This window comes from Erigeron canadensis, chromosome 8, assembly GCF_010389155.1.
Source record: "Erigeron canadensis isolate Cc75 chromosome 8, C_canadensis_v1, whole genome shotgun sequence".
NCBI lineage: Eukaryota > Viridiplantae > Streptophyta > Magnoliopsida > Asterales > Asteraceae > Erigeron > Erigeron canadensis.
The window spans coordinates 7,754,073-7,826,161 of NC_057768.1; the positions used below are offsets into that span (position 1 = coordinate 7,754,073).

Sequence of the window (72,089 nt, forward strand, 5' to 3'; positions counted from 1 at the left end):
GTCAAAGAGGAAATCGGTATGCTTACCAAACTTGTTTAGCAAACAAGTGGTTTGGAGACAACTCAAATCTTCATACATCGGCACACTGTCTAAGTTCGTACCAGTCTCTTTTCAATGCGCTCACGCATGACCAGGTAATAATTAATATACTCTTTAATACTATTTAATACGTTTAATATTTTATGTACTTATTAATTTGTAAGTTATAAAAATTAATACGTTTTAATATCTTTTAATACTTTTTATTTAATGCAATTCGAATGGACTCCGTATAGCCAGTTCATCAACCTACTCCCCGCGAGTCGTAAGACTAGTCGAAGCATATGGAGATATATGGGTCCCTTGGTCTTTTGGGATGAGGTGGAGGTTCATCTACCACATAGAGTTCCTAGACAGTTTGGGTTGATACAAATTGTTCCATCTAATTTTGGTTTGTTGGAACCAACTGTTCATAAGTCCCTTATCAAAATCTGAAAGGGGAGACCTAATGTGGTCGATTGAGGTGTAAAACACGCCGACTATATCGACCAGTGGGACAACCGACAGCAGCGGATCCACCAAGGAGACCGAGGGACCACCTTTGCGGATGGCTATATGCTGTGGTATTTAGAGCGTACCGTCTTAACAGTCGGTAAGCCCGACCTGGAACAACCTTCAGGCCAATACCCTCTCTAGGGGGCTACCCAACAATTTTATGTAAGTATATTTTTTGTTAAATAAAATTGCTACTAATTAATATTAAATTGTTACTAATATTTAAATGTACGCAGCAAGAGGGTTTGATACAGGTAGACGAACGAGCTCGTTTACATCAAGAAGCAAATCCGCAGATAAGTCATTTGTTTGCGGATTTTAGAACAATACCGAGGGAGGCATTTTCTTTCACTCAACAGGAAGAACGTATGAATTATACGTCTCAAAATTAGTCATTTCCTAAGCCACAACCATTTCAAATGCCTCCCTCCCAAAATTATCAAAGTGGTGGTCCTTCCAGTTCTGGTGGTGGTCCTTCTAATTGGGGTGGTGGTCCTTCCGGTTTGACTACCCAAACTGTGTTTAGGCCGTCACCAAATTCGGGGTTTCAAAGTTACCAACCGGGTAACTCACAAGCTGGAGCCTCAACTTCAGCAACCCAACAAATGTTCCCGGGTAACTTCTTCGTGGGTACCTCCCAAAACCCGAATTATTATACCCCGAATGCACCACCACTTAATCAGTTCGATATCCCTTCAAATTTTTTTGCATTTGATCTTTATGGAACTGGTCAACCGGCACGAAGCATCTCTCCTTATCCGATGCAAGACTTCTCTCCTTATCAAAGTTCTTCCCAACAACCAGTTACAAATCTGGGAAATGACGAAGGAGAAGACGAAGAAGAAGAAGGAGAAGAGCAAGAACCACGACAACAATAACAACAATATGTGGAGCCGCGAAGAAGTCGCCGAGTTCGTACCGATCGACCAGGATGTGGAACGGGGGGTCAAAAATAGATTATATTATGTATTTTTTTGTTTTGTTTATATTAATAAATATCTGTAAAAAAATTTTATGTTTTTATTAACGAATATCTGTTTTTCATAATGTTTTTTAATCGATATTTTATAAAAAAGATCAAGGTCGATATAAAACTTACATTAAAATAATACATACTCAAAATAAAGATATAAAACTTAGATAAAATAATACATAAACTTAGATAAGAATAATACATATTCAAAATACTACATAAACTTTTTAACTGAAACCGTGTCACACCCCGACTAAGGCGGAAAACTCGGGATGCGACGCATAGTACACGTGTCATGAATTTTACATAGGAAGACTAAATGAATCCACAAATATAGAAAGTCTTAGCATAAATAAACCCAAGCATTCAACATAAATCCATACACAAATAAAGCATAATCCCACTCCCACGCAGGGGATCAAAGGTTAGGCATAATGTCATACAAACATAAAAGAAAACATAAGATAGCATAACAACAACAATGAATCCTAGAGTCCAAAGTTTGCTATAAAGGCTCCATGCTACTCTCCTCAGCCACCTCTAACCTGTGCACCTGAAAGGATACTTAAAATGTCAACACAATGGTTGGTGAGTTCGTAGGGTTTCAGTCTAGATTGTCAGGTTAACGTGATGCATTTCATGTATAGTTAAAGTGACCATGTCACCAAGTTGCCAGAATCACAAGGTTACCAATACACAATGTTGCCATGGACTTATCAAGTTTGTCTTAGAGTAGTCAGGACTAAAGTTGACCAAAGTTGACTAAACCGACCAAGGTTGACCAAATCGAGGTAGTAATCGAAGTCTGGGGTCTCAATTGAATATTGAGGTCTTAAATTGATTTTGGGGTCTTATTTCACTAAAAGACAAAACTGAAATTAAGAGGCTAAATTTGAGAGGCTAGTAAAATCTGGGGTAGTATTTCCAAATACGAGGTCACATTTGAAATATGAGGTCAAAAACTAAAATACGAGGTCACATTTGAAATACGAGGTCGCAAATGGAAATACGAGGTCGCAAATGGAAATACGAGGTCACATTTGAAATACGAGGTCACATTTGAAATACGAGGTCATATTCGAAATACGAGCTCGCAAATGGAAATACGAGGTCACATCTGAAATATGAGGTCACATTTGGACGGGGTCGCAAACTGGGCTGTTCTTCCCCAAAATTCATTCTAAAAAACCCTAATCGTTTCTTTCGATCTGAAAGGTGTTTTTAACATCAGATTGTACTTTTAGAGACCCAAATATGATAGAAAAACAATACTAACGTTGGAAACTCAGAAACGGACTAAAACTCAAAAACCCATTTGAACAAAGTTTATAAAAAGTGTACAAAAATTTTTATATCTCAAGATTTTGTTAACGAAATCACACGAAACTTTGACAAAAGTTGTAGTATCTGATTCTAAACGTTTTGGACGTAAAAAGTTTGATACTTGGCGGGTGTAGTGTGTGCATTAAAAGAAAAATCGAAAATATTCAAAAGAAGAGCATAAAAAGGGTTTTGATTCTTACATTAAATCTGACCAAAATAGATGTTTGTAATGATGTTACGATGGTAGAAACTCAGTTTTTGGCACTAAATCTAAACAAAAGTAAGGTTGGATTTCATTAAAACTTGATGTAAAGTGAGGTAGTATGGTGAGGTAGCAATATGGGGGTAGCAAAGAGTATGTGTGTGTTTTGTTTGGAGGCTAAGTTAGGGGAATGAGGGTTTTGTGAAAGAATAAGATTATTTATATGTAGGATAAAATAGAAGGTTTTCATACAAAGTCATCTTACTTGACCGTACCAAAAACGATGCGGCCACCAAAATACGAGGCTGACTCAAATACGAGGTTACACCAAATAGGTGGCTAACTCAAAAAAATACGATGCCAAACTAAAATTACAAGGTCGACTTAAATACAAGGTTGAGTCCAAATTATGAGGTCGTATTTACTGACAAATTTATTTTGACTCGAAAGCTTAAATGGTCAACTCACGGGTCTTACAAACCGTCTTCAGCTTGCAATTTATAATATGTCGCGAAGTCGATTTTTTTGTCAATCAACTTTAGCAATTTCTCAAGTTCGGAAGTTATTTCGTCGATACTTGGTAATGTCGTATCAAGATATTCGCTATGCATTTCTTCACTTATAATGATTCCGCTGCCCCTTTTTCCTTATTTCTTTGATTTTCTTCTTATGCTCAAGCTTTCTTTGTTCCATAAGAAGCTTACAATCATTAATTTTGTGGTAAAGTTCATACCCGTCGTCTATATCCTCTTTACATTGCGCTTTCAATGCATGAAATGTTACCGTAGGAGGTGATGATGGGCCAGATGACGATGAAGAAGCCATAAGTTTTGTTTAAATAAACAAATGCTTCAAAGATGTCTTTGTTACAAATGCTATAAACACCCGAAATATATATATATATATATTAGATTCGAAACCGGTAATCAAAATACTGGTTTCGAAATTAGTGCTTTGGTCAACTGTAGCGGTCATCATTCGTACTGTGGAAGTCACATCACTCTGCAAATGTCTGAAACTGGTATTTGAATTACCGGCTTCAAATGTACTTTTCCTGAATCCGGTAATTCAAATACCAGTTTCGAGCCAAATATTCGAACCCGGTAATTGCATTACCGGTTTACCCGGTTGTATAATTTTTTTTTTTTCGAAAACTTGTTTGATAAAACATCCTTGAAATTCGACTGTTTCAAAAAATTTTCATAGAATGAGGCCTCGTGTTGAATATTTGAGGTTGATACTACTCTATGGTCTTGTGTCACTCAGTCAGCTCGATTTATTTCTCACGTATTGCATGGGGAAATCTGGCGTCCCAGTTAGGGTGTCAGGAAATAAAAATTTTATATCTAGTTTCGTGAGACTATGAAGTGATCTTGACCCTTGTGAATGGATGTCTAGATATGCTCATGTTCAGACAAATAAGCTAAAATGAAGGAAGGTTATTGAGGTGACAATAGGTCTCCTTGCATTTTGGATCTTGACAAACTTTTAGAATGTTTTCTTCAACTTCTATCTCAACAGATCGAATTATACTTCTTCAGTTTCTTTTTCTTTCTTTCTTTGTCTTTCACTCTTTCGTATTCAACCTATATGGCTATTGGAAAATCTCGTGCTAGCAAGAGACCTGCCAGTGGTTCTTGCTCATCAGCAGCAACACTAATGGTGTTCATTTTTGTAAGCGTTTTTGGTATATGGATGTTGACCTCTAGCTCTTTTATCTCACCCCGGAAAAAGAAGGCAAGTTTATCAACTGATCATTCTATCTTTGATAAGGAAGATTTACCAAGAAAGATCCCTATTACCACTACTGTTTTTGACGATAATCCAGGTGAATTACCAGGCGACGCCATAAAAACAGATGATGATTTGGAAATGGATCAAAGATCCATACATGACCAGGACGAAAAAACAAGTGTATGGATGGAACCTAAACACGGAAATGAAATCAGTAAAGAGAAGAAAGATGTTGTGGAAGAAAAAATGACTGGTAAAAATGAGCAAAAACAGAAAGCTAATAGTACACGAATGTTAGAGCCAGACACGATTCCTCTGAAACGACATAATGAGAAAATGATAACAGCCAACATAAGTACCGAAAATGAAGATGGTCATCATAGGATAAAACACGAACATAAACAACCTGATACCACTAAAAGTGATGACGATAAAGGGAATGAAGATAACGACCACACAGTAGATGATCATGAAGTAACATCTTCCAAGATGTTAAATGATTCTATGGATCAAAAGAATGGATGGAAAACTCAAGCTGATCAATCAAAAAACCAAAATGAAGGCAAACAATCAAAAGACGATGCTATAATGTACAAATGGGAGTTATGCAATGTAACCGCTGGCACGGACTATATTCCTTGTTTAGATAACGAGAAAGCTATTAATAGCTTGCACAGTAGGAACCATTTTGAGCATCGAGAGAGACATTGTCCCAAAGAAGGTCCAACGTGTCTTGTTCCTCTCCCAGAGGGTTACAAGATGCCTATTCCATGGCCCGGAAGCAGAAATAAGGTACAACGGATTTTTTTTTCCTTTGTTGTCGTTTACTTGGTATCTCTCTTACGCAAATTATATGAATTAAACACATAAATAGTCACAAATGCTTCATGAATTTTAAGGTGTACATCCAACGCAGATATGGTTCCATAATGTGCCACACAAAGCCTTGGTGAAAGTAAAAGGGCACCAAAATTGGGTGAAAGCGACAGGGGAGTTCCTAACTTTCCCTGGAGGTGGAACTCAGTTCATCCATGGTGCTCTGCATTATATCAACTTTATACAGCAGGTAAAAAATTCTTACTGCATTCATTGAAAAATTGATGAGAAATAAACTGCAGTTGTTATAAACTTATAATGGTGTAGATGGTCCCCCAAATAGCATGGGGAAAGCATACTAGAGTGATATTGGATGTGGGTTGCGGAGTAGCAAGTTTTGGAGGTTACTTGTTTGATAAAAATGTACTTACACTGTCATTTGCACCAAAAGATGAACACGAAGCTCAAATCCAGTTTGCTCTTGAAAGAGGAATACCCGCGATTTCTGCTGTTATGGGGACTCAACGCCTTCCATTTCCAAGCGGTGTTTTTGATCTTGTCCATTGTGCTCGTTGTAGAGTACCATGGCACAAAGAAGGTTTTTCTATTACTTACTCAAGTGAATTAGTAGAACCTAAATTGAAAATTATTAGAATCAATTTGCTAGTATTTTCTGTGAAGGGGGTAGGCTTCTTATGGAACTCAATCGAGTGCTTCGTCCAGGAGGTTATTTTGTTTGGTCTGCAACTCCTGTTTATCGAAAAGGCAAAGAGGATGTCCAAATATGGAAAGGTAGTACGAGTAATTGATTAAATGATTTGTTATACATACTCCAGCCTCATTAGTTCATAAAAGAGCTAACATAACAAAAATTCTATTCAGAGATGTCTGCCCTAACTGTAGCAATGTGCTGGAAACTTATCACAATCAAGAGGGATAACTTGAATATAATAGGTGTTGCTATATACCAGAAACCAGATTCAAATGAATGCTATAATGATAGAAAAAACCAAGAACCTCCAATGTGTAAACCAGAAGATGACCCGGATGCTGCATGGTAAGTGAAATTGGGTCAATCAAGAAAACTTATGAAAATATAAAATCTTACAAATTACGACTAATAGTTGGGGATATGAGTAAGTTTTTTTTAAAGAAAAATGATTAGGGAATTTTTTTTTGTCAGGTATGTACCTTTGAAGACATGTATGCATAAGGTGCCGATTATGGAGACAGAGAGAGGTTCACAATGGCCTAAGGAATGGCCTGCTCGGGTTCAAATGCCACCATACTGGTTAAAGAAAAACCCAAAAGGGATTTATGGAAAACCAACACCCAAAGATATTGAAACCGATTATGAACATTGGAAACGGGTTGTTGGTAAGACATATATGAGTGGCTTAGAAATTGACTGGTCTAACGTACGAAATGTTATGGACATGAGAGCAGTCTATGGGGGGTAGGTGTTAAGCCATATATTCTTCATTTATTTAGTGATCTCCAAACTAACCGATTAACTTTCACTTGATGTAGGTTTGCTGCAGCCTTAAAGGATCCGAAACTATGGGTGATGAATGTTATAAACATAGATTCTCCTGATACACTTCCAATAATTTACGAAAGGGGTCTGTTTGGAATTTATCATGACTGGTGTGAATCTTTTAGTACTTATCCTCGAACATACGATCTTCTACATGCTGATCATTTGTTTTCCAAGTTAAAAAAGAGGTGATTTCATTATACAAGTTCTTCATAAACATAAATGTATATGTACACATAGTTGATGTGAAAAAAGTAAAAATGATTATGCTAGATGACGTATATATGCAGATGCAAGATCACACCTGTGATCGCAGAGGTTGATAGAATAGTAAGGCCAGGTGGCAAACTGATTATTCGAGATAAATCCAGCACGATAGAGGAGATCGAGAACTTGTTGAAATCGCTGCACTGGGACATTCGTTTAAGTTATTCTAAGAAAGAAGAAAGAATATTTAGCGCGCAGAAATCAACTTGGCGACCAAAGTCTTACACAATCCCCTCTTGATCTTGATCAAACTTAGAGTAGATATAAAGATTAATTAGAATCTTAATTATATCTCTCATAGTTGATCACACTAGCCTGTAATGTACTAACATCATTTTCTAGAAAAGGTAATAGTTATGCAGATTGGTACTTTGTAGTTTTTGTGTATCCAGAATCTGTTTTATGTAATGATGAGTTAATTTCATATCTTCATCCACTGTGGCATTGGATATATTATAATGAGAAAAAAAAATATAAAACAAGACGAACTAGTGGTTAAGTGGTATAATTGTTCCCTGCCACGGAACAGACCCGGGTTCGATTCCCGGCTGGTGCTTTTATTTATTTTTATTTGTTTCTGCTTAGCTTGGCCGGTTTGATATTTTCTTTTACCTTAACTCTAGCCCAATTAAAAAGATTGTTTGTGAATCTGAATTCGTGTGAGGTATGGGCCTTTTTCTTCCAAGGCTTCTTCGGGTACTAGAATAATGCCATTGCTTTTCGTGATTGCCACGTCTGAACTACAAGTGATTAACTCGCTCAAAACTTCTAGTATGAAAATAAATTAAGAAAAAGGAGGAACGGCCATATTTTTTCCACCCCGAAATTTGTCATCCAACCCCTTTGCGGATATAGTGGCGGCGGTGTTACTGGAGATCACCTCTCTGTCTCCTTTAGAGTTGAAAAGTTTTAGGGTTTCATCATGTTTCGCAATTTCGATACAAAAGGGTGAGATTTTTTCCTTTTTTTTTTAATAATATAATATAATACGAGTAATAGTTTTGTTTTATCCAAATTGATGAATTGGTACTACATTATGATGAAAAGTTTGTTTGAATTTTAATTTTATTTGTTATATGGTTTTGTTGTGATGACTTATGATTGAATTATTAACAACAGCAGTAAGAACTATTTTCATCCCTACAATACCCGAAGTCGTCGTGGAACCGTTGTCAAGGAAGAACACGCATCAGCAGGTATTTTACCTTTTTTCTTCCGTTTATTTATGTTATTAATTTAGTTTAATTGAGGGATATGGTTATAATACTTGGAAATGGGTTTGGAGGTACGAAGTGTACACCCATTAAGTGAATAACATCCTGGACCCAAAGGATTTGTAACAATTAGTTAATTACATAAGAGCTTACGTTTGATAGCATAAAATACGCACATCTAAAATATGAAATGAGATTTTGCAATATGTATGCAGACACATTTGTAAACAAATTGCATGAAACATGGAAAAGTATATTTACATGCTAGTAACTTTGAAAATGAAAAGTACAGTGTTATTGACTTATTTTGGCATGTACAATTTTACTTCTTATTCACATAAAAGTCATTTTATGCTGCCAACTTGATTACCTCAATTCACATGGAAAGTCAATTATGAACATGCCATCTAGTTATCTTGAAAGCTTGCCACATCCTTATAAATATGTATGCATCCATGCATGCAGGGATAGAAGTAATAACATATACGTGAACATTTAAGCTCTCTATGTTATTACAATTTTGGGTGTCTCTTAAAGAGAAGGATACATGAGAAAATATATACAAACACAAAATACTCTTTAGCGAACGGGTTCTTGATTTCTGCCAAAATCTTGAACATTACTCTTTGTATTATCCCAAAACAAAATTCGTGTAACCCAGGCGGATAGGGTCGAATTGTTGTTCTCGGAAAGTCATATCACGATACAAAGAGATATCCGGTTATTGATTTCTTACCCTTGTAACTTGAATTCCCCAACAATTTATTTATATATGTACATGTATTCATCTATATGTACACACACACACACAAGATATGGTGTATATATATATATATGAGCATAGTGCCCACGCAATGGGTGGTGAGATGGTGGGGGTGATAGGTCATAGGAGGTGATAAGTCATAGAGTGTGATAGCCAAAGCCCAAATGCCTTAGCCGTACGGGCTCCTCCCGCGAATTTAAAAATTCGTCGAAAGTATATCGAATGACATCTCTAATGAAAGAGCATATAATTTTAAGAACACCCATATAAATTTTATAATTAGATAAAATGAATTAGAGGAATAAAATGATTTATGGAGGAGAGGGAAAAAATGAGTGGTTGAGATTTGAGGAGAGAGAAAAAAATGAGTGGTTGAGATTTAAGGGTATTATAGGTATATTATGTAGAGATTTTTAAATTAGTAAATAAAGAATATGAGTAATTTAGGTAGTTCAAAGTTGTAATTTGAGATTTAAAAAAAGGCTTCCTCTATTATATAGGAGTAATAATAAAGGAGGAAGTGAGAATTAAAAGTTGGTTTGATTATGTAGAAGTCGGGCCTGTGAATGTTATCCCTTCGACTTTACATAATGCGATTCAGGCAGCACTTGGTGCCTGGAAGGATTGGGAGGCGAAGAAGGACAAGCAGTCTGAAGAAGCGTTGAAATCTAAAGAGCACGTGGTTGAGGGTATGACGACTTACTACAAGCAGGAAAAGCTTTGCCAGCTAGCTGGACATGGTATGAAACAAGAGATTATTCGACCTCTTTCATTAGTTATTTCTAGTGCATGTAGCATATATATGTATGGCATAAAAACTAATCAAGCAAGTTTTTTTCATTCATCATCAACCATATATTAGCTTAATCTGTACTACCAGCCCTTTTTCTTGCAGTGAACCAGCTACTGCAAGCACTCTCGTTCCCATTAACAACAAGGAAGATATCCCTTTAGGCGGCGTTTGTCTGGGTTCCCCAAAAGGTGCAATTCTCTCTCCCTCTTATAAATCTTTTTACCCTTATAGGCAGGCTTATTGATTCCTAATTAATAACAGTAAACTTGTCTTTATAAGTGGTTTGATATTGGTATATACAAATTCATGTGTTTATATTTGATGTGGATGAATTTACAACAAAATCACAAGTTGCGTGCTAAAATCATCTTTTGTATGTGATGCAATGATCATCACAGATCGGATTACTTTTGATATCAGACATCAAGTGTTGGGCTTGTTGGGTTTCAAGACCACATTTTAGGGTGGTCAAAGCTGTTTGTATATCCAATTAACACGTAAATCCTAACCTTAAGTTTTCTTTCTTAGTGTGTGTACATGATTCAGATTCTGATGTTCATTCCGATATCTATTCCGATTCCGATGATTTCCACAATCATCGAACCAGGGACCTCCCTCCTATTAACTCTGTTCCCTTGGAAAAAAATGAGACTGAAAGTTGGATGCAATTCAAAAAGTTAGATGAATCCAATGTATGTAAAAGATACATCTTTCTCTTCTTGTTTTAACATGAATTTCTGTTTCCCTTGTACACATGTTTATGGAATGTACCTATTTCATTACATATTTGATGTGTGTGGCAGCGTGCACGTGTCAAAGTAAGTCCGGACCTTATTTACGCATTGATCCCAGTTGACATTCGGCATCCCTTTGTTAAGCTCATTGGCAACTTTGCTGTCACTGGATTCAACAAGTCATATGAGAAGGTGTTAGCTTGCTTTGTTTCCCCATCTTCTTTTTTTTTAATCATTTACTACTGTTCAGCTTACACGAAAATTTATGTTAAAAGTATATCGACGAGGGCAAGTGTAGCCAACTCCATGATTCTGTATTGAGGAAGTTTGCAGACCATAAACTGCACGATATTACCTGTTACAATGTGTAGGGTGAATTGTGTAAGCTGGGCGGCCTTACTTGTTCTACATGCTCATAGAGGCCGTTGAAAATAGGATTCGAGGAATTTACAGAGCCAAAGTTCGGTGCACTTGTGATGGAGTGAATTCATTCCTCACTTTTTCCCATGTCGATAGAACAAAGGGTATGTGATTCTTTCGAGTATCTTTTGTCGTGATTTGGGCATCACTTACTGATGAGATTTCACAAATCGATTTTTACACTCGTTATTATTTTGCTACAAACACTTTACTTTTCTTGCATCAATTCTTAATATGGTGGTATGTTGTAGACTTCTCTTATTATAATGTTGAAACAGAGTTGACAAATTCAATTAATATACATAAGAGTAGGGTGTTATTGGTTATCTGTAATCGGCGAATGGGGTAAGTTTAAGAATTAGTTAATAGGTAAAAAGTGAGACATGTCAAATGGATTAAAAGTCGAGCCTCGCGACGTACTAATTGATTTCATTGTAGGCAAATCATATATAATTGTTATCATGACAGTGTTGTGGGCTATTGTATCCTGTATATGACACTTGATTTCAAAATAGATTAGAAGCTGATCAAAGTGTTTGTTGGCAAATGTAGTCTTTATTAAGAAGGAAAAGTTGCACCTGTTTTGAACTGCTTTCCACTATGCCTATGTGATAAGTTTACCACCTGTATTATTAATTTTCTTATAAACTGATAACTTGTGGTCTTTTCTGTTTTGGTGCTTCATGACTTTATGCATTATCTTTTATGCAGTTGAGAAGAAACTTCGAAAGAACAAGGAATTTAAAGTGTTGGGAGGTTCGTCTTTCTGTATAACTAGCTACTTTTATCTTGTTCCATACCAACTTTCTTGTAGACCTGTTTCATTTCAAGAGGCAGAAAATCTCTATATGTATAAAATCAAAGATTATGCATTCGTTTCATGCCTTAAATGAGATGGTGGTCTTTACCACCTTATTAATTTTTATAAACTGGTAGCTGGTGGTATTTTCTTTTTTGGTGCTCTATGACTTTATGCATTATTTTTCATGCAGCTGTGGAACAAGTTCAAAATAACAGGGGATTCAATCTGTTGCAAGGTTCGTCTTTCTTGTATAACTATTTACATTTTCTTGTTCCATACCAATTTTGTTGTGGACCTGTTTCATTTCAAGATGCAGAGAATCACTATAGTTATAAAATCAAAGATTATGCATTCATCTCATGCCCTCAATGATACTTGGTGTTTGTTGGACATTTGGAGAAATAGAAAGGTTAAGATTAAATAGAAGACCGTCCATTGTAGCTTACCTAAATGGCACGGAGTAGTAATTCGCAGTGGTTAGTTGCACATTTTGTCAATATAATTAGCTATGATCATCCAGTGTTTGGTTTCATTGGCAATGATCACCTTAATAAGCAATATAATTTACACTAATTGGTCAGTGGCACATTTTGTCAATATAGTTAATCTCTAATGACAGGTTAGCAAAATAACTTATCTGGTTGTCCATGAATCAATAGATTAGCTAATAATATATATCCCAGACTAAGAAAATTAAATGTTTCGACATACCTTTGATCATACCACATGGTTTGTTCATACTTCTATATACAATGTGTTTTGATTGGGTATACCAACTAAATGGGTGTAGATGAAGAATACACTCGTAATAGGGAGATGTAGATGAGATCTACATCTACCAATGAAGTATACATACCTTTTGGAAAGCGGGATGGAGCGTAGAATGGGATCTACTTCTGGCTGCGACTTCTATAATGCATGTAACCTAATTTGCATGATGTGATCACTTTATTTAGTACGACTTGGTATAAACTGAATGTTATGTCCTTGTTTATGCAATGCAACTAGTTATCTATACTCCCTATCAAAATTTGATGTTCTAATGTAGTCATATTTAGAAAGTACTTCAGGGGATTCTGTTTTAACTTCTTGACGAGTACTGAGGTTCTTCAGGTTTTAGAGATTGAGTTTGGTTTATAAGTCTCTAATGTTCAGCTTACATATTTGAGGTGTTGTAAGTAAATGGATGATGCAAAAACAAGACTTTTCATTGTTAATGTTAATTTTAATTTCGATGTGATCATCTTTTCTGATCCAAGGCTTTTCAGTGTCGCTTCTGAGTATTGAAAGTGTAGCTCAAGCACCAAGGATGGCTTTTGTTTCCTTTCCATTGTCACAGAATCGAGTAAGATGCTTTGACCTTATTTGTGTCCAAGTGTTGCTCTTCAAAAAGCTTGCTGCATTTTTGAAGACAATGCCTTGGATCAATTCTAGCCAATAGTAAGATGAATAGGTTATGTAAATAATCAACACGTATGATTCTTCAGATGACTTTATTTAAAAAATAAAAAAATAATAATTTTACTAATATGATTACAAACACTGCACATCAAGATGTGTATATATTCTTTCCATGAAGGGTTTTGGGAGGTCTTATCTGTTCTGTTTGAGCATGTTTGACCCATCCGAGTTTTTTTCCCCTTTTAAACCTTTTTTGTTTTCCCACCTGACCCGTCAAAAACGCAACACAAACTAAATTAACCAGTCACAAGTGAATGAGTCAAAACTCTTAGTTGTTAGACAGTATCCTTAACATTTCTATGATTTGCAGATAATAACATAACCTGTTTAAAAAACAACTACTAATATGGCAATTGGCATATACCTTATTATCATTCAGCAATACATGTCAAAAGTAAAAAAGTCACTATGTTATGCTGGAACAAGTATCTTGTGGGTTTCTTTGCCCTGTTTTCTTGAAAATTCTTGACCATGGTGGAGTACACACGATTCTGTTTCTTCTTTGGTAGCCAATGGATATTTGCCTTTCATCTTGCCTAGTGGGTTATAATGTTCCTGCGCTTCTCGCCTAAGGCTCTTAAATGTCATAACTTCCCACTTTATTGTAATTCGAATTCCTCCTTGTGTCACTCATATCTTTAGACCCCGCCGCTACCATAGGGACTTGCGTTGCCCCATAATTTACAGTGGCCAAATTGTCCTACTTTAGCATAAGCACCTTCTTGGCTTCTCTTTAGGCGTATGGTGGCTGCATGAGCGCTGCCTATCTTCTCACGATTTTGGTACATCAGACCAGGCTTATGCCCTTTTTTTTTTCTAATAGGATAGTGTATTCTAATGACCAGGCTTGGTACAAAAGGTAATATTTATAAAGATTACTGGTAGTTTGTGGTTCTTGTGTATCTCAAGTCTGTTTTAGTCATGAGTTAATTTCATATCTTTATCCATTGTGGCATTTGCTTGTCGCAATTACCATCTGAACAACGATTGATTGACTTGATCAACAGTTCTATAGATTAACCTTCCAGCATGATCGAAAATGTCTTCATACAACTCAGAGGCTTGCTCTTCTGCCCAACGAGTGGCCTTTGTTTCCTACTGTTTCTGCATATTTGCAACTTACTCCAGAAATTCTACATAAATCAGTTACCAATATAGGTGCAGTTTTCTTCCATTTAATTTTAGCATATTCAAATATGTATGATTTTAGTACTATAAGTGGTTATCATTTGAATCTTATATGTTGCTCTAACGCATTCTTATCTTTGTTAAAATCAAAAGAGGAAGAGCTTGTGAAGAGTAGTTGAGATCGGCCTTATAATTCATTTGTGTTTACTTTAGTCCTACTTCACATATATGATTTTTTTAATGCCTATTGTACTATATATGTTAAAAACACAAGAAAAACAAGATTAATTTGTGAATTCCCTTGAAATAGAAGGAACGTCAACAATGTGAGACAAATGATTGGTTCACTATCTTCATCAAGCATATTATAAAAGACACCTCATGTTACTTGAAGAGATATATGCATTTCACAATGTATCTATAGTAATGAGTATATATCAAGTGAAATATGAAAAAAGCTAGGAATTGAATCGAATAATAGACACTTCATGTTACTTGGATATTATAGAGAACCCCATTTATGAAAACGCACTTTCACCCAAATAGCAAAAGCAATTTTACTTACTCAACCTTCTTCCCACTTTCCATACCTTTCTATATTTAGTAACCTTCTTTGTGTACTCATCCTCTCTATATGTACTACTCATCCCTTTAATTCAGTTTCAATCATATGCATACGTCTAACATCCAATTATATTATAAAAAGGAGAGGAAATTTACTAACTATTCATGCCTTCTATATATATACATCTAAATATCTTTCTTTTCATTCCTTCATGATCATTAGTTGGGTTCAATAAACTAAAAAAATAGTTTAAAGAAAGAAAGTTAGAGATATGGCAAGGGGGAAGATAGAGATAAAGAAGATAGAAAACAATACAAATAGACAGGTGACATACTCAAAGAGAAGAAATGGGATATTCAAGAAAGCTCATCAGCTCTCTGTTCTTTGTGATGCCAAGGTTTCTCTTATTATGTTCTCCAACACTGGAAAATATCATGAGTACATCAGCCCTTCCACCACGTACGTGTAACATACATATGCCGATGCAATTTTTTTTTTTTTTTTTTTTTTATCGATATATAGTATCTCTTCTACGTACTTTTCGCATTGTTTTATTTAAGAGAATTACTCAATTGCATCTCACGAAATAATTTATCTACTCAGGACTAAGAAAATGTATGATATGTATCAAAATACTCTTGGGTTTGATCTATGGAGCTCCCACTATGAGGTCCTTCCTATTCTCATCTATATATCTCTCCCTCTAATAGCACTACAAAAAAAAGGCTTTTTTCGGCGACAAAAGTCTCCCTAAAGGCGTTATCTGAAAAAAAATAATTAATAGCATGCCGATAGGACTGATCAACAAGAATGGATATTCGTATCCGGAATAACAACAGGCTTTTAATAGCTTGCTTTCGACCTCTATAGGCTTGTGGGTTGAGCCACAAGCCAATAAGTAAGTTTTTGTAGGTCGATTCTTATATTATTGCGTGGTGTATATGATTATGTAGAGGATGAAAGAGACAATGTCGAAGCTTAAAGACACCAACAATAAACTAAGGAAAGAGATCCGGTTAGTTTAATAATCTCTTCGTCCTTAAATAAGTTTCGGCATTACTATTTCGTTTGTCCCAAAATAATAACTCATTCTATAGTTTTAACCAATCAAAATACTTTTAAAAAGTAGAGATGAAATCCTATTGGGCTGACAAAACTGTCACTCAGTTATACATGACACTTATTTTGGGACGGATGTAGTACTTTACAGATTATATATTTATGCTGAGTTCATTTCGTTGATTAACAGGCAAAGAGTCGTTGGAGACGATTTAGATGGGTTGGACATCAATGATCTAACTATTCTAGAGCAACAAATGCAAGATTCACTTAATGTTGTGCGAGAACGAAAGGTTTTGTCATATCTTGTCATATAATGGTGCAATATTTAATTTGTCATGTTAACAATGGTAGAAACACACTCGAAACACACAAAGCCGAAAGCTTTTTTATTATTTCATGATCAAAAGATTACAGTTTATTTGAATTACACTTTTGATATACAACTCCCAAGTGAAGAAGAATATATGGCTTTATATACATTATGGCCTTGTTTATTTTTTACTCAATAAACTTAATAATTAAGAACTTAATATTCAGGCAAATTTTATGTTTCTTTTTTGACTTAATAAACAAAAATAACCGCCAATTACCTTAATTTTACTTAATACATACAGACATTCTTTATGCACTCAGCCACTTAATACACTCATCACTTAATGACTAAAAAAAGAAACGGGCTCATAGTCAGTTATTTAAAAAGTTATGCTTCATCCCCTAAACCTTTTCCTCTTTTCCTTTTTCTGCTCAACCGTTTTGGTTTTCAAAATAAACTTTGGGCACCCGATACTGTCATATATGTCACATAAGAAAGTTGATTAAAATGAATAATTATTGATCAAGTCTATAAAGATAATTAATGGACTTCTTTTGGAATCTTCATGGGTGAGTCAAATATGCGTCATGGTACCAAGTGGGTAGCCATGTTATAACCCCACCTTCACTCCCCTTTATATAAAACACATTACACAATTAAATAAAGCGACATAGTTAATAAATATTACACAAAGCTGGATCGCCGGGCGGGGCTGGTGTTTTAGACGAATCAAGTGGCGAACCGGGGGTGGGTTCGTCTCACTCCCCTATAATGCAAGGCGATATGAAGTGACTAAGAAATATTAAGGCCAAGCTTGTACACGCTCAACGTCTCTTAATATTTTAATTTAATACAAGTGACTAGCTATTTATTGATTCTTTGTTTTTTCTACAGTATCATGTGATCAAAACTCAAACCGACACTTGCAGAAAGAGGGTTAGTAACCTCCAATCCCTTTTTAAGTGACATTATCTTTCATTTTTTAGAGTTATATTTTCCATTATTCTTAGCCAAAAGCTAGACAACATCGTTACAAAATAAAAATGAAAGTCAATTATTCAGAAAACTTACTCGACTTTCACGAACAACGTACAGATCAAGAACTTGGAGCAAAGAAATGGTCATCTTCGCCTAGACTATGTAAGCATCTATCGAGCTACAAATAGATTGTAATCGGTTTTTAGTGATTGTGCGTCACTTGGTTGAGAATCCTAAGCCTCGAACCATTTACGTGTTACTTATCACATATAGATCCGTACCAAATTATTTATAACCTCAAGTCACACACTTTAGTTGAGAATCTAATACACGTATAACTCATAACTAGAACTCGAATAATAATAACTAAATATTTGGCTCGAACTGAAACACATTTTTTTAAAGATTCAAGCTCGAGCTGGAGCGCATTTTTCAAAAGTTACTAAAGCTCGAGTCAAGATGAGCAACTATTAAATGTTAACATCCCTAATGTCACTAAAAAATTTTTTTTTTTTTTTTGTTTTTGTTTTTAAACAGTGTCACTAAAAGTTTTAAATTTAAAAACATACACTGGGCCAGTACGACATTGGGTTATGTACATTAGGCTAATATGTGTTCTAAATCAAATATAGATTGGGCTAATAAAAACGTTCATTTTTTATATGTTAGTATAAACAACATACATTTGGCTAATTAATTTCTGTTGCTAACTAAGTTTTGTTGCTATATATGTTATGTACTATACAAACTTCTATCTTTTCTTTTTTGGATTTTCAAACTGCAGGACACAATTAGCCAGTTAGACAAGAAAAGTGGCATGGTGGAGAACGAGGAACGCTATGAGTCGACTATTGCATATTCAAATGGTGTATCAAATCTCTATGGCTTTTGTGCCCAGCCTAATAACAATGCCAGTGAGTTAGGATACGAGCCCCATGGTCCCAACTGCCATCTCACTTAGGACTTTATTTGTGGGGATGTTATACATATGCTACCTAAATTAGTTCTTTAAATTGATCTTTAGTCTAGTAATCAAGAATCAATATATATGTTAACTAACTAGCTAGTTGATCTCTTCAGATCATACATAATGTGACTATCTAACACTATATATAGATCTTTTACTAAACATACTATTCAGCTACAACTTTATTTTAGTCATTTAGGGAATTTTCTCCTTTTTTTTTGCGGTTTTCCTATGTGCACTTTAAAGACAAAAACTCAACAATCAATCACGACAACATCTAGAAAAATGTTGTTTCATAGTCAAGGAAGCCATATGAACAGTTTATTTAGCTTATTTTTTGGTTATCTATATTGGATCTTAAGATGAAAAGGGATACACAATTGTTTGTTTTTCACTTTTTTGTGTGTTTGGGAGGGGGTTTGCGAAATCTCAACATGTTGACTATTTAACTTGAGTTTAAGACAAATTAAAACTTTTAATGCCATGTATCTTGTTGGTAGTTAGTTTTTTCATCAAAGTCGGAATTTGAGTTGATACCTCTATAGAGGGAAACTTTTTTGCTTCTCTCTTGAACCACTAGACCGAGAGCCTATTCGCTGTGAATAAAAAAATTTAACCCTCAACTTGATCTTTGATCAGTTGAGATGTGTTAAAGACCTATCTCTACCCGACTTTAACACTCGATATTCGAAAGGGGCTGGGATAGCCACTAACAATTAACAAAGTACAAACCAGGAGGGGCAAAGGCCCATCTAAAGATAAAACTAGCAACACTTTTGATTTGGTTCACAAAATGTGTTTTGGCCCAATCAAATACTAATAAGATTCCCGGATGACAAAGGCCCACTCACAAAATAAATTTAGTTAAAAGTATAATGTTAATTTGAAAATTAAAATTTATGTGAAAACAGAAAATTGACCAAGACACACTGTGATCTGAATATAACACAATGTGTTTTTATTGTGTTTTCTAAAACACAATGTATTTTTATCGTGTTTTCTAAAAACACATTGTGTTAAGTTTTTTATCACAGTGTATTTTTGATAGCGCATGAAAACCAGAAAATTTTTAAACACACTGTGATATGAACTTAACATAATGTGTTTTCTAAAAACACATTTGAAACACATTGTGTTAAATTCATATCACAGTGTGTTTTGACCATTTTTCTAGTTTTCACGGAAATTTTAGTTTTCAAATGATTACAATCCTTAGTTAAAAACATGAATGAAGAATATAGTTTTTATTAAAATACCTAATAAACTATGTAAAAATAGCAATGGAGGAGCTATGTGGTGGTCACGGCTGACCATTGCAACCCCGCAATTTCTATAAAATTCTATATTTTTAGTACTATTTCTAAGTATTTAATCAGTTTTGAGGTAATTGACAACCCCATGGTAGAGTAATTGAATTTTGTAGTTTAGTTTATACTTATTTATATTATGATAACTGTTCGGCGATCCCAAGATAAAACTCCTGGCTTCGCCACTGAAAAATAGTACATTAAAAGAATAGGTAAATTCATTTGTCGAACAAGGATATTACCGGGATTTTAAAAAACTATGAAAGGGATTTTTTCAAAAAATGATGTGTTTTTGTAACTTGCTGAAATGGGAAGCAAAATCATGGCAAGTCCTTATGTCATCATAACATTTTGCTATTTTTTTTTGAGGATTTGTTAACTAGTGCCCCTGGGGCATTAGTTACGGTGCATTTAATAAAGTCAAATTTTTCTTAAATATTTAATTAGTTATTTATTATTCATAAAAAAAATGGTAATTATCAAGTTGAATTAATGAACATTTAATGTAATTTTTGATAATTTAAGAAAATTTTAACTTCATTAAATGCACCATAACTAGTGCCCCTAGGGCACTAGTTAGCAAATCTCTTCTTTTTATATCCCACTTGCGAGAGTAAATTATCTTCCTATTGTTAGGATGCATTAAAAATCAGCAAATATCCCAATCAATTGATACTTAATCGATACCGGTACTGATTAAATTCTGCATCATTTTTGGTTTTAGAATTTTTTTTGTTTTAGAATGTGGCGGTTTTGGTCATTTTGGTATCGGTTTAACATGTAAAAAAAATTTAAAAATTTAAAATAGACCGCTACTCCCTCTTGCCTACTGTTCGATCGAAGAAAACCCAAAATATCAAAATCCAAAACACAATAAACATCACAAATACATACAAAAGAGCTATATATATATCTATATATATATATAGAAACTACAATAAGCACTTATCCACGCTCCTTCTTAAGTTCTTTCCCCGACCCACTTCCACCTAAGCTCCCGACACCTACGGCATTGTAAGTAAACAGTAAGCATAAAGCTTAGTGAATATATAGAAACTAAACAATGATGACAAACTGCATACATATTAAACTTTATAATAAGACCTAACTGCAAATATATCAAATGCATAAATATATAGAGTTGCCTATAATGGATCCAATCTCTGCCAATACAATCTGCTAGCCTGCCATTAATCAGCCACTGCTTGATTACATGGAACTGACTACACGTGTATAATCAACTTCCACATAATCATGACTGCCGGCTTATCTAATGATGATTTATATAAAGCAAATTCTATATACTCACCTGTAATGTCTATGATCGAATATATATATATATATACACGAGCACTTCCAAATAAAGATCACAACATCGTCTCATTAACATACTAAGACTCGATTTTCAGCCTAACTAAATTCTGGATAGTTGACTTTTAAAGTCAAAATGATCAGTTTCAGTACCAGCTATAGTCATAATACAAACTAGGCGATTTTTTACCAAAATCAACCTTCAAGTTAGGATAAATACTTCCATTTAAACTTGTTTAACCCAACATAGTCATGGGTTGACATCTATATAACCATTTTTATCGATTATATACACAAGCTCACTAGTTTAATTCAACCTTAAAAAAAACTCTTCAAGAATCAAAATTAATGATTTTTAGATGTTTAATAACATCATAGGAACAAAACCCATGCTTGAGTTTGGTTAATTTTCTCATCTCATCCCCAAAACTCTAAAATCCTTTACTTTCAACTATAAAAGTCAAGAATAAGAATTACCTTTGGATTATTGATGATATAACTATATGGAAATAGCTTAAAACTGATGAAAAGAGGTTGAAATCAACTAGATTCTAGCTTGAAGTGTTCCTGCGTGAGCTTTCCTTCATTGGAGGGAAACTAGAGTAGAGCTTATGTACGTGTTAAACATACATAAATCAGCTTAACTTATATTTATCTCACAAACATACGGGTATTTACTCCTCTAGTCTCGGCTATTTTAAGTATCCTTATTTACAACCCGAGTCTCGACTGTTGTTCTCGACTTTTTACTTTATTTAACATATACCACATATAGAGTTGACATATATACAACATTTAAATAAGTTGCATTTATATAAAAATGATTATAATACTAATATTTTATTATTACTGAATTACCTCAAAACTCGGGTGTTACACAATTGATACTTAATCCATACCGGTACTGATAGGATTCTGCATCATTTTTGGTTTTAGAATTTTTTTTGTTTTAGAATGTGGCGGTTTTGGTTATATTGGTATCTGTTTAATATGTAAAAAAAATTAAAAATTAAAAAAAGACCGCTACTCCCTCTTGCCAACTGTTCGATTTAAGAAAACCCAAAAGATTAAAATCCAAAACACAATAAACATCACAAATACATACAAAAGAGCTCTATATATGGCTGAAAAGAAGTTGCGTAAACAGTGCTGGAAAAGGCTCATCTAATCACGTCTGGTGCTGTTAAAAGTTTTCATTTTGTTTTTGCACATGGGTTTCAAGTTTATAGTTTGTTTCACGTTTGGAAGCATTATTACGGAGGTCACTTTTTGGTGCTTTTTTGCACCTTTTTAGTCGTGGGAATACAAGCATTGTATTACCGCATGGTTTTTTTTTTATGTGTCATCTAGTACATGTGAGCTAAGTTCCCTATCAACACAAAATTCTTTTAAAATCGGCTCTATGCGGTACAATGCTGTGAGAAAACGGCTTCTTTTCGTATGCCTTTGAGCAATTTTTGTGTCGGTATAAAAAAAATCGGATGATTTGGTACGGTTCTCATACCGATCTCATAGACGCATTAAAAGAGTCATGTTAATCAAGTTTTCTCTCTCGGCTTGCAAAACAATTATTTAAAGGATGGCAAATTGTTAAATACCCACGTCGAATTATCTGAATTTTAATTCAAACTTATTCAAAGTTTAAAAGTCCTTTTCCCCACAAATATGATTTTTTTGACTTTTTGATACACTTTACCTAACATTTTTCTCAACAAATTTCTTGTCTTGTTTATATTAACTCGTAATAGTTAATAACAAAGCTTTTAGATAGAGATATAGATTCAAAAAGGAATGTATCTTTAACTCTTTTAAGGGAGATGACATTGTTATAACACAATTTGATAAAGGTATCACACACTAATTTTTAGGTTTTGCTAAGGCGCATTAAATAATTGTACACTTACCATAAAAATTAGGAGGTGAGTTTTTGATATGGAAACGTACAACCTTTTTATGCACGTTAAGTGATTTAACATTTTTCTAATTTTTAAGCCGTATTATCATATAATGCATGATTATGATACATTGAAAAGCTTTTATGGTATATGGATTGATCGATTAATTTATAATAATTTGTATATTTTAATTATTTCCAAAATTGGATCGCCATATATTGGGTGTTGTCTCTGTTTTTTGGCATTGTCTCACCTCACTTTTACAACATACTACGTGTTACATAAAATTTCAGGATCCATAAACACGGACTGGAATCCACACAAACTTCAATAACCTGCAGACTTTAGATCAACAAAAAATGAATATATTAAGAAAAACCAATAAGGCTTTGAAATTATGTGGACGTTACTAAATCAATGACATTTAGGTCACAAACTTCTTGCTTTTTTATTTATCCACTTCTTTTTTCATGATTACTGTATTTTTTTAGCAACACCCTTAAAATTCCCATAATAACCTTAAAATTGTATATGGCAAAGATTGAAACAATATTCAGAGTCAAAATACTTTGTTGTTAAAAGTAGCCGTACTTGGACATAAATAAAAACAAACTAAACAACCTAATATTCCACTAATCACTCTCCCATGTTCTTCTTATTCAACCTTTCATTCCATTCCCATCTCCAAACCTTCAATGGAATTCCACATTTTCTATCTCATTTTTCTTTCTCAAATCTTTACTTCATTAATAACATCACAAGCATGTCATCCCATTGACCATAAATCCTTACTTGACTTCAAACACAAAATCACCTTTGACCCATCAAACCTTTTCCAAACATGGACACCTCAATCTGATTGCTGCAAATCATGGAATGGAATTGCATGCGATTCCAATGGCAGAGTCATTAACGTATCGCGGTCCGGCCTCGTCTCCGGCGATGATTTCATTCTTGACACTTCCATTTCCGGTAGCATTTCTCCTTCTTTATCTAACCTCACCTTTTTACAACTTCTTGACCTTAGCAATCTTAAAGAATTATCAGGTCCTATCCCACCCGAATTTGGAAAACTTTCACATTTAACTCATTTGTTTCTTGATTCCAACCAACTTTCCGGATCAATTCCGGTGACTTTCCGGTCACTTTTCCGGTTAGAAAAACTTTATCTTAGTAACAATCGTCTAAATGGTCAAATCCCAGAAATGGTTTTCAAATCCTTGTCCGAAATTGGTCTCTCTGGAAATCAGTTTTCTGGCAAGATTCCGGTTTCCATTGGAGAATGGATTTCAATTACAAAACTTGATTTCCACGAAAATAATTTATCAGGAATCATACCCGAAACAATTGGAAATTTAAAGAAATTAATGTTTCTTGATCTTTCACAAAATATGATCACTGGACTTATTCCAAAGTCACTTGGATCATTATCAGGATTACAACTTTTGTATCTAAACCAAAACCAACTTTCTGGCTCCATTCCTGATTCCATAGATGGGCTCATTTCAATTCAATTCTTCCGTTTATCGGAAAACAAACTAAATGGTAGTATTCCAATGTCCATTGGCAAGCTTCCAAAGATCCAACGTTTGATCTTTGAAAACAATTATCTCACTGGGAAATTACCGGCTACAATGGGTCATTTGGTTACTCTAACGGATGTATATTTCTCTAGTAACCGGTTAACCGGAAAGATTCCTTCAAGTTTTGGAAACTTGAAGAATCTACAAACACTTGATTTATCAAGAAACAAACTTAGTGGTGAGCTTCCATCTCAACTAGCTAAATTACAAAATTTACAAACTTTTGATTTGTCATTTAATCCATTAAATTTAGTCACATTACCACTTTGGTTTTCTAAGTTGAAACTTTTTAGGCTAAAAATGGCGAACACTGGAATCAAGGGCCGGATTCCAGGGTTCATATCGTTGTCATCAACGATATCTGAGTTGGACTTTTCCAAAAACTCATTAACAGGGGAATTGCCACATTGGATTGGGAACTTAACAAATTTATCGTATTTAAACTTATCGAATAATAAGTTAAGTAACTCAATCCCACCCGAATTCAAGAACCTTTCCTTGTTGATGGATCTTGATCTTCACTCCAACAACTTTTCGGGTAATATAAACGTAATTTTTAAGAAAAATGTACAAGGCCCACTTGGTCATTATAACTCTATTGACGTGTCGAATAACTTTTTTTTCGGTCCTATTGATGACATTGGTGATGAGCCTGCTATGGACTCGATTGTTTCATTAGTTTTATCACAAAATCCGATAGGCGGAACAATACCGAAATCTTTGAGTAATGGCAATGAATTGGTGAGAGTTTTGATTTCAAGTGATAATTTGATGGGGAAGATACCAAAAGAAGTGTTGAATATGAAGAATTTGAAAGAATTTGATGTGTCTAGAAATAAGTTGACTGGACAAATTCCTTTGCATAATGTTAGTATACCTGTTTCTGCATTTTTGGGTAATCCTGGATTGTGTGGGACCCCCCTTCCGCCCTGTTAACATTCTTTTTTACCATTATATTTACATTTGAGGTATACTTAGTAAATTAGCTGTCCAAAAAAAAAAAAAACTTACTCGTAGTAAATTAAGTTTTGCTGTTTTTTCTTTTTGAAATATAAGACAATTGATCTACTCTCTTACCTTTCATTTTCCAGCTTTCTTTTTTTATTTTTTTTTTAAAACAGCATTTTCCAGCGTTAGTGTCGGTACTGCTATGTTTATTATAATCTTAATGTTTGATTTCGATCATATATATATAAGAATCAGGTTTTTAGATATGTTTGTGACCCTCTCAAATTAATCGTATTTATTAATTTATTTTTTTAATACGTCAAATATGAACTAACATCCGCACTTTTTATTTGTTCTTAGTTGTACTAAACCTTGTACTAAAATATTGATTGTCGATATAAATATATACCCGTTTGCGAATCACGGACGGATAATGGATATACCATATCCGTCATGGATGTATCAGTCCCGCGAACCCGTGATACACATTAATAAGATCCGTGGATATATCCGTAAGATAACCCGTCAAACACACATATTATTTTTAGTTTTATATAAAAATTATATATATGATACATATTAGTAAATTTTAAAACTCAAAATATCAAATCTTTTACGTATTATGTTTAGAGTTTTGTTCCAATCTTAATGCTTCATTCTTAATTTATTATTTATTTCCAATTTACATGACATTATTACTTTAATTTGATCGTCCGCTTAAAATTTTTAACATTCTACCATTATCATCTCTTTCTACCATTATCATAATTTTAAGGTGATATATAATCCGCGGATCTACCAGTGAACTTGTATATCCGCGAATGACAGACATGGATCAAATATTTAACCCGTTTACGGATACCCGCGAATTGGCGGATCAAGAAAAACCCGCGGGCATGGTAACGGGAAAGAGGTATCTGCACCCGTTACCTGCGGGTGCCATCCCTAGGTGGTGGTGGCAGTGGTTGGTAGTGGTGGTGGTGGCGGTGACGGTGACGGTGTGGTTATTATTGTAGAAATAGTTAATATACAAGGAGTAGTGTAATTATTTTAGGAGTTGATGGGTCTATGTTGTAAAATATTTCGTTAAGAGTATAATAGTTATTTTAAATGGAGATGTTTAAATTAGTGAATAAAACAAAAATCATTAATTAATTCATTAAGGGTAGAATGATCATTTTGCATGAGATATTTTTATGATAGAGAATGTTAAAAAGTGTTAAAAAGAGAAAAAATATGATAATTTTTATAAAGTAGCATAGATATAATATGTACGTGATCATTGTCACATGGTTATGTTGTTTGGAACCCAAATTGCGAACTCTTAAAAAGACAAAAGGAGCCTAACTTTGAAACCCGACCCTTCATTTTTTGTTATACGTGTCCCCATGACTAACCCATATGGAGTTTTGTCAAGACTTTAAAATATGTGATCATAGAAAAAAAACTGGGTGGGCCTATATAGCTCGGGTGATAAATGGGTTGAAACAAGGTCCGCTCATACAATTACATTAATGGGTGAGTGTGCAAGTGATATCCAAGTTGTGGACAAACACTATATATGATTTCATGTTGAATTTGAGTCAACAGGTATGCTGTATTTGTCAACCTTCTCTTGCAGTACCATAGTACAAATAAAGGTTGACCCAAATCCATCCTATGTTGTGTCTGTTTGGTAAGGGTTTTTTGGGAGGCTTTTTAGGGACCGGAGGCTACCGTGGAATCCGCGGTCACACATAAGTATTTCGCCTTTCAAAAAAAGCGGCTGCTAATTAGGCTTTTAAATAAAAACTTTCTTTGAAAATAAAAGCTTTGTTTGGAGAAGAGGGTTTACGGCTTCTATTTTGAAGAAAAAAAAGCCCCAATGGGCTTAGAAACAAAAGCTTCTTCCTGTAAAGTTAAAATAAAAGCCCCATCCCCTATTGAATAAAATTACCCGTATACCCCAAATTACCCTACACGTCCTCATCTCTGATTTATATTTTTCCTTGTTCTTCTCTACACATATTTTTGGTGGTTTTGATCTCATATTCATCCTTCTTCCCATTCGCATCACTACTAGTAAGTAAATATTTTTCATGTACCATCTAATTGTTTTTCTTTTTATAAACTTCTGTTGTTCCACTAAATCTTATATAATAGCCACTAAATCTTATATTTTCATGACCATCACTTCTCTAATTGTTTTTCGGTCCTATTGATGACGTAGGTCACTAGTTAGTATGATTCATAAATAACACTATAATTAAAAAAATATACCACCAGCTATCTACTTTTATCGAATGTTCATCATATTTAGGTTACGAGATTTTTTGTAACAACTGAGAAATAATGTTTACTACCATCTAGCATTTAGTTGACAAAACAATAATGTGAATACTATAATACAATAAGATTTAGTTTGACGTCTGCAAGTTCCAATGATCACTTTTCTTGTATTATCCTATTTAATGATGACTTTGACTATGACTATTGGTTCCATTTGTAGTTTGTCACTTCTTCGAAGAAGTATTGTTGGATTTTTAATTTAGCTAGGATTGTTGCCCGCACATTGCAACGAAATAACGAACATTTAAAAGAAACAGAACAACACTTGGCTGTATGGAAGAAACGAAGTGAAATACAGATATTTAAGTTAGAATGTTTGATTATGTGTAGATTTAAGCATCCTAAGTTGTTACGTAGTCATCCTAGTTTTCATGTAGAAAACACAATGCATCTATTTAAGACACCAAACTAGTGTACACCTAATACACTCAGAAGCAAGTATAGGTACATTGAAGAAAATATACCAAAACATAATTTCTTCTACATTTCATACTACCACTTATATTGTTCATATGTTAGTATATAGATGGAACAGAGTATTGATGCATCAAAGAAAGAACAAAGTAGTGATGCATCAAAGAGGGACGACTTTGTTTGGACGGATATGGCTGTTATTACTTTGTGTGATTTCTTAAATAAATACATAGAAAGAAATGGTCGGACTGCCCCATTTAAATGGACCGAACTTCAACCACAATTTGAAACGATTGTTAAGCACAAGTTTCACAGTGATAAAGCGTTAAAGAACAAACATAGTGCCATGAGACAAGACTACAATCTTTGGAAGTCCTTAAAGCACGGAGAAACCGACTTAGGTTGGAATGAAAGTACGGGGAGAATCGAGGGTGACACCGAGAGGTGGGCAAACAAAATTAAGTTAAGATTAATGTACTATTACTCAAATTAAAAATGATGACACCATAAATATTTATAATATTTTATAATTTTGAGTGTGTTGTGTTGTGTAGGAAACCCCCCATCTTAAAAGATTTATGAAAAAACAGCCTTTTGGTAAGTACAAGATGCATGGGATTTACTATATGGAGATGTTGTTGCAAGTGGTGTAAATTGTGCTGCTCCATCTGTAGATCCTAATTCTTCAAATAACATGCCTTGTACGAATCTTATAGATGACAATGTAGAGGTTGATAATGATGAAGATACTTATCAAGTCTACACTAGATATGCCTCTCGTTTAGACAATCTTGAAAAACAACAAAATGAATTCTACCCAAGTTTGGTAACTGAGATGCATCAAGATCCCGTAAGTAACCCAAACCATATAGGGAGTTCTAAAGGGCCTCACAAGTCCATAAAAGTGAATGAAAAATCCAAACATGTTAAGACGAAACGTAAATTGAGAGAGTCTTCGAGAGCTGTAAAGTTTAAAGAATTTATGACAAAACAAGAAACTATTGAAGAAAAAATTCTAGAGCTACTAATGTCAGATACTCGTAATTTCAATGCAGCTCCTAGAGACAATGATCAAGCTCCTCATGTGAATTAAGCATGTAATTTTAGTGTTAATGCAACTATAAGTGTAATTAACGGCATGGTAAACTGTGGACTAATGGCGAAAGATGAGTTATGGTGCTTTGCAATTAGCTTATTTGAAGATGCGGTAATAAGAGAAATTTTTATGAGTCTCCCCAATGATGCTAGTAGGCTGCAATGGTTGCAATATAACATGAACATGGAAACTGAGTAATGTTATGTCGTTTATTAGTCTACACCACTAGGGTATGTTTATGCATTTATCTATGTGAACTTCATTGGATCTTCCTTGTATTTTGACTTTTTTTTTTCTATATTTCGTGTTGAATAACTTTGTCATTATATTGATTGTGAACTGTTTTAATAAATTTTGAAATGTTATAGGTGAATATGATAATCATGGATATTGAAAGGAGAAGGAAAAGAAAAAGACTTTGTTGTTTATATTTGCTAACAGTTTCACGTACTAAAAAAGCAATAGCGGCTCGGTACTTTTAAAACTATTGAAGAAAAAATTCTAGAGCTACTAATGTCAGATACTCGTAATTTCAATGCAGCTCCTAGAGACAATGATCAAGCTCCTCATGTGAATTAAGCATGTAATTTTAGTGTTAATGCAACTATAAGTGTAATTAACGGCATGGTAAACTGTGGACTAATGGCGAAAGATGAGTTATGGTGCTTTGCAATTAGCTTATTTGAAGATGCGGTAATAAGAGAAATTTTTATGAGTCTCCCCAATGATGCTAGTAGGCTGCAATGGTTGCAATATAAACATGAACATGGAAACTGAGTAATGTTATGTCGTTTATTAGTCTACACCACTAGGGTATGTTTTATGCATTTATCTATGTGAACTTCATTTGGATCTTCCTTGTATTTTGACTTTTTTTTTTCTATATTTCGTGTTGAATAACTTTGTCATTATATTGATTGTGAACTGTTTTAATAAATTTTGAAATGTTATAGGTGAATATGATAATCATGGATATTGAAAGGAGAAGGAAAAGAAAAAGACTTTGTTGTTTATATTTGCTAACAGTTTCACGTACTAAAAAAGCAATAGCGGCTCGGTACTTTTATAAGTATATGTACAAGGAGCCATGCATGACATCTTCGCAAATAGGTGAATCTTGGATGAATGAAATTTTGAGCGTTAACCCTATTCGATGTGTTAATGCATTCCGAATGCTTCCAAATGTATTTATGAAATTATGTGATGAACTAATAGAATCAAAATATGGATTGAAGTCAAGTGATAAAATGTCAGTTCTTGAGAAGTTAGGGGTCTTCGTATATACCCTTGCGTTAGGTATATCAAATAGGGGTGTTGGGGAGCGTTTTCAACGCTCGGGAGAGACTATTAGCAGAGCATTTCATGATGTTTTGGAGGCAATAACAACTAGAGGAAAGGGTTTCAATGGTCTAGCACATGAAGTTATAAAGCCAACGGATTTGACATTTCAACATATACCACTTCAAATAGTTAATGATACCAGATATATGCCATATTTTAAGGTAAACTGCTTATTTTCCAAATAGTTTCTGGATTAAAAATACTTATTTTATTATATAGATACCCTATATATTATATTATAGACAAGTTATATATTACAAATACTACATTTTTATGTACAAAATGTAGTCTAACAATAAATACTTAAACTTATGATAACCTACCATTTACTAAGCGTGCCTGAATTCATTGACTTAATGTACCACTTCATAGCGTACATATATATCAACTAAAAATTATACATTACTTTTAGGATTGCATCGGATGTATTGATGGTACACATATCGAAGCATGTATCCCTGAGAGTCAACAAATCCCTTACATAGGTAAAAAAGGTGTGCCTACTTTTAATGTAATGGTAACTTGTGATTTTGACATGTGTTTTACTTTTATATCAGTTGGATGGGAAGGATCTGCTCATGACATACGTGTTTTTCTTAATGCTATCAATACGCCTCCAATGAACTTTTCAATCCACCTGAAGGTAACCATATCTTACTGTACATTTTCCCATAGTTATTTTGTTATATTACAAAATAAACATGGTTATTTTGTTATATTACAAGCTGCAATTTTTTAAAACTTGATTATTTAACAGGTAGATATTATTTGGTTGATAAAGGGTATCTATTTAGACAAGGTTTTTTGGTACCATATTCCAAGACACGATACCATCTATCTGAATTTGATAATGAACCGCCAACTAACATGCAAGAAGCTTTTAACCATTCCCATTCATCTCTTCGAAGTTGTATTGAAAGATCATTCGAAGCCTTGAAGAAAAGATGGAAAATACTCAAAAGTATGCCACAATTTAGTGTGCAAACGCAAATTGACGTTATTATTGCAACATTTGCTGTTTACGGAATAATTATATCCGTAATAATTCTAAATATGATTTGGTGTTTATGGAATTAGATCAACATCCAAATTTTGTACCACGTGATGAACTTCCTGATGTTCGTGGTCTATTCACAAATGATAGAGAAACTTCTGAAGGAACATCTAATGTGATGAAACAGGTTCGCAATGATATGGCTACTATGATTTTGGAGTGCACGTGGTCATTAGATGTATTACGAGCTATATGCTACCTTTTATTTAAACATATGGAAAGTTGCATGTTATGTCCTTTTTTGTGAACTTATTAGTTTATAAATGGTATTTTTGTCAGTTTTCTTTTTAAATAGATGTTTTTTTTATAACATTAAATTTCATGTTTCTTAATGTAATTTTACATTTTTTAGCTACATCTCTCAGCTTGTTTGCCAAACAGTTTTATATAGTTAAAAGCTTTAGTTTTACAGCCTCAGCCTCTAGCTCCAGCTCTTCAGTTTCAGTCCCAGCTCCTAGTTTCAGCCCCAATCTCTAGCTCCAACTACTTTCATCAAACATACCCGTTGTATTTCCTTTTTTATTTTTAATACTTTAAATAAAAAGGATAGCACCTATGGTTATATCTCATCAACTAACAATGTACCAAGTCATCATGAACTAAAAAATTAACATCACATTTTACGAAATATTAACATCTTTACATCTCATAAAGTCACCAATCTGTCCATCCTAATTACCTTGCTAACATATTTACATCTCACATACCCGTCCTATGTCTGATGTGAAATACTCAAGTGTGGACTGAGTCAACTCACAAAAGCACAATAGAATATAAGAACTATTTTTGTGGAGATTTTTAGAAGTTATAATAAAACTAACCCAAACTGACTATAAGAATATATAATACAACAACAATAAAACAGATAAACTGGACAGGATTATTGATAAAGAGACCACTAAAATACTTGACTCATAAAGGATTGAACCATCAAAATCAAATACAAGAAACACTCTAAAACCACCACTATATTTGATAAAGGATGAGCCACCACAAATATCGATAAAGGTAACAAAGGTTTAAGATCTCACCACAATAATCTATAAAGCCAAAGCCACCAAGATTATTGATAAAGAGACCACTTCAAATCACCAAGATCAAAGATCCATAAAGGTAAAGAAGATTTTTAAATGAATAGAATTTAGCTCTATCAAACTTTTCATAAACACACTCTGAGTTTTACAATAGAAGGCAACCCCTATTTATAGAGGAAATACAAGGGACAAACAAATATTCTACCTTAGGCAACTAGTACAAGGTTGTTATAAACCAACCAATAGGAATAGAGAACATAATCTGCAGCTGCAAGGTAGTGGTGGTTCTCTCCCTGGTCCCCAATGTCTTCTTTTACTCCCTTGATCAGGTGTCACCAAAACAAGACAAAAACATACAACTGAATTCTTGTCGTTATTTAGAACCATAACCATCTAGAACAGCTATATACACGTGCTAACACATGACTTGACCTGGTTTTTGAAAGCATCAAAACAGACAAGTATTTGAAAATCCCAAGTTGATTCAATTTCAAGTTGACTCTGCCCAAGCTGACCTAGACTGGATGTGCCAAGCTGACCTAGATCGAACGAACTCGCGAGCTGATCTTCAGACTTTTCCCGCATTTCAGTCCTTCGATTTAAGTAAGGTGAATCCTAGAGGACAGATAGGATCACCAATTATCTTCCTAAAGTGTGACATCGATGGAAACATCGGGCAATTTCACATCAATGTCCCCATCCTCTCTATATATATATATATATGAATTGTAATGGATTAAATTAACATGAAATAAGCCAACCAAAAGATGAAGCTGGTGAAGAAACACACATGGGAAAAAGAGGCGTTTCAAAAACAGCTGCCAAAAGTAGTACTAAAAGTTGCGTAACCTTTTGATATGGAATCACAAAAACATACTCCTATATATCTAGTGGATGGAACGTTATATATATAATTTTATTAACGTGGCACTAGATACTACATTTTGAAGTCAATTTGCTAATTAGTCAATTTTCTTTATTAATACAATTTGCTAATTAGTTATTAGTGCTTATGTGCACTACATACGGTACATTTTGAAGTCAAAATTATACTTAAATATAAAAAAAGAATTGTATTTATGATGATTCATGTAAAATGTTAACTTTCAAATTGAAATAATGCGCATTAAATGTAAGATTTGATAATTTAGGAAATAAAGATTTCATTAAATGACTCAACGGCACAAATTAACAAATCTCTGAAACATAATGCGAAGTCCCTCACTTGATGGTTTAATCTACACTTAAATGCAAGTCCTTCACTTGATAGTTTAACCCACAAGTGTAGAATACAACAAGTCAAGTAAGCACTAGATTAGACTAGTATTACAATAAATATAAATGCAAGAATATATATAAAGTAATACGTAACTTAAGCAATATAAAAATAAGCAAGTAAAATAAATGGTGAGACACAATGTAATTTTTTTAAGTGTATTTTATTTATTAATGTTTAAATAAAATACAAGGTTATTGCGGAACTAAGATATTACAAAGTAAGTATCTAAACAACCTTATGAATTACAATTGCTCTAATATTTGCTAAATAAACTCTTTTGATCGAAATACTTAAAGTTGTGAAGTATAACTGTTTAAATTGAGAGTATTTAAGCAAAGACACCAAATTGCAAATTTGTAATTTGTACGAGGGAAGTGACTTGGTATTTATAGGCAAAAAGAATAAATATAATATTCTTTTTGCCGTACAAATATGGTTACATGCATTTAAGGAAATTACTTTAATTCCTTAAATGCATTGGTTAAAGTACAAGAATAAAGTCACTTGATAGTGAGTTGTCTTCTAATTAACCAACCACCTTTACATGCGTGTAAGACTTTTAACAAAGGACAAATGATTTGTCCGGGTAAAGGCATGTAAAGGCATAAAGTCAATTCCTCGTAATCAGTGTTCAGACTTGTAAGGTCTAGAACACTGTCAAGAACTCCAGTCAGGAGATCTGGTAAGTCTGCCAGTGAGCTCCGCTATTTGTCAGACTTCTTTCTTCAGACTTCAGTCTTCGACTTTAGGGAGAATGTTCTTCAGTAGAATGATCTTTGACTGGAGAGAAGTCCAGTGAACAATTCTGGTGGAATCCAGATTCCTGTACAAGTAAGTTGTTCACTGGTCTTCACATAATTTTTGGACAAATCTTTAGAGGGCTCCAGTAGTCACATCTGGAGCGAGTCCAGTAAATCTGGACCTAACAAATTCCCCCTATTTTTTTAGAAATTGTGCTTGAAAAAACCTTGAGATTTTGACTAAGTCTAAATTTTAGTTACTGGAGAACCACTTTATAAATCATCAGTGTTCCCAGATTATACATTTTAATTTACTAGACTTAATCTGTTCAAGTACTTGTGAAAAATAAAGCTTGCAACTTATATATACAGATATCAACTGGTTGAAAGTTACAACTTTACATCAAAATAAACAAAATACAAGTACAAAACAAAGATTTAGGCCCTTTGCTTTTCAGCATGCCCAGATGGCTCTTCTATGGCCTTCCTCTTTGAACCTGGAGATGGTGGTGTAGTTAGTGCAGTCCTTAAACCCAACTCCATCGCCATCAGTTCCTTCCTCATCCATTCCTTGCCAATCCTCTTCATAAAGTATTTTACATCTTGGGAAACATCTTTACCTCTGTAGGAAAGGTCAATCTCTTTAAGTTCTGACCATCCAAATGCCTTTACTGAAGTGTTTGGTCTCTCATCAGTAAAGTTCCCTTCTCTGAAGAGTTTGACATGGAACTTTGAGAAATTATCATGATTTTCTGCTAGCTGGATCTCAGCTCCCAGTATTGGTCGGACATCAGCTATGAATCTTGACAAATGCTCGTACTTTTCTTTTGTCTGAGCCTTCCTAACCATGTCATCAACTTCCTTGGACAACTTCTTCTGCTCAACAACTTGTTGAATTTTTGCTTTATTGATTCTTTCTGAAGTGTTCAAGGGAATGAAGGTGCTAAGATCTGCATCTCTTGCAGCTTTTGTCTTTCTGGCTGGTGCCTTGGGCAAACCTTTGATTTTCGTTCTATATTCATTCTCCAGAGCAATAGCATTACTCCTTACTTGATTTTGGATATCTTTCAATTCTTCTTTTCTTTGGGCAATGAGATCTAGTATGCTTACACCATAAATTTCGGAATCATAAACTTGTTCATCTTGAGCATACATGGATCGAATATAGACATCATCCAAGGCATCCAGACATTTCTTGAGCCTGGGATCATCCTTCATCTTTTTATAAACTTCAATTTGAACGCCTAACCTGCCAGCGTTATAAGAATCCAGAGTCCCATGCCTGGCCATATCTAACTGGTGAGCAACTAAGTCATCCTTCATATTTTTCTTGAAAATTTCAATCATGATGCACTCTTGCTCCAGTCTTTTTGCCTTAGCCTCATCAGCAGATGCATATTCTTTTTCTGCTTCAACTTCTTCAGTTACTTCACCAAACACCACATGCTTTCTTCTGATCTTTTTCATTGTGGTTGGAATGTCTGGGAATTCTTCAAACACTGGCTCACTGGCATCAGTACCAGCAGCCTCTTCTTCAACCTGAACACTGGCTTCAGTACAAGTGACATCTGGTCTAATCACCTTCTTCCAGACTTCGATTTTTCTCTGAAGATCACCAGCTTTTTCTTTGGAAGTTTCCCCCTTGGAAGCATCTCCAGACTGAAGATGATTCCACACCTGGTCCAGTTTATGTCTGTCAACAGAATCAAAGGTTTTACTAGACACTGGATAAATGTTGTTCATTGTCTTCCTCAACTGCATCACTTCCTTTTTGATTATTTCTAGATCCTGAGGAAAGTGGCGAGGCAACTAGTTGTCAATCATCTTGATTACTTCCGGCAGCAACCCATCGCGAAGATTTCTGATGATTGTTTCAGAAACTTCTTCTGTTATTTCCTTCAGCATATTCCCCCTAAATTTTCGAACAACTTCATCACTGAGGGTGCTGACAACCGAATTCTTGTCAAGGGTTGGCTTCTTCTCCAGTTCATCAACCTTCCTAACTAACCTCTGGACCTCATCTATCAGATCTGCCAAAGGTTTGACAACTTCAGCTTTTAAGGCAGTCTGAACAGATGCCAACAAATTCTCCTTCATTTCCTGGACTGCCACTTTGATATTTTCCGAATTATGATTTGTGGCTAGTACCAGTTCTTCCAGCTTTTCAAACACTAACTTCTCATTACCAGCAAATATGTTCATTTCTGACTTAAGATTATTGGAAAGTAAAGTTTTAAAGCCAGAAATAACCTGAGAAGAAGACTGGAGTGATCTCTCCAGGTCCGCCACCTTATCAAAAAGGCCTTGGACCTCGGTTGAAGAAAAAGAGAAGAGACCACTGGAAGGATTGGTGATTCTGGTGATGGTAGATACTGGCAACACCGTTGTGATATTTTCGGTTGTTTGGGTGACTACCAGTGGTTTAGAAGGTTGAAGGAGTTGATTTGTGGTTGGTGTTGTTGTTGTTTGTTCTGGTGGTGGTGTTGGTGTATTTTCTGGTTGGTGGAGGTGGCATTTCTGTAAGAATTGACTGGGAGACAGAATTAATAGTGCGATCAACTTCTTCTTCTCCCAGAAAACTCATGTTCACATCAACGTCATCGTCTTCAGACAGTGGAGAATAAACCATATCCCAAACTGGGCCGGTTCCACCTGCCTGGTCATCTACTTGTACATTCTCTTCCAATATATTCAAATCAATCTGAGCACCCTGCTTCAGATTCTCTCTGACAACCTGCTCAGTTTGTTTCCCCTCAACTCCTCCCATAATCAATGACCCATCTGCAGTCATGATGTCCCCACTTGCAGAAGTTGGGACTGGTATTACTAGAGGTGAGTCTGACCCTATTTCTTTTTCACCACAACCTTCTATAATAATTGTCGAAGTGGTTGCTTGTGGGTTTGCCTGATTAAAATCTCCAGAATCCTTTGGGAAGATTCTGGAAAAGATGAGACCAAAACTCCGTCTCTCCTAAGACGACGATTTTTGTTCCTTGGTCTAGTGGGGTTAGGAGCTACCTGAGAAATGGGTAACACCCTTTCAGTAGTGAGAACTTCAATGGGTTCCTCATTATTTTGAGGCTCACCAACAGCCTCTTCTAATTCATCTGGTGATGATGCATTGGCTTCTTCTTGTATTCTAAACTGGTACAACATCACCGATGGAATGTCAACCTCAGTAGGAGATGAGGTCAACTAGTTGAGATCCCTTAGATATTCACATAATGAAAAATGAGTTGTATTTACAATATACTCATTTTTTAAAGCCCTTCTGAAAATAATAGACAAAAATCAAATAAAGGGAATGAAGGCTTTCCTGCTCTTAACTTACAATCTATCCACTAGATCATTAAAGAATATCTGGGCAAAATCCACCCTATACCCATTCCGAATGATGGATGCTTAGCCTTCCAATGATGGATGTTGCCGAATGATTAGTCGTTAGTTTGGCCATCCAGTTGTTCATGTTGATTCTGATGGCGTTGGCAGTGAGAGAGATGTGATTGGCCTTTTTTACGGCGGCTACCGGAGCATAAATGCCAGCCAAAAGATTTTTAGGTGAAGGTTTGGGAAACATTGAAATATATGAAGATGAAACTGAAAGAATTTAGGGTTTATAAGGAAAATTTAAGAAGAAAGATAGTGATGATTGGAATTGAATGAAGAGAGAAAGAAATAAATGAAGGAATTTGAAGATTTGGGAGTAAATGATTTTTGAGATAAAACTGAAAGGTGAAAGTAACTGTGGGTATTTATAGAGGAAAGATAAAATGGAATTCAAAACGGTAAGTTTGAAATATTTCAAAACAATTTTGATCGGTTTTGACATCCGCATTTAATGTTTCCCATCACACATAAATGTATGACGGTTGACAGCCCACAAAATTACCAACTTGCACTTTTTGTCTTCCCAATGTAACAAAACCATCATTTTAAGTTGAAAAAGTCATGCCACGTAAGATGAACAGTAACTGTCCAGATAAAAAGTTTGTATGTATGGCACGCACTAGAATCAAGTATTAAAATATTATGACTTAACACACCATGACTCATTTCAATGCATCTGGAGGTTGCCTGGACACTCCAGCATCACTGGTGGATTAGGCCAGTAGAATATGCACTAATGGTACACTGGAGGGACACTCCAGTACGTACCCAGATTAGACCATTCAGGTAATCCTTAAACACGCACATCAACTAATGTAGACAAATGAGAGGGACATATTTACAAAGCGACTGATGTCACTTCAAACATGCACGTCAACTTATCCAGTATTAATGAGAGGGACAAATCTACAAGGTACCAGAAACATTTTCCAGAAAATTTGTCTAGTGAGAAAATAAATTAATAAGTTCCCCCTGAAGCTTAGATAAAAAAAAATCATGGTCTGAGTCTTCCCCCTGGAATGGTGATCTATAAATCTATCAGTGTAAAGATAGTATCACAAAGGCGTTCGATAGGTTTACTGGTATAGATTTACAAATCTTGAATCAAAGAACCCTGCCAGTGTCACAAAGGCGTTCATAACAAGCTTCCAGATTAAGGGTTCAACATTCCCAACTCACTGACAAGATATTGAAAAGTTTTCTCATCCAAAGGTTTTGTAAATATGTCAGCAAGTTGTTTGTCAGTGTGGATGAAGTGGATTTCAACATCATTTTTTCATAACATGATCACGAATGAAATGATACCTGACATCAATGTGTTTCGTCTTGGAGTGCATGACTGGATTGTTTGAGATAGCAATAGCACTGGTATTATCACAGAAAATAGGAGTCTTTGAATACTTAATACCATAATCAAGCAACTGGTGCTTCATCCAGAGAATCTGAGCACAACAACTGGCTGCAGACACATATTCTGCTTCAGCAGTGGATAAAGAAACTGAAGTTTGCTTCTTACTGGTCCAGCTCACCAGTTTGCCACTAAGGAAATGACTTCCACCAGTAGTGGATTTCCTGTCTATCTTACAACCTGCATGATCTGAATCTGAATAACCCTATAAATCTAAGCCTGAGCCTTTGGGATACCAAAGACCCAAACTGGGAGTACCCTTAAGGTACTTCAAAATGCGCTTTACAGCCGCCAGATGAGATTCTTTGGGGTTAGATTGATATCTGGCACAAAGACGTGTTGCAAACATTATATCTGGTCTACTGGCAGTTAAATACATTAGTGAACCAATCATGCCTCTATAGACAGTAGTGTTCACTGGCTTCTTATCAAGGTCTGAATCTATTGTTAAAGGTGCAGAAATTGGAGTTGATTTTGAAGGTGAAGAATTCATATCGAGTTTTCTTAAAATATCTCTAACATATTTTTCTTGATTAATAAAAATACCATCACTGGTTTGTTTAATCTGGAGTCCAAGAAAAAATGTTAATTCACCCATCAAACTCATTTCAAATTTTGAAGACATGATTTTTGAAAATTTCTTGCACAAAGATTCATCAGTAGAACCAAAAATAATATCATCAACATAAACTTGTACCAACAGAAGATTACCTCTTTCATGAAGAATAAATAAGGTATTGTCAATTGCACCTCTTTTGAAACCGTTTTCAAATAAGTGTTTAGTCAGAGTATCATACCAGGCTCGAGAGGCTTGTCTGAGGCCATACAGTGCCTTGTCCAGACGATATACCCAATGTGGATGCTTCTCATCAATGAAGCCTGGTGGTTGCTTGACGTAAACTTCTTCTTCTAATTCTCCATTAAAAAATGCACTCTTGACGTCCATCTGGTAGACCTTAAACTTATGATGAGCAACAAAGGCTAAAAACATTCTGATGGCTTCTAACCTTGCTACAGGAGCAAATGATTCTTCAAAGTCAAGATCTGTCTGGACGTACCTTTGTGCCACTAATCTGGCCTTATTTCTTATCACGTGTCCATCTTCATCAACCTTATTCCTGAAGACCCATCTGGTTCCAATTAGTTCTTTCTTGCCAACTAGAGGAGGAACCAGATACCAAACTTTGTTTCGTTCGAACTGGTGAAACTCTTCTTGCATAGCTATCACCTAGCTTGGATCTTCCATTGCCTCGTCAATCTTCTTCAGTTCAATCAGTGATAAGAAGCTGACATGTAAACATTGTTCACTGGAGGCACTTCTGGTCTGAACCCCTCTACTGGAGTTACCAATAATCTGGTTGATTGGGTGAGCCTTAGTCCACTTAGAGTATTGACCAGGATTGTGACGAACAACAATATCAGTGCAAGAATTCAATTGATTTTCTGGAATTGGATCTTGCCAGACAACTTCAACGTCTTCATCAGAATATGTAAGATCACGATTTGCATCATGAAATTATTCATTTAAAGGCATTTCTTGAATTACTGGCTCAAAATCAATTGAAGCTGATACTGGAGGAGTAGTACGAACATCTGATCCAATAACAAGTTCAGAGGGTAGTTTGAAACTTATTGAAGGATAAAATGAAGTATTACTGGAGGTTTTTCAAATTGCACTGGTTCCAAATCAGCATGACTGGAAACATCTTCAGATGAATCTTTGATAGGATCAGATTCACCAAAGATAATTGGATTTTCTGGGGGAGAATTAAGGGTTGGCTTTTTATTGATTGCTTCATTTGACTCATCAAATGTGACATGAATTGACTCATAGACCCTTTCCAGTCTTTTGTTGTAGACTTTGAAGGCTTTGCGAATGGCTGAATATCCTAAGAAATATCCTTCATCAGATTTGGCATCAAATTTGCCTAGCTGACTAGAGTCGTTCAGGATGTATACTGGACATCCAAAAACATGAAAATAACCAATATTTGGTTTTCTATTTCTTAATATTTCATAGGATGTCTTCTTGTGTCGCTTCACATATACTGAACGATTATGGGTGTGATAAGCAGTTGCAATTGCTTCAGCCCAGTACATTTTAAGAAGACCAGATTCAGCAAACACACTTCTGGCAGCTTATATCAGCGTTCTGTTCTTTCTTTCTACAACTCCATTCTGCTCTAGAGTGGGTGCTGATGAGAAGTTCTGAGAGATGCCAGTGTCAGTACAGAATTTCTCCAGAGTTGCATTCTGAAATTCTGTTCCATTATCACTTCTTAATTGACACACTTTTCGCTTATATTTGAGTTCAATTTGCTTGATAAGAGCGATGACTTCAGCAGCAGTTTCATTCTTTGTTTTGAGGAATATTACCCAACAATATATGGAGTGTTCATCAACAACTACCAGGGTATATTTCTTACCAGCACGAGTCTGAACATTCACTGGACCACAAAGGTCCATATGAAGCATATGAAGAGGTTCAGATATGCTAAAATTTTGTTTTATCTTGAAATTGGTGCGTTTCTGCTTACCCATCTCACATCCTGGACATGGCCTTTCCTTTTTGAAAGAAACTGAAGGTATCCCATCTACAAGTTGTTTCCTGGACAACTTATTAATATTTTTGAACTTTAAATGGGATAACCTTTTATGCCATAACCAGTTTTTGTCTTCATCAGCCTTAGGAGAGCTTTCCATATCCATTACATACACATTCCCTTTTCTGGGAGCAATCAATACTACCTTCCAATCCTTATTAAATACAATGCCTTGGGAGATGTTAAACAACACCTGGTAACCATCATCACACAATTGGCTCACACTTATTAGGTTATATTTCAAACCATTAACATAAGCCACCCGTCTGAATTTGACTTGACCATTATTCAGGACACCATATCCCTCAGTCTTTCCAGAACCATCATTTCCAAAAGTAATAGAGGGTCCGTCTGAAGCCACGAACTCCTCCAGCAGGGTCTTACATCCGGTCATTGTCCTGCCAGCAGCGCTGTCAATATACCAAATATATTTCTTTCGATCGCCCTGCACATCCACCAGATTGATTAGTTAGTTTTGGGAACCCATTGACTGATGGGTTCTCTGGATCCTGCCAAAGGGATCCCTGGGGGTATCTGGTTGAGTTCACTTTCTTCGACAGTAGTGTTAGTTGAAAATACCACTAGGCTGACAGTTTAGAAACCTTTTTCTTTTTCTCAATAGGAGTAACAATTTGAACTTTCTTGGAAAAAGGTTTTGCATTTTGTTTTGGGCCAGATGAAGTACCCTCAAAATTGTTTAATCTTGCATTGCATCTTTGAACTTGATGAGCCAGTAGTTGAAACTGGCTTTCCAATCTTAACAAAATGGTTTCTTCAGATGACACTTGAGCCTTTCCAGATGACTGAACTTTTGACTTAGGTGGAACAACATTCTTTTTCTTCTGAACCTGGGGTTCCTTAGAAGATGATTGAGGCAAAGGTATATTCTGCTTGACCTTTTTGACTGGAGCATTCATCTGGTGTGCTCCAGTCTTGACCTCAGGCAATTGAATAGGTGGAATAATACAAGTTTTGGGTGTTGTTGGTTCATCATAAATAGTGCGTGGTTTTAACACTTCTTGTAGTCGGTCAACAAAGGGTATTAATGCTGCAGCAGTCACATCACCCCCCAGATATGCTCGTTTTTGGGAGGGATACTGGTTTCTTGCAGCATCATACGGTTTTCTGGTCTCAAGCCATGACTGAATGACATGTTTTTCTTTTGTTAAAGCATTTTCGAGCTCTTCCTTTTCTTGGACCAGTTGTTCAGTGACCAAAACTTGTGCTTTAAAAGTCAATTCAATGTCTTGAAGTTCTTTTAACTTTGATTGTAAATTTGTCGTTTCAGAAAAATCTGTTTCAAAAATATTTGACATTTCTGATCGAACAGTTTCCACAAAAATTAAATCAGAGTTTAAAGCTTCAGCAATGTCCAATCTTAATTCAGGACCAGTTTCCTTATCACAATCAATTACCTTTTTAATAACAATGTTCACCCATCTTCCAGATGTGACATCTTCCTTCACCAGATGCACTTGATTAGCCAGAGCCATATAACAACAATCTCTTTCCTCTTCATCATCAATTGATGAGTCATCAAAGGGAACTCATTCTTCTTCAGCAACCATGCATTGATTATTATCTTTTTCTGCAGACATGAGAGCAATTTGGGCCTTAAGCTTTTTGTATTTTGATCTGTAGCTATCATCAGGCTTGTTATAAGAAGTTGATGGACCAGATTGAGATACAAACTGATTGGACTTGCACTCTTTTATGAAATGACCTTTTCTGCCACACTTAAAGCATGTAAGATTAGTCTTGTCAATGGAAGAACTGGGTGCATTATGTCCAGTGGGTCTGTTGGCTCTTGCTTTAAAATGGTTAAATGTTTTAGCAATCATAGCCATCAGATCATCACTATCAGTTTCATCACAATCTGGAGAGATACTATTCATGGCTCCAGAATCCATTAATTCAGACATCATCTTCTTCATAGAAAATACATTCTCAGAAGACATTAATGCTGCACAGGGTGATTCAGTATGACTAACCACAGGGGAACTACTGGAAGCATGATTAATGGCATCTTTTTCTGCCTCAATTCTCTGGGCTTGATTCTCTTCAGTGAATCTAAAGGCTCCATACAATGTTGACAGAGTATGGGAATGCAAGGTTTTACCTTGTCTCAAGACCACGATCATGTGAGACCATTTAGATGGAAGAATATCACAAAATTTTTCAAGAAGTATGTCCTTGTCTTTTCTACTCCAAGCCTTCTCAACTGGTTTATGATACTCATAAATCTGGTGTAAGTACCAGTTAATGATTCATTGGGCAGAGCAAAGATTGACTCTACATACTGGTAACAATAGTGTCATCACCATCTGCATACTGGTTTTACTAGTTCATCCCACATGCTTTTAGCACTAGGATAAAGAACTAGTGTGGGAATAAGAGATTCAGGAACGACCCTGAGGATCATATTTTTTAAAATGGTATCAATATTAACAAGTCTTTTATCCTCTTCAGACCAGTGTTCCTCTCTCTTTTCCCTTCCAGATCTTGCTCCAAAAGGGTCAAGAAGTGGATTGAGAGGGCTTCTTGGAATATAGGGTCCTTCATTTAAAAATTTTATCATGTTCCTTTCACTTCCAGTAATATGCAATATCATCCTAGCTTTCCACGTGCCAAATTCATCACCATTCCCACTGAATTTGGGAACAGGAGTGTTTGAGTAGTGCACATGCACGTGTGGAGAAGCAGGAATAGGAGGTGGTGGTGGAGGATTATTGTTAACATGGTCGGTAGTCTGTTCAGTTTCAATAATGGGGGGAGGTCCTGTATTTAAAGGGTTTCCTTGTGTATTCTCTGGGTTGGCCATCAAGAAAATACGGATCTAGACAAGTATATTAAACTTGGCTTTGATACCAAATGTGAAGTCCCTCACTTGATGGTTTAACCCACAAGTGTAGAATACAACAAGTCAAGTAAGCACTAGATTGGACTAGTATTACAACAAATATAAATGCAAGAATATATATAAAGTAATACGTAACTTAAGCAATATAAAAGTAAGCAAGTAAAGTAAACGGTGAGACACAATGTAATTTTTTTAAGTGTATTTTATTTATTAATGTTTAAGTAAAATACAAGGTTGTTGCGGAACTAAGATATTACAAAGTAAGTATCTAAACAACCTTATGAATTACAAGTGATCTAATATTTGCTAAATAAACTCTTTCGATCGAAATACTTAAAGTTGTGAAGTATAACTGTTTAGATCGAGAGTATTTGAGCAAAGGCACCAAATTCCAAAAGTGTAATTTGGACGAGGGAAGTGACTTGGTATTTATAGGCAAAAAGAATAAATATAATATTCTTTTTGCCGTATAAATATGGTTACATGCATTTAAGGAAATTACTTTAATTCCTTAAATGCATTGGTTAAAGTACAAGAATAAAGTCACTTGATAGTGACTTGTCTTCTAATTAACCAACCACCTTTACATGTGTGTAAGGCTTTTAACAAAGGACAAATGGATTGTCCGGGTAAAGGCATGTAAAGGCATAAAGTCAATTCCTCGTAATAAGTGTTTAGACTTGTAAGGTCTAGAACACTGTCAAGAACTCCAGTCAGGAGATCTGGTAAGTCTGCCAATGAGCTCCGTTATTTGTCAGACTTCTTTCTTCAGACTTCAGTCTTCGACTTCAGTGAGAATGTTCTTCAGTAGAATGATCTTTGACTGGAGAGAAGTCCAGTGAACAAATCTGGTGGAATCTAAATTCCTGTACAAGTAAGTTGTTCACTGCTCTTCACATAATTTCTGGACAAATCTTTAGAGGGCTCCAGTAGTCACATCCGGAGCGAGTCCAATAAATCTGGACCTAACACAATTTTTTTTTTATTTTCAAAAATATTATCAAATATAATTTACACTTTTATTTCTATACTTCCTTATAAAAGAAACTGACTCCCTCCTTAAACTTTTAAGAACCTGAAATATCTAATTTACTCCATCTTAATATATCCTTATTTTCATTCTATACATTGTGACTAACCCTTATAAAAGTTTCAGACTTTATTAAAATTATTTTTGCTCGTTAAATATTTATTTTGTTGGTTATTGTCAAAAATTATCATACAAATAAAAGTTCCACTTAAGTATTTGATTTGAAATTATCATTGTCACATCACCTCAAACGTTGTCTATTTTTGCCACCTTAACGCTCGGACACCTATCTAGTTTGTAAAGAAGTATTGTGTTCCCAAAAAAGTAATGACTATTACAAGCTTAAACTCTACTAATCAACTACGTATAAGATGTTGCCGATTGGTAGAAAATGAAGAAATAACTAAGGCACCAAAATGATGTAATCGAAATGTGAGAGTCATGCATACAGATCGAGTAGTGGCAGCCGTATTATTATTTGTTTCTTTATACGGGCCGGTTTGATATTTTCTTTTACCTTTAGCCCAATTAAACCCATTACCACAACGAAAACACACTGTCACACTCCACTCACCCAATGGGGCCTTGAGAACGGGCGTCATTTATTAAAAAGATTGTTTGTGATTTTGAATTCGTCTGAGGCTATGGGCCTTTTTCGTCCAACTCCTCTTGAATTTAAAGGAACTAGTAAAATTGGGTACTTCAACTGTCATATTAATATAGTTGTATTATAATTACGTTGAATTTCTAACCGCCTAATATAATATCATTGATAGGTTTGTTTGAAATATATATTTAATTAAGGGCAAAGCCACATTAGGTTACTTCCGTGAATTGCGTGACTTCACCTGTTATGATTACGTTTTGCTGTTGAGGATGTGTTGCAATATATGTTAGCTAAAAACTTTGGCATATGAAATACATATTTATCGAAAGTCAAAACCACAAACGCTTATAAAAGTTCATACCAACGAATACATTAATGGTACATAATGGTACATGGTACTTAATGATGCGGGATATGACAATGAAAAGTTGCAACATATTGGTTGGAAACCCAAAAAAAAAAGTGTGAAAAAAACCAATTAGTAACCTATGTTTGAAAACCAAACAGAATGCAATGTAGCAAATCCAATTAATAGTTCAAAATGTGTGGTGGACGAATGGTAACTCATCACGTAGGCGGTTACTATTCATCCAAAGTTACTGTTCATGTTTGAAGTTCTATTAATATATAGATATAATATAATTTGATGAAAAAGAATGTTTGTATTTCATTCCTTATCATGTAAAGTTTACATGGAAATTCAAAATTGCATTCCATTACATTCTTTTATGGGGTGTTTGGTAAGAGGAAATTATAGATAATGGAAATGTAATAGAGAATGGAAATAGTGAGAAAGAGAATAGGTCGCGTTTGGTTCGCAGAATGTTTTTGAAAGGAATAGAATGAAATGGAATGAAATGGAATTTAATGGAATGAAATTTGATTCAAACACTGTGTTTGGTTGGTAAAATTAGAAAAGAATGTATTATCTTATATACTAGTCAATGACACAAACACCCTTACCTATTTTCTTTTATGTTACTGAAGTAGGTAATCTAAAACAAAAAAAAATAGTCATTTCTTTTTAGTCCACTTTCTTCTTTCTTGATTTAACCCCACACTCCCTCATCTTCCACTACATCAAACCACCACCACCGTCATCATCATTTTTCCAAAACTCCAGCCTATTACTCTTATTATATATAAATATTGTTGCCGGTGCACTAATCCAAAATAAAAAAGGGCCACTCGATCAATTATTGTTTCAATCCTCACCATAGAAATTCAACCTTTTACTTAGCACTTTATCTCATTGTTGGTTAAACTTAAAATGTGCTTAAAACTCATAAGTTATACTAATTGCCTGGAATGACTTTCGATGTTATCTCCTCCTACATTAGTGGACTTTATCACTTATATTGTTAGTAATACATGTCATGTGCTTAAAACCATTTTACCAGTTGAAGCTTATAGACATAATATTGAGTAACAAAGTGAGAAAATTATGATACTTCAAATTTTAAATGCCAAATTCCATGCAAATTTTCCTCCAATAAATTACACCAATCTACATGGGTCTCACCTATATAAACCCACATCCCTATTTTATGTTTTACCAATCAACTTGTAAGATTCACCATTTACCAATACTCAATAGTAAAATGGCTTCACACAAGTAATCAAATGATACACTCTCAACCAACAACACCATTGAAAACAAAAATAAGAAAGCGAGAAGATAACTTGAGGAATTGGAAGTGGGGTGAGGTCATAGTCATAGACGATTCGGAAGATGAACAAATCGATGATCTCAGCTATGATGGTGATAACGACTCGGGCCTTGATGTCGATGACGAATTTCCTATCTTGGATGATTTTGTGGTATTGGATGATATCATTCATCCTGTTGAAGACGATGGTAACCAAGTAAGTACTATAAACACAAAATTACACCACATTTTGATTCAATGTATGTTACAAAATTATTTATACATGCTATATAGGTGAATTTTGAAGCTGACAATGAATTTCAATTCATCAATGATTTAGCTGTATTGGATGAAATTCATCGCAATGAATATTACCTTGATGCTCCTAAGTTGGTAATTCTTTGACTTTGATATTTACTCCTCATTTGATGCTCCTAAGTTGGTAATTCTTTGACTTTGATATTTACTCCTCATTTTGGTCTTACGCATTTTAATACCCGTGTTCTATATGCTATGTAGGACATTTTTGATATGGATAATGAAATTCCAATGAGGATCAAACGAAGCAAGTTTGCTCAATTGAGCGTCAAAACTAAAAACCGGATGAATCGAGTTTTTTGTGGAAGATGATGAAGATGAAGAATAAATGTTTAGATATCATTTACTTCATTTTTTTTTATTTAGCTTTTGAGTTTAGTTATGTTACCATCTATGTTTTCAGTATTAGTTTTCTATGTAAGTGTCTTTTTGTTTCGAATTCCATGTAAAGGTGACTTCTTGTCATCTTTTTAAGGATTTAATAAACAATTGTCTTCTATTAATGTTATGTTGTGTCATATTTAACCATGTTACATATTAACCGTGTGCTGTCAATTAAAATAATTGTGAAAGGTGATACCGTTAAAGCTTCACCTTTATACCAAATTTTTCGATGTACAACTTAATTAGTCATTGGCAATTAAAAGTTAAAATATTTAATAATTTACATATTAACAAAATAGCCAAGATACTTATTTTATTTTTTTAATCTTAGGTTATTAAAGTAAGTATAAGGCGTTCACTACATATATATATAATAAGAATTTATGGTATATACATCACACTGAATCATGATCTTATTTTATATATCACTTTATATTTTATTTCTTTTTACATTAATAAACTTCATACATCACATGTAACATTACAGTTTCTAAAAAAATCACGTTGAATTTAATTTCTTTGGTCAACGCCATATTTGCCCTATGATCTGCTTGTGCATTCTTTACTTTGAATTTAATCGTTTGATCCTCGGTTAAAATTACAGTTTAGAACATACATTTAAAGTGAAAATTAAGAAGAAATTGATCTTTTTCTGCTTTCAAACTTAATTACCGCAATTGATGTTGATATTTTGATAGTACATTTAAATAACATACTCCTATATTTATAATGAAACAAAGAAAATAAACACATGCACAACTAAACCCATGTACATCATATTTGCTCTATGAGCTGCTTGTGCATTCTTTACCTTGAATTTAATCGTTTGATCCTCTGTTAAAATTACAGTTTATGTATCAATTTATGTTTATGATTTTATTCTATTTGTATAATTTGTTTGGTCAACGTCATTTTTACTTTATGAGTATGGTGATAGTAAATATATTAACTAAGCAAATCACATTGAATTTAATACTATAAAATAGACAAGTTTGTTAACATATCTTACTATTTTACGGAATAGCTAACAAACAGATAACAACGAATTTGTGATTTTATAGTTTGTTAACATATCACCCTATTGCTATGGACGATATCTTATAGTTAGTTACAAGTAAAGATATTTACAAGTCATATACTATATAATAAGCAACTGAAATTGCATTTTTATTTTAGGGAAAAGTGAGTATGAGATTGTTATGCACTCAACTTGGGTGAAAAACCCCTCGCATACTAATATTTTAATATTTTAAATAAATACATGCCCCCCATGATTTTTACCTTTTAAAAAAAGGTATGTGAGGGGTTTTTCACCCAACTTGGGTGCCTAACAGCCTTATATTCCCTTACCCCTTTATTTTACTTAGTGCAACAAACTATATGAGAAAGTTTTGGAATTTTAAATTTAATGTACATTTTGCCTCCATTTTTTAAAAATCAATATCGTTCTATATATATATATATATATATATATATATATATATAAAGACATCTATGTCAATTCCATTTCTTAATATCATAATCTTTTCCGTATTCACAAGAACAAGTGTTGCTAAAGATAAGGTATTTTCTATATTGTGAATTCGTAAATTGTGTGAGCTATCCATATCATAATCTAATTCGTAATGCTTTCATGATAGGTTATTCCTTATTGTTGAAAAGAGCTGCACAAAACAACCCCCACTTTCATAAACCACACAAGGTTAGTATTCTCTAATCAAAATCTAGCGATTGAATGCATGATAATTCCAATTTTCCTTTTTTTTTTTTTTTTTTTTTTGCGTTTTCTCAATTCTGTTTCTTTATCCGTATTCAACCATAAGTAACAACCTAATATGAAAGTAAATATATATTACATGTTTGGTTTTTTTTATTATTTATTTGAAAATATTATGAGATTAAGAAAGAAATACAAAACTCTCTTAAAATTTATTTTAAGTAATCCAGTCAAAATACTTAAAGAGCAACCTTACCTTCAAGTATCTGCATAGATACGTAGACACCCATCACAACTGCAACCAACAATAAAATGGCTTCTACATTGCTATATGACTGAACCTTTGAAACACAGAGCCCATACTTTAAATGAGACCATCTCGAAACCATGTAGAAATTCCTTATACACAGGTTAACCACATTATATAAGAAATCCATTCATTAAGATAATTGAGAGTGAAGGCATGTATTAACTCGCTATACAAATATTTGATGGTTAATTTAGTTTAACTATTTTTAGAAATCATGACACACTTGCAAATATATGACATAGGTACGTTTTTGTCATCTCCATTTAATTGATGTTGTAAGTAACTAAAGAGCTCAAAATCAGTAACTGAAAATCAAGTTGTTTTCATATGCGATCAGCAACATCTCCAAATAGATAGAACTTTGTTACTACATACTACAACTCAAAGTCACTTACACCTAATGTATGCCACAAGCTCGACAACTATGAACATATCGATAGGGGAAAAAGGAACCTAAACTAGGATGTCCTTGTGCAGCTTGTGCATTCTTTACTAGGTATAAAGGCAGCTTATACAAGTATTACACAATATGCATTAGGTAATTGTCAAATAACATCCATTTAAATACTTTGAACTTGAGTCAGACATTTTTTACAAACACTTAGTGTGCATAATTTTATATATAATCAAAAATATTTCTCTTCCATATAAATCCAGCCATTTTTTTCACAAATAAGTTATATGATTTAACAATTAGTCACCTACACTCAAAAGTATATAAATTACAAATACAATCATAAAACCCATCAAACCAAAATTTGAGTTTTAATCGATACAATAGATAGATCAATTAAAAAATATGTCCTGAGTTGTAATTGTATATTTGAGATTACAATGATGAGTTGATTTGAATGTGAAGGAACATTGGACTTCTTGGAAGATATGGAACTTACATAGAGCATATCGAACCCATCACTCTATTTTCATACCCATTAATACCTATTATATCTCTTTTATATTGTACTCATTGTTTTTATTTTATGCTAAATAAGACCCTGGGAATAAATATTAATGAACTTATATACCACATAATTTAAAATAATATCCCAGACCCAATCTAACTCCATCTCTAACTCTCCATCACATAAATAAAAGTCAAAAACCAAAATCTTAAACCAACATCAGTCTGAAATCCAACATCACAAATTCTATTACCATTTGAATTTTTGATCGGGATTTCTAACATACACCAAGAATAATTCTTTAGTAGCACACATGTACTTAAGAATATTCTTTACAGCAATTCAATAATCCTATCCAGGATTTTGCTGATAGTGGCTAACTATATTTTGCGCGAACGCAATATCAGGTCTGGTGCATCTTTATCGCATACATAACAGATCCCACAGCCGAAACATAAGGGATTTTTCGCATACGCTCCACCTCATTAGGTGTAGAAGCACTGTTCTTGCTAGATAAATTAAGTCTTTCTTGCATGTGAACGAAACCACGCTTAGAATTCTTAATCTTGAAATGCTTCAAGATCTTATCAATATAAGCACTTTGACTTAATTTAAACAATTGCTTTGATCTATCTCAGTAGATCTTGATTCCAAGAATAAATGCCGCTTCTCCTAAATCTTTCATGGCAAAACACTTTCCAAGATGGGATTTAACATCTTGCAACATTGGAATGTGTTTTCCTATGATCAATATGTCATCGACATATAAGATAAGGAAAGTAGCATTACTCCTACTAGCTTTGCGATATACACATGGCTCATTGAGATTTTGAACAAAACCAAACTTTTTGATTTCTTCATCAAACCGTTTATTCCAACTTCTTGATGCTTGCTTTAGTCCATAAATGGACCTTTGAAGCTTGCATACTTTGTTGGGATGTTTTGGATCAATAAAACCTTCCGGTTGATCCATATAGACTTCTTCATCCAAGTAACCATTTAAGAAGGCAGTCTTAACATCCATTTGCCATATCTCAAAGTCATAGTACGCTGCTATGGCTAAGAGAATCCTAATAGCTCTAATGTCCGCGACTGGAGAAAAGGTTTCATCATAGTCAACACCGAAACGTTGAGTATAACCTTTCGCCACGAGACGAGCTTTATAGGTGTGTACATTTCTATCCATGTCCGTCTTCTTCTTGAAGATCCACTTACACCCAACAGTTTGAGCATTTTGTGGAAGATCAACCAAGCTCCAAACTTGATTGTCTTTCATGGATTTCATTTCCACCTTCGTAGCTTCAAGCCATTTGTCAGATTCCGTATCTAATAATGCAGCTTTGAAATTCGGAGGCTCATCGAGATCTCCAACAACGTCTTCTTCTACCATCAGACATAGTCTTTCAGTAGGATGTCTTGTCCTTTCGGACCTACGAAGTAGAATCGCTTCATTATCATCGACTTGAGGTTCATCACTTTGAACATTTCTCCCCCAAGTTGATGATTGCTAGGAGTTTCAGAAGGTGACACATCTTCCTCTTGAGTCTCATCAAGTTCCACAACCCTCCCACTGTTTTCTTGAACTAATTTCTTTTCAAAGAATTCAGCATATCGAGCAGCACGAACAGTGTTTTTGGCGGGATCATAGAAGTCGTAACCCATCGTTTCCTTAGGGTATCCGACAAAGATGCACTTAGTAGTTCTGGGTTCAAGTTTGTCAGGCGTATCACGCTTCACAAGTGCCTCACATCCCCAGACTCTTAAGTAAGACAAATTAGGGACATCACCATGCCATAATTCATACGGCGTTTTGTCAACCTTTTTGGTTGGAACCATATTGAGAATGCGTACAGCAGTCTCTAGAGCATAATCTTAAAACAAAAATGGGAGAGTTGTACGGGTCATTATAGATCTTACCATGTCTAGCAAGGTTCGATTTCTCCTTTCAGACACTCCATTATGCTGAGGAGTATATGGAGGAGTAAGCTGTTGGACAACTCCACATGCTTTAAGATAATCCTTAAACTCTTGGCTTAAGTATTCACCACCTCGATCCGAGCGAAGAATCTTGACGGTTTTACCGAGTTGATTTTCTACTTCATTTTTAAACTCTTTGAATGTTTCAAAGACTTCATGTTTATGTTTAAGCAAGTAAACATAACCATAACGACTGAAATCATCCGTAGAATAATGAAGTAGCTAGCATTTTTCCTTGACATATGTCTAAAAGGGCTACATACATCGATATATATTAGTCCAAGTAGTTCCTTAGCCCTCTCCGGTTTTATGCGGAAAGGGTATTCTTGTCATCTTGCCGAAAACACAAGACATGCATTTAACAAATGATTCATCATTTGATTGTAAGATCCCTTCACGTTGAAGTTTTTCAATGCTTTTCTTGCTAACGGTACTTCGAAAGACACGCATTTGTCAAACGATTCATCATTTGATTTGTAAGATCTCTTAACATTGAAGACTGTTAATGCGTTTCTTGCTAATGATAGAAGACACGCATTTATCAAATCATTCATCAAGGTTATTAACAACATTGATGGATTACAATGGAGGGGATTGTTCACAATTTTTTAGGAAACATATGAAGCTTTTCTATTTTCTTTCACTTCCACCAGGAGGAAAGTATGCACGGATATAAATGATGGTGGAGGTCCTTACGCGTTTCGTCTTAACGGGCATAACCACCACAGAATGGGAACTTTATTACCAACACATGAGGATGGTCATCCAAGATTTGCACAACTTTACATATATGACACAGAAAATGAAGCAGAAAACAGGTTTTATACATTAGGCTGACTTCTGATACATGTATTACAGTTGTGGGTCATTTCTGTAAATAGAATAAGTATAGGAGTGTATTGTAAAAATATTCAAAAGATTGTTAGGAGCGGTTACCGGCTTATTGTATATAAATACCCCTATTATCAATAAAACGATCATGATTTGTGTGTAATAATCTTTCTCTTCTCTTGAATTCTCTTATTTCTCTGTTTCTTCCCTATTAATTGGTATCAGAGACAGGAACTGCCACCTTCTCAGGCGTGCTCTCGATTTCCAGTCTTCTTCTCCGGTGAGATTAGTCTTCCGGCGAGCTATCTTGAGAGAAAAAAAAAACACAACAAAAAATCCTAATTTTCACAAATTCTTCATAAATTCTCTAAATTCATCAATAATCCACTTCGATTCTCTCAAAAATTCTGCTCAATTACATCAATCGATCAGTAATCCATCTCAATTTCACAAAACTTTTGACCCAATTTTGACAATCGCAAATTCAGCATACATTTCTGGCAGAATTGATTTTCCGGCGATTTCGCACCATCCGTAATCATAGATCCTCTACTTTTTAATCGTGATTCAGCTCATTATCAAGATCAATTTCCTCCGTTATCTCCGGCGCCTATCATTACTTATAAATCAAACAGGATGACGACTCGCAATCAAGAGGTCGAAAAATTAGCGAAGGATATTGCTCGTGTTGATCAATTTACTACCACAGGACTAACTGAATTGAAGAAAATGTGTTTGGATATTCAGAATACAATGGCGGATAAGTTTGACTTCTTAGAAAGTCAATGCCCTGTTCTAAGTGCTAATCCTGCACAACAGTTAGTCAATTTAGATCTTCAAGGTGTGGGAGGACGCCTTAGCAACAACAGGATCACAAAACTAGAGTTTCCTCGATTTGGAGGTGATGATGTAGAGGGATGGCTCTACAAATGTGAGCATTTCTTCATTAGGGATGAAACTCCTGCAAATTATAAGGTTAGGTATGCTGCTTTACATTTAGATAGCAAAGCATTATTGTGGCACCTTGCTTATGTGAAATCTAGTGGTAAGGACATAAGAGACATTGACTGCGATGTGTATATGAGAGCAATTTCTGCTAGATTTGCTCAGAATTTGATTGAGGATGCTGTGGGAGCACTTAAAGCTTTAACACAGACCGGAGAGTTAGATGAATATTGTGATGAATTTGATTTGCTGTTAACAAAAGTCACATTGCCAGAAGAGTACACTGTGAGCATTTTTATGGAAGGCCTTAAACCTAAAGTTAAATGCAAAATTAGGATGTTTAAGCCCAAAACTCTGAGGGAAACTTATTCTCTGGCTAGAATGCAAAACAACTCAAATAAGACACTAAGTGACAAGCCTGCAGTAGGAATAAATAGTGTGAGGACACCTTATCAGCGGACCACAGCTTTGACTAGTATAACTAAGCAACCATTACTAGCCACACCTGTCAATGCTGCACAATCTATTGCATTGGTTTCCAAAACTGTGAATAACAAATTTTTGGAGGACAAAAGGGATAGGGGAGAATGTTTTTATTGTCCAGGGAAATTTGTGGCTGGTCACACTAGGGTTTGCAAAGGGAAGAGACAGTTGTTTTTGGTAAAAGTGGATGACAATTGGGGAGACGGAAAATTAGAAGGAGCTGCAGAAGAGGTTGCTATGGTAGAAAACATGCTTAATAATGCTCCAGTAGTTCAGGAAAATCCACCACTAGTGCAGGGCAATCCTCACATTTCATTAAATGCACTAATGGGAATTCCTTCTTACTCTACCATGCAAGTAGTGGGAATTATTGGAAATAGGAGGCTGCACATTTTGGTAGACAGTGGATCTACTCATAATTTCATGAGTGTTGCCATTTGTGAGATCTTAAAATGCTCTACAATTAAAATTTCAAGTGTGAGGGTCACTGTGACTGATGGTAACAAAATGGAGTGTATGACTCTCTACAAGCAGTTCCATTGGTTGATGCGGGGCACTGATTTCACTGTTGACATGCTTGTATTTGAGTTAACTAATTATGACATTGTGTTGGGAGTTCAATGGCTTGAGACATTGAATGACATTGTATGGAATTTTAAGAATTTGACTATGAAATTCAAGATTGAAGGAACGGACTGTCAGTTGAAAGGAGTTCAGCAGCATGGCATAAGTTTGTGTTCTATGGAAAAGATAGAAAATCTGGTGGTTCAAGCTAAAGCTAAAGGGGTGGTGCAAGCTCAATTGTGTACATTACAAGATTCTGCAATCACACATTCCATGACTGAACTTATTCTTAAGGAATGTCAATCTGCAGATGAATTACAGGAATTACTGGATAAATATGCAGATATATTTGATCTGCCTCAGGGTTTACCAGCATCAAGATCATGTGGTCATAAGATTCCGTTGAAGGATGAGGGTATCACCATCAACCTTAAGCCCTATAGATATCCCAAGACACAAAAAGATGTTATTAAGGAAATGACTAAAGAATTAATGGAAAGTGGGGTTATTCGACACAACACAAGTTGTTTTGCTGCACCAGTGATTTTAGTCAAGAAAAAGGATGGCAGTTGGCAAATGTGTATTGACTACAGACGTTTGAATGAAGCCACCATAAAGGATGTGTTTCCCATTCCCTTGGTGGAGGATTTGTTGGATGAATTACATGGTGCTACACTCTTTTCCAAACTGGACTTGAGGTCTGGCTATCATTAGGTTGGAATACACCTTCCTGACATCCACAAAACAGCCTTTAAAACTCATCAAGGACATTATGAATTCCTTGTTTTACCATTTGGGTTGACTAATGAACCTGCCAATTTCCAAGCCTTGATGAATGACACTTTCAAGGAAATCCTTAGGAAGGGAGCATTAGTAATTTTTTGATGATATTCTGGTATATAGCTCAAACTGACAAACTCATCTAGCAGATTTAGATAAGGTTCTTAGTCTGATGAGCACACATTCTCTTAGAGCAAAAAAATCAAAGTGTTCTTTTAGGGGTACAAGGGTGGAGTACTTAGGCCATATCATCACTGAACAAGGTGTTTCTACTGACCCTGCAAAGATTTAGGCCATCCAAGATTGGCCTTTTCCTACAAATATTAAACAATTGAGAGGGTTTTTAGGCCTTGTAGGGTATTATAGAAGGGTTGTCAAACATTTTGGCATTATTGCAAAACTTCTCACTGATATGCTTAAAAAGGATAACTTTGGTTGGACCACAGCAGCTCAGAATGCATTTTCGCAACTTAAGCACTCAATGATCACACCTCCAGTTCTTAAGCTGCCAGATTTTAGCAAACCCTTTGTGATTGAAACTGATGCTTCTTCTATGGGACTGGGAGCTGTTCTTATGCAAGATCATCACCCTATGGCATTTATTAGCAATCATGGCTACCAGATCATCATCGTCAGTTTTCTCACAACCATTACTTAGATTTGTGGTAAGGCCAGAGTTCAGTAAGTTGTTTAACATCTCCTTCATTGAATGTAACTGGACATTCTCAGCAGACATTAAAGCAGCACAAGGTTGCCCAGTAAGGCTGGCGACCTTGGAACTTTGAGCATGGTTTAAAGCATCTTGCTCAGCCAATATCCTTGCAGCATCATTATCTTCATTGAATCTGAAGGCTCCATAAAAGGAAACAAGAGTATGGTTGTGCAAGGTCTTAGCTTGTCTTAAGACAAGAACTATGTGTGCCCATTTGGATGGAAATACATCACAAAATTTCTCAAGAAGAATATCCTTATCCTTCTCCACTCCCAAGCCTCTAAGTTGATTAATTAGGCCAGTAAATCTGGTGTACGTACTAGTTAAACTTTCATTGGGAATAGCAAAGAAGGATTCATACTTCTTGTTTAGTGCAACCTTTCTGGTGACAATGGTGTCATTTCCTCCTTCAAACTGGAGAACTAATTCATCCCACATGGATTTAGCACTGGGAAACAACACAAGTGTTGGAATTAGTTCCTCAGGGACAGCAACAAGGATCATGTTTTTCAGTCTGGTATCAAGATCAACCAGCCTGCGATCCTCGTCTGACCAATGTTCCTCAGACTTTTCCCTGGTACCTCTTCTCCCAGTTGGGTCTAGAAGAGGACTAACACCACTGGACATGGGTATATATGGTCCATCCTTGAGGATTTTCAACATATACCTCTCTTTCCCACCAAAATGCAAGAGCATTCTAGCTTTCCATGTACCAAAGGTCTCACCATTCCCATCGAATTTGGGAACTTGAGTATTGGAATAGTGTACATGGACATGGCTGGCTCCAGGTGTAGGAGGAGGAGGAGGATTGGTGTTCAAAGGAGTTGTAACATTAATGTTAGGATTAGGATTAGTTTCATTTTGGGGACCAGAACCATTCTCACCTTCAGCAGCCATCAAGCAGACCTAGGTTATAGAATTGAAAAAATTCAACCTGCCTGCTCTGATACCACTTGTAAGTCCCAAGTAATACTAGATGGGTGCTGAAGACACCTCTATGTCAATGGTGAGAGTACTTTGCAACACTATCACTTAATCTGGACGTGACCAGTTTAGAGTGAGTAGTGTACCAGGTTAACTAGAATGTTACTTATTAAGGTGACAGGCAGAATAAGTAAATACAATGCAATAATGTAACTGACAAGTAAGAAAATATGGTGAGACAATATGTAATTTTCAAGTGTATTTTATTTATTGATTGTTAAATAAAATACAAGGTTGTTGCGGAACCAAGATAATACAAAGATGTAAATATCCTAACAACCTATGAAATACAATTGATCTATACTTGCAAAATTCTCCTAACAATCGAAACACTTAAAGTTATAAAATGTTCCTTTTTACGATTGAAAGAATATTGCACAAGTTCACCAATATTGCAGAATGTATGTGTTTGCAAAGTTATTGAAATGCTTGGGCAAGGACCTCTATTTATAGTCGAAGTATGAGCATTGGGATCTCAACTTCGACGTACAAATATGGTTGACAGCACACAAAAGTATTAGTAAATAATCCTTTGTGTGTGCTAAATAAAGTAAGACAAAAGGTTACTTTATTCAACCACTCTACATCTTTGCACTTTTATCCACAGACAAGATTATTGTCCGGTTAAAAGGATGTAGTGTAAAAGGTCCTCCTCGTAATCAGTGTAAAGCTTTGTAAAGGCATTTACACTGGAGGATTCTCCAGTTGATTGATCTGGCAGAATGTCAACTGGGCTTCGCTGCCATTACCATTCTCTTTCTTCCATTTGTTGTCTTCGACTTCAATTGGAATGTCTTTAGGTATATGTCTTTAGATCTCAACTGGAGGAAGTCATCAGTTGCATAAACTGTACATTGCAACTGGACTTCAAATATTTCGGACAATTCTTCATGCTCTCCAGATGTAATTGGAGAGATCCAGTTTTCAACAAAACTGGACCTAACATGGAATCATACTTAAGGCCCATGTTTATGGATTCTCCTTAATCTTGGATTAAGTGGTTGTCTTTGGCTCAGTGGTGGTACAATACAACGTCACATTCATCTTTGAAAATGTTTCCATTTGAGGCATTATATGGTATTAAACCACCACTGCATATCCCTTATATCCGTAGGGACACTGCAGTAGCTGCTGTGGAAAAGTTACATCGTGATAGAGAGACTATGATATTGAAACTTAAAGCAAATTTGGAGACTGCTAGGAATCGAATGAAACAATTGGCTGATGCTCACCGAACTGACAGAGCATTCAAGGTTGGCGACTGGGTGTATGTGAAACTACACCCCTTTGCTCAGCAGTCATTAAAATCCCATCACAATAGGAAGCTTTCTCCACAATATTTTGGACTATTTCTGATTCTGCAGAATGTTGGTCTGCTGGCATATTGTTTGGATCTTCCGGCTGAAGCTCAAATGCATCCTACTTTTCATGTGTCTTTACTCAAACAAGCTCATGGTTCTCATGTCCTTACTGGGCCAATTCCCCATGCTCCACGATTCATGTTAACTCCCAGAGCTGTGTTGGACACTAAAGTAGTTAAAAAGGGGTCTAAATCTGTTGTCCAAGTGTTGGTTCATTGGGAAGGTTTGGCTGTCAGTGATGCTTCTTGGGAATTTCTTGAAGATTTGCAATGCCGATTTCCAAATTTCCATTTTTGAGGACAAAAATCTTCTTAAAGGGAAGGGTAGTTGATACATGTAATATAGTTGTGGGTCATTTCTGTAAATAGAATAAGTATAGGAGTGTATTGTAAAAATATTCAAAAGATTGTTAGGAGCGGTTACCGGCTTATTGTATATAAATACCCCTATTATCAATAAAACGATCATGATTTGTGTGTAATAATCTTTCTCTCCTCTTGAATTCTCTTATTTCTCTGTTTCTTCCCTATTAACTTCGAGTCATGAAGACATCATTCTTCGATCATTGGTTCAAGATTTGATATCTATGCTAGACGAGCATAACTAGCTGGTACAGGCATTCAGAATGGCAAGAGAAAGATTTAGTAGATCATCAATGCAACCTGTTACTCTTCGCCTACTAGCCACACGACAAAGAGATGGCAGACAGTTTAACTTACCAACTGCTTCCGAGGTGGTTGCATTGATTCCAGGAGATGGTAACCTTACAGATTCTCGGGATGTAATTGTTGAAGAGCGGTGTCATGAACCGAGTCATCATCTGGTTAAACGTATTTCTTAATTGCACCCAAGTTTTATGGCTTTACAGTATCATTTGCTTTTCCCTTATGGCGAAGATGGTTTTCATTTGCACATACCTCTAAATATACTTCAAGATGCACAGAAGAAAAACTTAAGTATGAGGGAGTACAATTGTTTTCGTTTGCACCATAGACGCCATGAACGTAGTACATTGCATTCAGCTTGGTCGTCTGTTTCATACATTTGTGGTTGATGCATACTCTGCTGTTCTCGAACATGATCTTGATTGGTACAAGAGAAATCAAGATACCATCAGATCAGAATTATACAACGGTTTGCAAGATCGCATTAATAATGGAGACATAGATTTAGACACCATTGGTCGGAGAATTATCTTACCTTCATCATTTACAGGTGGACCAAGACATATGTTGCAACAATATCAAGATGCCATGGCAATATGTCGTTGGGCTGGAACTCCAGATCTTTTTGTAACAATGATATGCAACCCACGATGGCTAGAGATACAACGCGAGATTGATAATGCCATATCAGGCCAACCAACATGTGACAAACCAGACCTCATTGCACGTGTATTTAAAATCAAATTGGACGAGCTCATGACAGACATAAGGAAAAGAAATCAATTCGGTCGAGTAAAAGCAGGTTAGTGGTTATAAAGTGTAGTTTATTATAATATGATTTTCACAATCCTGTATGAATTTTTGTGCTTGTGTTTATGCAGTCATTTATATAATTGAGTTTCAAAATCGTGGATTGCCCCATTGTCATGCTATTGTATTTTTGCACGACCATGACAAACTCTTTGGGCCTGCTGAGATAGATGATGTCATATCTTCATAATTGCCCTCTGAAGAACATGATCCAGTTGCATTTGAAGCTGTTCGTAAACATATGATGCATGGTCCTTGTGGAGAGCATAATCATTCAAATTCGTGTATGTCCGGTGACAGCTGTACAAAGGGCTACCCAAAAGGGAATTGTGAGGAGACGTTCATTAAACGTGATGGGTGGCCACAGTATAAACGATCGAATAATGGTAGAACAGCAAGAGTTGGCCGCAAAAATATTCCCCTTCATAATCGTTTCGTTGTTCCCCATAACATTGACTTGCTTGTGAAATATGATTGTCATATAAATATTGAGTGGTGCAACCAGGGATCATTGGTAAAATACCTTTTCAGTTATCTTAACAAAGGTCCAGATCGTGCAACAGTTGTAATTGAAGGTCAAAATACCCGAACATCCTTTGGGGAACTTTTACGCAATGAGAATGAGATTAAAGGTTACCTCAATTGTCGTTACATTTCTGCTTCTGAAACATGTTGGAAACTATTTGGGTTTGAAATGCATTATTGTTTCATTGCTGTTGAAAGGCTTCCTTTTCACGAAGAACATTATAATAGAGTATACTTCAATGGTAATGAAAGACCACAAATTGTTCTTGAAAGATCTTCATCTACTAAGACTAAGTTCACAGAATGGATGACCGCTAACACATTGTATCCAGAAGGTCAGGGTCTAACATATGCTGAGTACCCAATGCACTTTACATGGCATGAATCTGATAAAGAATGGACACCACGTGTAACATGTCCAGTATTGGTCGTATATATTATGTTTGTCCATCAATGGGAGAGACATACTATCTTCGAATGTTACTAAATGTTGTACGGGGTGCCAAGTGTTTTGATGATATCAAAACTGTAGATGGTATCCCGAATCCAACATATATGGCTGCATGTAAGGCATGGAATCTGCTATGGGATGACGTTGAGTGGATATAGTAAATTAAAGATGCTTCTGAATGGAAGTTGGGTAATCAACTTTGTGAGCTTTTAAACAATACTGCTATTTTGTGAAGTTTCTGATCATGTACACTTCTTTAGAGAAACCCTACCTTATCTTTCAGAAGATGTTGTTTACGATTAGCGTTGGCAGTTGGATAACCAAAATGTGATGTTTACAGAACAGGAAGTACAAAATTACACTTTGAAGAGGCTAGAGACGATCTTGAATGGTAACAACAAATCGTTGTCTGATTTTCCATCCCTCCCTCAGATTGATCATAGATTGATGGATATTGGTAGGAATCAGTTAATTGCTGGTGAAAGAACATTCAATGTGTCCAAAGAATGGGATCAGTTTACTAATTTATATGATGGTTTAAACTACTAGCAAAGAGAAGTATACGACAACATCATGCAAGCAGTAAATGCAAAAAATGGAGGTCTTTTTTTTGTATATGGTTGCGGAGGTACCGGGAAAACATACTAGTGGAGAACGATTATAGCATGGATAAAGTCTCTTGGTAAAATTGTTCTATTTGTTGCCTCATCCGGCATTGCATCACTTCTATTGCCAGGTGGTCGAACTGCACATTCTAGGTTTCGCATCCCTATTGAGCTAGACGAGCAGTCATGTTGTGGGATAGATGTCACCTCAGATCTTGCAAACTTGATCCGCGTTACTGAGCTAATAATATGGGACGAGGCACCTTTGCAACATCGACATGCTTTTGAAGCCGTTGATCGAACATTCCGTGATATTTGTAAGCAAGATAATCCTGATGCCTTAAACCAAGTTTTTGGTGGAAAGGTTGTAGTTCTCGGTGGTGACTTTAGAAAAATTTTGCCAGTTATTCCCAATGCACGTAGGAGTGAAATTGTTTCCTCTTCAATAAACAAGTCACTTATATGGGATAACTGTAGGATTTTTGTTTTATCTATTAACATGCGACTACGAGATCCATCAATTGATGAGGTAGCAGTTGAACATACGATGCAATTTAATAAATGGATTCTGGACATGGGGGATGGTAGACTTCCTGCGACTGCACTTAGTAATGAAGACGAAGCTACATGGATAACTGTTCCAGATGACCTTTTGATTCCCATACAGAATGATCCCATCGATGCTATTATACAAAGTACATTCCCTGATTTGAAAGATAGAATCAACGATATTGATTAGTTAAAAGAGAGATGCATTTTATGTCCAACAAATGATATCGTTGATAAGATGAACTTACGTGTAATCGATAGCATGACAGGTGATATGCATGAATTGCTTAGTGCCGATCAGATTTGTCCAACCACAGATAACTTGGAAGATATGCAAATCGCGTATCCCTCTGAGTTTCTCAACACCTTGCGTTTTTCTAGGATACCAAATCATAAACTCGAATTAAAGGTTGGCACCCTGATAATATTGTTGCGTAATCTTAATTTGCAACGCGGTCTCTGTAACGGGACACGTTTGATCATAACCCAGATTACCCATTTGGTTAATGAGGGAACGATAATCACAGGAAGTCATGTTGGTGAAAAAGCTTTTATCGAGCGGATTGATATGAATCCAATAGATATAACATCATGGCCCTTCTGATTTAAGTGGCGTCAATTTCCTGTTAAAGTATGTTTTGCCATGACAATAAACAAAAGTCAGGGTCAAACGTTCAATCACATTTGTGCTTGTTGGATCAGGGATTCGCTAAGGGACTCAGCGAGTGGCTCATTCAGTGAGCTGTCAGCGAGCTCTTATATCTGCAAGCAGAATCTATCTTCAAAGTCTAAAGGATATGTTCAATGACTCACCGTCTAGTATTTGTAAGTCAAATATGAGCGGGAATTTGAAGAATAGAAGAATGGTCCCAAGGACATGTGTTGAAAGATCAAGATAAAGACATGTGACCTTGTACTACTTCGGTGCAATGGAGTTTCTCTTTCATACCGTTTTTGGAAACAAACAAGATGAAGGAAAGAGATCTCTGCAGATCTGAATGATCCACCAATAGATAGTTGACAACCTTCATGTGTCAACATCTACTAGAGTAGTCATGTGATTCCTTATCTGCCTATAAAAGGAATCACTTGACCTAGCCAGAAAGAGGTTGGTGTGTTCCACAGTTTTACTTTATTCTCTAAGAAATTTGTTAAGTTTTTGTGTGTTCAAAAACTTAACATATTTTTCTGTTTATTGTTGTTGTCAAACAACCATCCATGTTTTCATCGTTTAGTTTGAAATACATATAACTAAACAAAGTTCTTTTCATCTCTTCTCTATTCTTGTTATTTCGTATTTATATTACAAGTTAATTAATTAAAACACAAGCAGTGCATTCTAGGACCATCAAGTGGTATCAGAGCCACCGTTCCTAAATTATTGGAACAAGATCTGTTTGCCTCTTGTGTTTACATTATTTTTTTTCTTTCCTTAAATTAAATCTTGATTTTTTTTTGTTTAAAAGATGTCGTCTATACCCACTTTGGTTAACACGCGTGACTTTGGTTACGTCCCTATTCCTCCAAAGTTTGAGCCAAATGACTTTGGCTCATGGAAGGAACGAATGTTACTACACATAGTGGGTGTAGAACCATATCTTATGACCATCTTAAATGAAGGTCCTTACATTCCTACGTATGTTCAAAGGACACCAGGTGCCACACCTGATGCTCCTGAAATTGTGACAGATCTGGTTAAACCAGAAGTCCAGTGGACTAAAGAAGAGCGAAAGCTCGTCAATCTTGACTCAAGATTGAAAAACATGATCATCACCACCCTTCCTACTGAGGTGATGAAACTAGTCATTAAATTCCCCACTTCAAAAGAAGTTTGGGAAAGACTAGTGAGCACTTATGAAGGGTCAGCTGACTTGATTAAAACCAAGAAAACTGACCTCAAACGTGCTTATGAAAATTTCTTTTCTCTTCCTGATGAAAGTCTCGAGGGCACATATACCCGATTCAAAGGGTTGCTCAATGACATGACAAATGTTGGCATTACCCATGACAATTTTGAGGTATGCCATAAGTTCATCGATTCTCTTCCTTTCAAATGGCAGAATCTTAGACAAATCCTCCGTACCACCAAAAAGATTCAAGAACTGGATCTTGAGGAGTTGTTTGGCACTCTTCAATTTGAAGAGAAAGCCCTGGCTCAAAACATTAGAGCCTCTGCAGAGTCTAGGAGACATGCTAGCTCCTCTTCTGCAACCAACACCTCTGCAAACCCTTTATCTGACCCTCTTGCTCTCATCTCTACTGAGCCCATCTATCCTAATGATGGTGCCAGCACCTCTTCCCTTCCAGCATCCTTTCAAGCTCTTGTTGAAGAGCTTGATGCTGAAGAGAAAAAAGAAATGTTCAGTGATTTTGTTGAATTTGCCTTAATCACTGGAAAAAAGTACTCCAGGAAATGGAACAACCGTAAGTCGGTTGCTCCATATAAGCCTCCTGTGGATAAATCACAGGAAGAATGCTGGAAATGTGGCAGAAAAGGCCACTATCAAAAGGAGTGCAGGGTTTCTATCCCAACTCCTGCTACTCCAAAATCTAACTCATCTAAATATGCTGATGAATACAGGAACAAGTATTATCAGCTTAAAGCCAAAATGGCTGAAACTGAAGAAGCCAAAATCCCAGGCAAAGGTCTGGTCGCTGAAGAGCATGATTCGGGTGATTCATATGACTCCGATGATGAGGAGTATGTTGACACCATGTGTCTCATGGCTCTGGCTGATAGTGATGCGCTGACAAAAGACCAAGTCTCAACAAGTCAGTGGGTCAACGTCACTGTCAAAAAGGTACATACTCTTCTTTCATCTGCTGATGAGGACAAAACCAAAATTCTTGAATCCCTGTCATGTGATCTTCAGTTCGTAGAATCTCTGCGTGCTGAAGCTCACTCAAAACTCCTTTCAGTAAGTTCTGAATTGAGTGATAAATCTGATAAACTCAACAGACTAAAGAATGTTCATGTTGAACTTCAGTCACATGAGTTGCTGACTCAAAAACTTCAGCTTTAGAATGAAAAGCTTAAGCTTGAAGTCCTCAATCTCAAGAAGATTGTGACCTCTTGGTCAAAAGCCTCTAAGTTTCATCATCAATGTCTTAAAGAACAAGTCCCTGTACAAGTTCAGGCAGTGATAGGTGGAGATTTTGAATCTGCTGCCTGTATCGCTGACATGTTTAAAGATGATGTGAAACCTGAAATCTCAATTCCTCCATCTGGTATTACTTCTTTTGAAGAAATGAAAAAGTGGTATTTCGTTAAAGGAAATGATTACCACACTGAAATGGACGCTGGATCCTCCACATCTCTCTCCAGAGACCCTTCAAATTCCTCTTAAGCTAAAGTTGTTAGCTCATCCTCATCCTCTAATAATATGTTTTCCCATTTGCCTATTGTTGGCATGATGCCACACGAAGGCAAAATTCAATATTCTCCAAATGAAACATTTCATGGAGACATTTCAAGTGATGGGTACAAGTCCATTGCTCCACAGCCACTTACTTTGAAGAGGTCTGAGACTTTCAAAAGAAGTACGTTGCTGCTCCCTATGACTATAGCATGCCTCAGCGAGCTGATCATACTAAACAGCAACCTCAGTCTATCTCATCTAATTCTTTTCCTTCTAAAGTCTTAAGTGCTGAGGAATCTCAGCATGAATGCCTCATGGAAAGACGTGTAAGGTTTGAAGATGCTAGGTCTCATCATGAATGCTCATCTCAAGCCAAACCAATTGTCCATCAGTAGGTCTCTCATTCTTCTCCACCTTGATCAATTCTGAGACATCCAACTCCTCAAAGAGGTAAAATGCCTCAGTCTATCAACAGACCAACCACTCCTCAGCGAGGGAGCGTTCCTCAACAACAAATGAGGAACTTAACCCCTCAGCGAGGAAACATTCCTCAGCAACGAATGAGGAGTGTCACTCCTCAGCGAGGAAATGTTCCTTTGCAACAAGTAAGGAATGTGACACCATAAAGGGGACACTTGCCACATCAGCAAGTGAGATCCTCCACTCCCAATAGAGGACAACTGTCCTCCCAGCAGATACAATCTTCTATTCCTATTGGGGAATATCTCCCTCACAGGCAAGGGAGGTCTTCTACTCCAAATCGATCTTCTAGGTCCACCACTCTCAATAGAGTTCTTCAATCTAGGACTTCTTCTTCACAAACAAATCTAAAACAAGCTTGGAGTGTGTTAAGAGGCTCATAAGTGACCTCCTCTTCCACTCCTCGTCTAGATGATCCCACTGGCAAATCTCTCTTGGGTCCCCCTCCTCTCTCAAAGAATTCTCACAAGCAAAAATCAAAGCCTAAATCCAAAGCAAAGACCAAGGCTTCAACCTCTACAGACCCTAAAATTGTTGAACTTGCTCAACAAGTCAATGACTTGTCCTCTCAACTCAAGGAATTCCTTCTTAGCAATCAACAAAGCAATTCCTCAAACAGGAAATGCTATCTCTGTGGCATGAGAGGACATATTGCAACAGATTGTTGTAACTCAAGAGATGCCCCTGAAGTGGTTGTGCAAACAAATGCTCACACTTCAGCCTGTGCCTCTCTCACTGACCCTGTCTCATCTTCCATGATTAGTGAGAGTCCTCTTAATGAATCTTTCTTTATTGACACTGGGTCTGTCACTAACTCTATGGGGACTCATCAAACTTATCTTGCTAACTATATTGCCTCTCAACGCATTGAGATTCCTCATTCTCAGAATGTCATCTCCAATTCGTGGGGACGACCAGCAATGTTGGTTGAGTTCAGTGCTCCCAACGTTGTTAGCAACTCAGTGGTGCTTCAAAAAAGTGGGAATAACATGATGCCCACCAATGAGAATGATAGAACTCATATGCTTCCTGACTTAGGAAACCATTTCACTCTTGAGGAAACTTTTTCCGCTGAGTCATCCTCTACCACTGATGCACCCATCATTAATTCTACTGACACTCTTGTCAGTGAGGTTGAAAGTGGACCAAACTAAAGCCTTCTGTCTTATCCTTGCAGGGTTCACTGGGAAAAGGTGTGTGGTATTTGGACAGTGGATGTTCAAAATACATGACTGGCTCAAAGACCTTGCTGGATAACTATGTAGAGGCTGCTGGCCCTTCTGTGGTGTTTGGTGATAATTCTATCGGACAAACTGAAGGTTATGGTCTCCTCTCAAATGGGTTAATCAAATTCTCCAAAGTTGCCTATGTGAATGGATTAAAACACAATCTTATAAGCATTAGTCAACTTTGTGACGCTGATTACAAAGTCATTCTTGATAAACATCAAGGGACTGTTATAAATATCAACAAGGAAGTCGTATTGGTTGCTCCAAGAAAACGAGATGTATATCTCATTGACTTCACTCCTATCAAAACTGATAGTGAGACTTGTTTCTTTGCCAAGTCAGCTGCTGAACTAAATTGGTTATGGCACAAGCGTATGTCGTATGTGAACTTCAAAACCATAAATTCACTAGCTAAGAAAAACTTGGTGCGTGGTCTTCCTCATCTCTCCTTTGAAAAGGACAGACTTTGTAGTGCTTGTGAAAAAGGTAAAGGATATAGAGCTTCCTTTAAAACCAAGCAAGCCAACTCTGCCAAAGGATGCTTTCATCTCCTTCACATGGACCTTTTTGGTCCAGTAAATGTCCAAAGTCTAAGAGGTAGCAAATACACCTTAGTTATCGTGGATGAATATTCACGATACACTTGGACTATCTTCCTTCACTCCAAGAGTGATGCTGCTGAAGAGATTATAAATTTTATTAAGAAAATGGAAAATCTCAACGGCATAAGGATTAAAGAACTCAGAAGTGATCATGGAACTGAGTTTCGAAATCACACTCTTAAATCTTTTTGTGATGATCAAGGGATCTCACAAAATTTCTCATCTGTCAGAACTCCTGAGCAAAATGGTGTCGCTGAAAGAAGGAATAGAACCCTTATCAAAGCTGCTAGAACAATGCTCAGTGAGTCCTCTCTCCCAAACAAATTTTGGGTTGAGGCTGTTAACACAGCTTGTCACACCCAGAATCACTGTCTAATTGTCAAAAGACATAATAAGACAGCTTATGAAGTCCTAAGAGGTAAGAAACCTCAAGTCAAATACTTTCATGTGTTTGGATGCCCTGTATTCATTTTGAATAATAGGGATCACCTAGGTAAGTTTGATCCCAAAGCGGATGATGGTTATTTTGTAGGATACTCATCTATTAGCAAGACATTTAGGGTATTCAATGTTCGTCTTCAAAAAGTGGATGAATCCATTCATGTCACTTTTGATGAAAGTTCATCTGCTTTAAAAGACATACAATCCTCCTCATATGAAGAAGTTTTCAGTGAGTTCACTAATCCCTCCAATGAGGAAGCTGACTCATTTTCCAATGCACCTTGTACCTTACCTGAATGTCTTCAACAGAAATCTCATGATACATCAGTGTGTACTGATGAGGAACAAGTTGTTGCTCATGTTTACTCAATTGAGCCAGTTGAACCTATTTTGAGATCAATCCAGGCCTCCTCAGCCAACGATAGATCATTGACTAAGGATGTTCATGCTGATGATTTTGCTGATGATGAGTTTCATGAAGCCTCAGCAAATGCAGAGGACATGGACTCTGCTGATAACTCCAACATCAATGATAACTCAACTCAGTCAAATAACTCAACTGATCATCCTGTCGTTGAACCCACTGTCACTATCGACCTTTCTTCATACAATCCTCTTCCTTTTGTTCCCATCTCCCCATCCTCTGCTGATACTCAACGAGGTTCTTCAAGTGTTCCTTCACTTAGGTGGACAGCTAGTCACCCCGCTCACCAAGTCATTGGTGATCCTCAGCAGGGTATTGTCACTCGATCAGCGACAAGGAACACATGTCTTTATGTAAACAACTTCCAGCGAGGATCCATTGACAGCACTCTTTTCATCTTTCGAAAAGGTGCTCACATATTATATGTCCAAATTTATGTTGATGACATTATCTTTGGATCCTCAAACACTAAACTATGCAAAAAGTTTAGCTCCCTTATGTCATCTCATTTTGAAATGAGTATGATGGGAGAATTAACCTTCTTTCTTGGTTTGCAAATACGTCAGCTCGCTGATGGTATTTTTATCAATCAGGAAAAGTATATTCGAGACATGTTGGCTAAGTTTGATATGTCTGATATTTCTCCAAAGCCAACTCCCATGTTTCCTCCCAATAATCTCCATGCTGATCCTAATGGTAAGCATGTGAACCCCACTCACTATCGTGGGATGATTGGGTCGCTAATGTATGTTACAGCGAGTCGTCCTGATATCATGTTTGCTACTTGCTTATGTGCAAGATATCAAGCATCTCCTAAAGAATCTCATCTTCTTGCTGTTAAGCGAATCTTCAAATACCTGAAGGGTACCATGACCCTAGGTCTTTGGTATCCCAAGGAGTCCAATTTCGACCTTGTTGCTTACTCTGATTCTGACTATGTTGGCTGCATGTTAGATCGTAAGAGTACCAGTGGAGGATGTCAACTGTTGGGGGGAGGTTAACTAGTTGGTCTAGTAAGAAACAACATACAGTGTCCATCTCCACTGCTGAAGCAGAATATGTGTCGGCAGCGAGTTGCTGTGCATAAGTTCTCTGGATGAAACACCAACTCGCTGACTATGATTTAGACTACACTAAGATTCCCATTATGTGTGATAACATAAGTGCAATAGCTATCACACATAATCCTGTTCAACATTCCAAAACCAAACACATAGACAT

At 35.7% G+C, this 72,089-nt stretch overlaps 5 protein-coding genes across 6 annotated transcripts; all 5 read left to right on the forward strand.

Moving 5' to 3' along the window:
* Positions 1-4,622: 4,622 nt before the first annotated feature.
* LOC122610200 (probable methyltransferase PMT27) lies at positions 4,623-7,698 on the forward strand. Its single transcript, XM_043783192.1, has 8 exons — positions 4,623-5,558; positions 5,683-5,832; positions 5,910-6,180; positions 6,264-6,374; positions 6,465-6,639; positions 6,766-7,038; positions 7,113-7,307; positions 7,410-7,698. Exons 1-8 carry the CDS (start codon positions 4,623-4,625, stop codon positions 7,624-7,626), a joined length of 2,328 nt encoding a protein of 775 aa, XP_043639127.1. The 3' UTR covers positions 7,627-7,698.
* Positions 7,699-8,086: 388 nt separating this feature from the next.
* LOC122609808 (agamous-like MADS-box protein TM6) lies at positions 8,087-18,750 on the forward strand. 2 transcript variants are annotated; one of them, XM_043782748.1, is made up of 18 exons: positions 8,087-8,334; positions 8,506-8,582; positions 9,864-10,103; positions 10,259-10,344; positions 10,685-10,848; positions 10,960-11,082; positions 11,166-11,414; positions 12,022-12,066; positions 12,303-12,347; positions 13,381-13,457; positions 14,581-14,731; positions 15,489-15,725; positions 15,870-15,936; positions 16,220-16,281; positions 16,516-16,618; positions 17,536-17,577; positions 17,737-17,781; positions 18,404-18,750. In XM_043782748.1, the coding sequence occupies exons 12-18, from the start codon at positions 15,538-15,540 to the stop codon at positions 18,578-18,580; spliced, it is 684 nt and encodes a 227-aa protein (XP_043638683.1). In that variant the 5' UTR covers positions 8,087-8,334; positions 8,506-8,582; positions 9,864-10,103; positions 10,259-10,344; positions 10,685-10,848; positions 10,960-11,082; positions 11,166-11,414; positions 12,022-12,066; positions 12,303-12,347; positions 13,381-13,457; positions 14,581-14,731; positions 15,489-15,537; the 3' UTR covers positions 18,581-18,750. The 2 variants fall into 2 exon arrangements, with proteins under 2 accessions (XP_043638683.1, XP_043638684.1); XM_043782749.1 differs by lacking the exons at positions 8,087-8,334; positions 8,506-8,582; positions 9,864-10,103; ... (5 more) ...; positions 12,303-12,347; positions 13,381-13,457 and having other exon boundaries at positions 13,757-14,731.
* Positions 18,751-23,753: 5,003 nt separating this feature from the next.
* On the forward strand, positions 23,754-25,750 carry LOC122580319 (probable leucine-rich repeat receptor-like protein kinase At1g35710). Its single transcript, XM_043752595.1, has one exon. The coding sequence runs from the start codon at positions 23,795-23,797 to the stop codon at positions 25,616-25,618; it is 1,824 nt and encodes a 607-aa protein (XP_043608530.1). The 5' UTR covers positions 23,754-23,794; the 3' UTR covers positions 25,619-25,750.
* Positions 25,751-55,535: 29,785 nt separating this feature from the next.
* On the forward strand, positions 55,536-57,605 carry LOC122610201. The gene has a single exon (XM_043783193.1). It carries the CDS (start codon positions 55,536-55,538, stop codon positions 57,603-57,605), a length of 2,070 nt encoding a protein of 689 aa, XP_043639128.1.
* Positions 57,606-64,571: 6,966 nt separating this feature from the next.
* Positions 64,572-64,937, forward strand: LOC122610202. Its single transcript, XM_043783194.1, has one exon. The coding sequence runs from the start codon at positions 64,572-64,574 to the stop codon at positions 64,935-64,937; it is 366 nt and encodes a 121-aa protein (XP_043639129.1).
* Positions 64,938-72,089: the final 7,152 nt, after the last annotated feature.

Coding starts and splice junctions, on each gene's coding strand:
- LOC122580319 (XM_043752595.1), top strand. CDS start 23,795: ATGGAATTCCACATTTTCTATCTCATTTTTCTTTCTCAAATCTTTACT.
- LOC122610201 (XM_043783193.1), top strand. CDS start 55,536: ATGACGACTCGCAATCAAGAGGTCGAAAAATTAGCGAAGGATATTGCT.
- LOC122609808 (XM_043782748.1), top strand. CDS start 15,538: ATGGCAAGGGGGAAGATAGAGATAAAGAAGATAGAAAACAATACAAAT. Junction 15,726..15,869: donor TACATCAGCCCTTCCACCAC/GTACGTGTAACA, acceptor TTATCTACTCAG/GACTAAGAAAATGTATGATA. Junction 15,937..16,219: donor TATGGAGCTCCCACTATGAG/GTCCTTCCTATT, acceptor ATGATTATGTAG/AGGATGAAAGAGACAATGTC.
- LOC122610200 (XM_043783192.1), top strand. CDS start 4,623: ATGGCTATTGGAAAATCTCGTGCTAGCAAGAGACCTGCCAGTGGTTCT. Junction 7,039..7,112: donor ATGAGAGCAGTCTATGGGGG/GTAGGTGTTAAG, acceptor CACTTGATGTAG/GTTTGCTGCAGCCTTAAAGG. Junction 7,308..7,409: donor TTTTCCAAGTTAAAAAAGAG/GTGATTTCATTA, acceptor GTATATATGCAG/ATGCAAGATCACACCTGTGA.
- LOC122610202 (XM_043783194.1), top strand. CDS start 64,572: ATGAACTTACGTGTAATCGATAGCATGACAGGTGATATGCATGAATTG.